Raw genomic sequence first — 72,089 nt, 5'->3', positions numbered from 1 at the left:
TCTTCATCAGCAATCCTTGACAGATCCATCTCATATTCTCTTAGCTTTCCAAATAACTCAGCACTTGTCATCTGAGCTAAGTTCTTTGACTCTGTAATTGCTGTGACAGTTGGTTGCCATCTTCTGTTTAGTGACTTCAGGATTTTGACATTTACTTCTTCTTCCACGAAGTCTTTCCCTAATCCTTTTAGGTGATTTATTATGTGAATGAACCTCTTTTGCATATCCATGACAGTTTCACCTTGATTCATTCTGAAGGTTTCATATTCCTGAATGAGTGTGTTCTTTCTAGCTCTTCTCACTTCTGGAGTTCCTTCATGTGTTACTTGGATTAAATCCCAAGCTTCCTTTGCTGTAGAACAAGCTGAAATTCTAAAAAATTCATCAGAATTTAGTGCAGAATGTATGATATTTAAAGCTTTTGCATCATTCTCTGCTCTTCTAATTTCACTTTGATCCCAGCTATCATATGGTTTCTCAATTTCTTTTCCTCCCTCTATCTTAGTGGGTATTTTGTAATCTGTGATTACAGCCTGCCAAATATTTCTATGAACAGATTCCATGAAAATTTTCATTCTAACTTTCCAAAAGGGATAGTTATCTCCACAAAACAATGGGGGTCTGTTTATAGAAGCACCTTCAGCAAACGGTAATTGATTACCAGCCATCTAACCTTTCTAAAGATCTAGTCTTGAATGTTTTACAAGATACAGCTCTGGTACCAATTGTTGGTCCCTACGGTTAGAATCTAGAAGGGGGGGTTGAATAGATTCTATGTTAGTTTTCCTTTTCTTGTTTGCTTTCTAAATCTTTACCAAACAAATCTTGATTTAAAACAAACCTTTAAACATAAAAAGTAATTCAGAGTTATATATGCACAGCTTATCCAACAAGATTTGAATAACACAATTAATACAAGATATGTAAAGATTGAATTTATCAATTACCAAGAATCTTTAAAGTTCAGTTTCTGCAGATAATGTTTTTCTTCATACAACATTAATCAAGAAACTTATACAGAATGTAAAGAGTGTAAGAGTTAAGAAAATCATGCACCAAGATATATACTGGTTCAGCCATCCAAAGGCCTACATCCAGTTTCAGATTTAGATACACCTCTAAATCCAGTCAAATCCACTATTGATATTCTTTACATGCACCCTGCACAAGCAATATCCAATCAATGAATTTAACAAGCAAATCTTGACACCCACAAGATTAACAAACCATTTCTTGACTCCACAAGAAACATATAACCCAAGAATATTGATCCCACAATATCCTACTTGAGAAAAACCTATCTCAAGATTTCTCTTTACACAACTCTTCCAGAGATTCTCTAATCTCAAGAGTTAAAACCATTCAAACAATAACAAAAGATCAGAAACGAGTACACCTGTTCGTGTAGATATGATCTTCAACAACGTAAACCAGTTTAGAATGAATTTTCTATATGAACTTCATCTTCTTGAATTGATCTTGCACACTTCTTTTTCCAAAAGTTGATTTTCAGCAGATATGTTCTTTCTTTCTTTTTCAGAAAATCTTTTTCTCTTTTGCAGTAATGTGTATTCAAAAAAAAAGTCTCTCTTGTTCGTGTAAGTATTTCTCTTCTTTCCGTGTGTGAAAATTCTCTTTTAAAAGCTTCAGTTTTAATCTTATTTAAAGACAATTTTCATGTGCAAGGAAACAGTTATTTCAGTTATATTCATAACGGAGATAATCTATTACCTGTGATGGTAATCTATTACCACGAGTTAGAATAACTGAACTAATTATTTCAGCTCCTGTTTTAATCTATTACCTAACATGGTAACCGATTAACACGATGCCAAAATAACACAAAACTCACATTTGGAACAGAGGTAATCGATTACTTTAAAGAGATAATCGATTAACACGATCCTTTTTCCTCTTGAAATCATCAGAATCAGTTTGGTAATCTATTACCACACATGGTAATCGATTATTCCAGTATCAATCAGTTTTTCAACATGAGTCAGGTAATCTATTCCTTAACTCAGAAAATTTCTGATGTTTTCAAGTTTTCATTTAAAGTCTCAAACACTCAGTAAATTAATACTTCATGTTCTCAACAATGAATGAAATAAGAAAAATGAGTATTATGATATTTTCACCTTCATGTTAATTACTAATTTTTAACACATAACAAACAAACACATACAAGCCTAATCTTTTAAACAATCAATACATTATCCTTTTGACATAGGCTTAAAATAAAAAGCAACATGAGCAAAACATCAAAACTAAAACTTCTAGGGAACATCTTCCAGATGTAGATTCTTCAATCTTCAACAATCTCCCCCTTTTTGGTTTTGATGAGCCAAACTCTTCATGTTGACTTTCACAATCATCATGTTGTTTTGTTTCACTTGTTTGTTTGAAATTTGAACTTCAATTTGAACCTGCATATGTCTAGAACAAAAACTTCCATACAAAGCATTATGCAGTTCTATTTCCATTTTGTTTCTTATACAATACATAAACAACCATATAAACATTTAATCAGTTTCTCATGAATTTCTCCCCCTGTTTGGCTTAACCAAACCAAAAAAAAAACAGAGTAAACAGAGAAATAACATGATACTTATGCAACAAAAACAACAAGCACTTAATAAGACTTTCATCATATAAGCATTAAAAATGTTCAGAAGCATACAAATACTACAACTATTACAAACTTTAAGTCTGAAATATAAATCAAAGTATTTATGCAGAACAAATTAAAATGCAGTGCCTAAAATGTAATGCATAACTAAATTTCTTCAGGGTAGGGTATGTTCATCGCATCCAGTCGTTCAGATATAGATTCAAGATAAGCCTTCAGCTCTTGATAATCTCTTCTCTGAGTTTCTCTGATGTCATCTAGCTTTGCCAGAACAGATAGCTCAAAAGTAGAAAGAGGCTTGGGCTCTTCAGCTCCTTCCTCTTCTTCAGTTTGAACTTCAGATTGAGATGGCTCTGTAGTCTCAGCAGTAGGAACATCTTCCTTTGCTATCCAACCAGCATCTGTTTTCACTAGCTTCATCATTTTCAGAGCTCTATCCTTGATATCATGAACATCTCTGGTGACCTCTCTTGCTTCACCAGTTAAGGGAACTTTATAGAACACCAATACCTTGCTTATGAACACAGCATATGGACACTTGCAGTCCATTAACCTCCTTGTCTTTAGCATTATGTCTTCTACCACATATACCCAATCAACTTGAATGTTGTTCTTAAAAGCTGCGAGCAGTGCCATATCTTCTTCACTGATTTGTGCGTGATTGCTCCCCCTTGCTGCCAGAATCCAAACAATTACATAATGTAGGAGTCTATCTTCCACTCGTAGACCTCCAGCATTATATGTAATTTTCCTCTTTTCTTTTCTTTTGTATTCTTTATTAGCCTCCCAGGCTGAAACATCCCTCAGCATACTCATAAAAAACGTATCTTTACCTATTGAGAAATTTTTCATCTTTAATTCATTGAAGGTAGGTTTAATACCATTTCTGGTTAATCCACCAATCTTCAAAAATACATCAGCAGATAGAGTAACTTTTATTCCTTTAACTTCTGAAACCAAAGCACCATTTTCATCTCTTCCCAAATTTGAGTAAAAGACCCTAACAAGATCAGGGTAGTACAGTCCACTTAACCCAACAAATTTGCTAACTCCTTGACAAGATAACAGAGTAGGAAATGTAAAACCTTGCTCTATAAGCCAAGACGAGTAGAGTACCTTTGGAGCCACAATGTCTTTGCAAGCAAAAGACTCATTGAAAGTTTCCTCTTGAGACTTCCTTGATAACCACGAATGAGAATATTCTTCTTCAGGTTCTGGACGAGAGGACTCTTGTTTCTTCTTTTTAGATGTACCTTGACCTTGAGTAGTAGGACGAGGGTAATCTCTGTTGGCTTTGTGCTTTACACGCTTTCCTTTGCCAAGACTTTCCATGAATGGGGCTTAGGGTTAGGTTTTGAAAGAGATTTTGAGATAGAAAAGGGAACCAGGGGTTTCGTTCGTTTTAGTTTGAAGCAAAAATGGAGAGAGTTTTGAATTAATTTGAATTCGAAACAGATTTAAAGAGGGTTTTTGAGTACTTAAAAAAAAAAACAGGGGTTCGCGTCAGGTAATCGATTAACCCAGTTGGTAATCGATTATCTCGCAACTGAAACAGGGTAATTATGCAAGTGAGTGAGTGGTAATCGATTAACCCGCATGGTAATCGATTATCACAGTGGGTATGCATCAGAAATTGCATCAAAATAGCAGAGGTAGTCGATTACTGAAAATTGATAATCGATTACTGCTGTTGATTTTTCAGCAATTTCTTCATTTCTTCCAATGGTAATCGATTAACCCGATAGGTAATCGATTTATCACAGAGAAATGTGTGCAGATACAGGGCATACTGTGTTTTGTGTGATTTCCTATTATGAGTGCACATACATCAAGTTTAAACCTATAAGTGCTTAGCAATTTCATGCATATTCACACAATCATACTTTAATTATGAGATTTAGGATAGATTGGACTCACTAATGATACCAAGATTGGTTCTTAGCTTGAAAAATCTTTCCTTTGGTAGAGGCTTTGTAAAGATGTCAGCAAGTTGATCTTCTGACATTATGAATTTGATGTCACAGTCTCCTTTCTCTACATGATCTCTGATAAAGTGATGTCTAACTTCAATGTGCTTAGTTCTTGAGTGTAGAATAGGATTCCTTGAAATGTTAATTGCACTTGTGTTGTCACACTTCAGTGGTATGTGATCAATCTTCAATCCAAAGTCTTGAAGTTGATGTTTAAACCAAATTGACTGAGCACAGCAGCTTCCAGCAGCTATATACTCAGCTTCAGCAGTTGAGAGTGCTACACAAGCTTGTTTCTTGCTCTGCCACGATATGAGACATTCTCCAAACGTGTGGCACGTTCCACTTGTACTTTTCCTATCCAATTTACAACCAGCAAAATCGGAGTCAGAGTAACCAGTTAAAGATGGAGAAGTACCTTTAGGATACCACAATCCAACATTGATTGTGCCTTTCAAATACTTCAGTATTTTCTTTACAGCCTTCAGATGTGATTCCTTTGGTTTTGATTGGAATCTAGCACATACACATACACTGTACATGATGTCAGGTCTGCTAGCTGTTAGATACAGAAGAGATCCAATGATCCCTCTATACATTGATTCTTCAACATCTTTTCCTGCAATATCACTATCTAGATAACAATTAGTAGACATAGGAGTATTTGATATCTTACAATTCTCCATATCAAATTTCTTTAACAGTTCTTTGCTATATTTAGTAGAAAAATTCCATTTTCCATTTGTTTGACTTGTAGTCCTAGGAAGAAGCTTAATTCTCCCATCATAGACATATCAAACTCCTTCTGCATATTGGAAACAAATTCTCCACAAAGAGATTGGTTAGTTGATCCAAATATTATATCATCAACATAAATCTGAATCAGCAGAATATCTTTTGATTTTCTCTTTATGAAAAGAGTTTTATCAACATTACCTCTTTGAAAGTCATGAGTTAGTAGAAACTTACTCAGCCTTTCATACCATTTCCTTGGAGCTTGTTTCAGTCCATACAAAGCTTTCTTGAGCTTGTAAACATGCTTAGGTAATTTGCAGTCAACAAAACCAGGTGGTTGAGCTACATAAACTTCTTCATCAAGTAAACCATTTAAAAATGCACTTTTCACATCCATTTGATATAGTTTGAAATCAAACACACAAGCAAATGCAAGTAAAAGCCTAACAGCTTCTAATCTAGCAACTGGAGCATATGTTTCACCAAAGTCTATACCTTCCTGTTGATTGTATCCTTTGGCTACTAATCTAGCTTTATTTTTAACTATAACACCTTCTTCATTTAGTTTGTTTCTGAAAACCCATTTTGTACCAATGATATTCATATTCTTATTGAAAGGAACTAAAATCCAAACATCATTTCTTTTGAATTGATTCAGTTCATCATGCATGGCCATTATCCAGAATTCATCTTTTAATGCATGTTCCACACATAATGGTTCAATTTGAGAAACAAATGCCATATCATCACTTAGAAGATTAAAAGAGTGTCTAGTAGAAACTCCCTTATTTATATCTCCAAGAATGTTATCCAGAGATAGATCTTTGGGTTTCCTCCATTCTTTGGGTAGTGATGTGTCTTCAGATGGTGTTTTCTGCTGTAGTTCCAGTTTTTCTTCTTCTTGTGTAATACTGTCACCTATCTCATCTTCATCATTAAGAGATTTTCCTTTTTCAAGGATGTTAGTTTCATCAAAAGTAACATGTATAGATTCTTCAACAGATAAGGTACTTTTGTTAAAGACTCTATATGCTTTGCTAATTGCAGAATATCCAATAAAAACTCCTTCATCAGCCTTAGCATCAAATTTTCCAAGAGTGTCTTTTCCATTATTCAGAACAAAACACTTACAGCCAAACACTTTAAAATGTGAAATGTCAGGCTTTCTTCCTTTGTAAAGCTCATATGGTGTTTTCTTTAACATAGGTCTAATCAAGATTCTATTTAGAACATAGCATGCAGTGCTTACTGCATCAGCCCAAAAGTATTTTGGTAAACCATTTTCATTTAACATGGCTCTTGCTAGCTCTATTAGAGATCTATTTTTCCTCTCTACAACTCCATTTTGTTGAGGAGTTCTAGGGACAGAAAAATTGTGATTAATACCATTTTCTTCACAAAAAGTTTGAAAAGATTCATTTTGAAATTCACCACCATGATCACTTCGCAAAGATTTAATTTTCAAGTCCTTTTCATTCTGAATTCTTTTTGAAATGATTCTAAAGGCTTTAAAAGCATTGTCTTTATGGGATATAAATGCAACCCATGTGAATCTGGAGTAGTCATCAATGAGAACTAAAGCATAAGTGTTTCCACCTAGACTTTTGGTTCTTGATGGTCCAAAGAGATCCATGTGCAAAAGTTCCAGCGGTCTAGAGGTTGACATAACTTTCTTTGATTTAAAAGAAGCTCTAGTCTGCTTTCCCTTTTGACATGCATCACAAAGTCCTTGTTTAGAGAACTTGATCTTTGGAAGACCACTAACAAGATCTTTAGATGCAAGTCTATTTAACTGATCTGCATTTATATGTGCAATGCGTCTATGCCATAACCATGTTATATTATCATGTGATGTGAGACAAGAATTGGATGATGAATGCTCTAAGTCTAAGATGTATATGTTATTGACTCTTTTTCCTATAAGCAGGACTTCATTTGATTCCTTATCACAAACCATACAGCATTGATTATTAAAAGAGATATTGTAATTTTTGTCACAAAGCTGGCTAATACTAAGCAGGTTATATTTGAGACCTTCTACATACAGGACATTTTCAATGAGAGTATTGGAATTGTTACCAACACTGCCTGAGCCTAGTATTCTGCCTTTGTTGTTATCTCCATATGTTACAGATCCTCCTTCTTTTTCCTGTAATGAGATAAATTTGCTTTTATCTCCTGTCATGTGTCTTGAGCAGCCGCTGTCTAAGTACCACATTGATTGCTTTGCTCTCAAGCACACCTGCAACACAAGTTATTCAATTTGATTTTGGTACCCAATGGATCTTGGGTCCTGGAGAATCAGTGAGTACATAATCTAATTTCTTAATCCATTTATATTTTCCACTAGGAATGCCAAATTTCCTTATCATGCATCTGTAGTAGTTATGACCAGATTTCATACAATAGTTACATGAGTGGGAATTAATGGATTTCATAACATTAACATTCTGTTTTTCTTTATCCTTTGCTTTTAATGCAGCATACAATGTTTCACAGTTCTCACATGGTGACTTTAGTTTAGAGATATCTGAAAGTAGTTTCCTGTTATCATTCTCTAAATCAGAAATTTTATCTCTCATGTGTGTCATTTTCTTTTTGTAAACATTATTTGATTTTTCTAATTTCTTTGCTTCAGCATACAGTTCAGCAAATGCATTTTGCAATTCATCATACGAGTCAATAGATGAGTCAGAATCATATACCTCATAATCTGAATTATGTTTGGTCATGAGACAGAGATTTGCTTCCTGATCCTCATCACTATCACTTGAAGTTGTTGAGGCATTCTCTTCCCATGCTATGTATGCTTTCTTTTTCTTTGATCTGAACTTTTGTTTCGTCTCCTCATTCTTTTTCAGGCTTGGACAGTCAGCTCTCATGTGTCCAGCTTTTCCACATTCAAAACATTTGAACTTTGGAGATGAGTTTTCATTCTTCTTGAAGGATTTCTTCTGACTGGAGAATCTCTTATTGTTGTTCTTCCTTCTCATGAATTTTCTGAAATTCTTCACCATTAGATTTAATTCTTCTTGTTCAGAACTTTCATTGCTGCTATCCTCTTCATCACTTGAGGATTCTTTTACCTTTAAGGCCAGACCTTTTGCCTTTTTATCTTTTTGTTCTTCATCAGCAATCCTTGACAGATCCATCTCATATTCTCTTAGCTTTCCAAATAACTCAGCACTTGTCATCTGAGCTAAGTTCTTTGACTCTGTAATTGCTGTGACAGTTGGTTGCCATCTTCTGTTTAGTGACTTCAGGATTTTGACATTTACTTCTTCTTCCACGAAGTCTTTCCCTAATCCTTTTAGGTGATTTATTATGTGAATGAACCTCTTTTGCATATCCATGACAGTTTCACCTTGATTCATTCTGAAGGTTTCATATTCCTGAATGAGTGTGTTCTTTCTAGCTCTTCTCACTTCTGGAGTTCCTTCATGTGTTACTTGGATTAAATCCCAAGCTTCCTTTGCTGTAGAACAAGCTGAAATTCTAAAAAATTCATCAGAATTTAGTGCAGAATGTATGATATTTAAAGCTTTTGCATCATTCTCTGCTCTTCTAATTTCACTTTGATCCCAGCTATCATATGGTTTCTCAATTTCTTTTCCTCCCTCTATCTTAGTGGGTATTTTGTAATCTGTGATTACAGCCTGCCAAATATTTCTATGAACAGATTCCATGAAAATTTTCATTCTAACTTTCCAAAAGGGATAGTTATCTCCACAAAACAATGGGGGTCTGTTTATAGAAGCACCTTCAGCAAACGGTAATTGATTACCAGCCATCTAACCTTTCTAAAGATCTAGTCTTGAATGTTTTACAAGATACAGCTCTGGTACCAATTGTTGGTCCCTACGGTTAGAATCTAGAAGGGGGGGTTGAATAGATTCTATGTTAGTTTTCCTTTTCTTGTTTGCTTTCTAAATCTTTACCAAACAAATCTTGATTTAAAACAAACCTTTAAACATAAAAAGTAATTCAGAGTTATATATGCACAGCTTATCCAACAAGATTTGAATAACACAATTAATACAAGATATGTAAAGATTGAATTTATCAATTACCAAGAATCTTTAAAGTTCAGTTTCTGCAGATAATGTTTTTCTTCATACAACATTAATCAAGAAACTTATACAGAATGTAAAGAGTGTAAGAGTTAAGAAAATCATGCACCAAGATATATACTGGTTCAGCCATCCAAAGGCCTACATCCAGTTTCAGATTTAGATACACCTCTAAATCCAGTCAAATCCACTATTGATATTCTTTACATGCACCCTGCACAAGCAATATCCAATCAATGAATTTAACAAGCAAATCTTGACACCCACAAGATTAACAAACCATTTCTTGACTCCACAAGAAACATATAACCCAAGAATATTGATCCCACAATATCCTACTTGAGAAAAACCTATCTCAAGATTTCTCTTTACACAACTCTTCCAGAGATTCTCTAATCTCAAGAGTTAAAACCATTCAAACAATAACAAAAGATCAGAAACGAGTACACCTGTTCGTGTAGATATGATCTTCAACAACGTAAACCAGTTTAGAATGAATTTTCTATATGAACTTCATCTTCTTGAATTGATCTTGCACACTTCTTTTTCCAAAAGTTGATTTTCAGCAGATATGTTCTTTCTTTCTTTTTCAGAAAATCTTTTTCTCTTTTGCAGTAATGTGTATTCAAAAAAAAAGTCTCTCTTGTTCGTGTAAGTATTTCTCTTCTTTCCGTGTGTGAAAATTCTCTTTTAAAAGCTTCAGTTTTAATCTTATTTAAAGACAATTTTCATGTGCAAGGAAACAGTTATTTCAGTTATATTCATAACGGAGATAATCTATTACCTGTGATGGTAATCTATTACCACGAGTTAGAATAACTGAACTAATTATTTCAGCTCCTGTTTTAATCTATTACCTAACATGGTAACCGATTAACACGATGCCAAAATAACACAAAACTCACATTTGGAACAGAGGTAATCGATTACTTTAAAGAGATAATCGATTAACACGATCCTTTTTCCTCTTGAAATCATCAGAATCAGTTTGGTAATCTATTACCACACATGGTAATCGATTATTCCAGTATCAATCAGTTTTTCAACATGAGTCAGGTAATCTATTCCTTAACTCAGAAAATTTCTGATGTTTTCAAGTTTTCATTTAAAGTCTCAAACACTCAGTAAATTAATACTTCATGTTCTCAACAATGAATGAAATAAGAAAAATGAGTATTATGATATTTTCACCTTCATGTTAATTACTAATTTTTAACACATAACAAACAAACACATACAAGCCTAATCTTTTAAACAATCAATACATTATCCTTTTGACATAGGCTTAAAATAAAAAGCAACATGAGCAAAACATCAAAACTAAAACTTCTAGGGAACATCTTCCAGATGTAGATTCTTCAATCTTCAACAAACTTAACAAAAACAATTTTCAATTTCGGTAAAAGGGTTCACATGAGAATCTTCAAAATTATTCTTCAATAACCACAACGATAAAAATGAAACATGAGAGTTTACAAATGATTTTCAAAAATAATATTTACAATTCTAATTCCATATAACAATCTATGTCCTAAAGAAAATCCTCTGCCCCGATGTCACAATATCAGAGCATAACCACAACTCAACCGTTAGCATTCTAGATGTCACTCGTAGCCGGATCTTCCTCACCTAAAATATCCACAAATCGCACGGTGAGAAAAGAAAATATCTATATATATAGCACATAAGAAAACACAACATATTATCTCATTATAACTTAATATTCATAAATATTTCAACATATCGTATTTCAATGAATCATACATCATCATCACGTCATAATTCTCAATCACACCAATCATCACAAATCTTGCACTTCACACTATGCCAAGGTCATGCTACCCATTTAACAATCTCAGGCCGTGCTCACCCCTGATATAACATTGTGCCAAGGTCACGTTATCCCTATTCCAGGGCCGTGCTCACCCTTGACATGTTAACCAAGGTCACGATACCCACGTAACAATCCAGAGCCGAGCTCACCCCTGATATAACACTGTGCCAAGGTCACGTTACCCCTAATCTAGGGCCGTGCTCACCCCTGACATGTTAACCAAGGTCACGATACTCATGTAACAATCCAGAGCCGTGCTCACCCCTGATATAACACTGTGCCAAGGTCACGTTACCCCTAACCTAGGGCCGTGCTCACCCCTGACATGTTAACCAAGGTCACGATACTCATGTAACAATCCAGAGCCGTGCTCACCCCTGATATAACACTGTGCCAAGGTCACGTTACCCCTAACCTAGGGCCGTGCTCACCCCTGACATGTTAACCAAGGTCACGATACTCATGTAACAATCTCGGGCCGTGCTCACCCCTGGTCATAGGTGTGAAGAACCACAATCACATCTCATTCACATCCATATCCACATCCAGATCTTAATTCCACAATATATACACAATCCACACAAAATGGTGATTCACATACTCCTCAAGTAATTCATCATCTAGATCATCAAATAATATAACAATAACATTCATAAACAAATATAACAAACAACAGGATTATCAATTTAATATAATTTTAACGTAAACAGTAAAATCCCCAATTGTTCCAAAATCTAACTCACAGGAACTTTTCTACAATTTCGTTCTCCCTCTCAGATCATCATTCTTACAAATTATTAGCATATCTATAATCCTCAACACATACAGAATCTAATGAGATCCTCAATTTCTCAAACAGAAATCATCCAATTTTTCACAACCTAACTTACAGGCACTTTTCTATAATTTTGTTCTCTCTCCCAGAGCATCATTTTTACAAGTTAAACATATATTCGTAATTCTAAATATATATAGAATCACATAAGATAATTAATTCTCCAAACAGAAATAATTATAAAATAGGGCTCTTCCTCTACCCAATTTCCCTCATGTAACTCTACATATAAATAATCTCCTTTTCCCCCGTACCTGGATAAATAGGAACTCGGGCAGAACCTCCTCCTCTTTTTCCTTAAATAAGGATCGGAACTAAAACTGGAGCAGAACCTCATCCTTTGAGTTCCCCTTGGTCTTCAGAGAGAAGAAGAGGAACGAAAGAGAGAACAGAAGAGAAGAGAGAGTGAGAATGAGAGGTGTGTAGAAATGAGAGGATTTGAGGCCTATTTATAGGATTTTTCGCCAACCTACCACTACGGCCCGTTCCAAAATCAGAACGGCCCGTTCTGGGCCCTTCAAACCTACACAAATTTTTCAGCTGGAACGGCCCGTTCCCAAACCAGAACGGCCCGTTCTCAAACCTAGCAGAACGGCCCGTTCTGCTTCCAGAATGGCCCGTTCTGCTTCTAGAATGGCCCGTTCTGCTTCCAGAACGGCCCGTTCTCCCATCAGAACGGCCCATTCTACTTCTACAATTTTGGCCATACTCACTATTCCAGAACGGCCCGTTTCAAAATTGAAACGACCCGTTCTGGGCAACGAATTGGGCCTTTGGCCCACGAAAAATGGGCTGTTACATTAAGGAGACTTGGTCAATACGGATATGCACACGTTAGAGAATAAAATTGATTGATAAAAACTAAACAGTTATATATATATATATATATATATATATAATTAAATTAAAATATTAATTTCCAATACACTACAAGAAAAATCAAGATTATCTACGGAAAAATCCGTAGATAAACATTAAAATCCATAGATAAGTGTCAATTATCTACGGATTATCTACGAAAAAAATCCGTAGATAATAAGGTTGTAGATAAATTTTCCATAGATAACGTTATCTACGAAATTTTCCGTAGATAACGTTATCTATGGAACATTATCTACGGAATTTTCTGTAGGTAACGTTATCTACGGAATTTTCCGTAGATAATGTTATCTATAGAATTTTCCGTAGATAACTCACGAAAGTTGTTATCTACGGATTTTATCCGTAGATAACTTTTAGGAAATTTTTATTTAATTTTAATATTATTAATGTAATAACCCTCATATTTGGCCTCTCAAGGATGCTATTTCATTACACTTCATTTCTCAACATGTTTTGTCCTTATTGCACATTTTTTGGGAAACTTCCTAGAAGGTCACCCATCCCTATACTACTCCAGGTCAAGCACGCTTAATTGTGAAGTTCTGATGAGATAGGCTACAAAAAAGCTAATGCATGTTATTAGTATAAGTAGTACAAATTAATTCATTTAAGTACAATCTCATACTTATACTATTTTTGGATCCCTCTCATTTTGGTATATCCAGACCGCTATAAAAATATAAAAATATATTTAATAATTATATTACCAATAATTATAATTATTATATTATATTTAATTAATATATATATATATATATATACTTACTTGTATAATTAACAATCTACTTATTTCTATTTAAAATTAATATTATGATACAATTTAAATTAATTATTATAAATTTAAAAGTTTAAATAATAATTTATATATTTCAAAATGATAAGGGCTGGAATAACACTAGTGTAACTTTTACTAAGTATTACACCGCTCAATAATGTTATATTAAATGTGAATTTTGTAAATTCAACCGTTAGATTGAAAGTTCATATCACTTTATATGTTTATATCAAATTTTGTTAAAATTGAACAATAACTTTAAGGTAATCAAAGTGTTCATATTTTAGTATATTTTGAAATGTATATATTACGTCAATTTTATTTTACAAGAATAAAGTATCAAATCATCTTGAATTAATATAAAATTTTGTATATATGAGCTAAAAGTAGAAAACTTTTAATCTAACAGTTGAATTTATAAAGTTCACATTTAATAAAAGTTACATTGGTGTTATTATAACCCTTCTCTTTTAAAATATTATTTTTATAAATTAAATTTTAACATTTTAAATAAATTATTAACTAAATTAATATATTTATTCATCTTAATTCTAAGATATAAAATTCAAAAAAAAATTTTATTCTTGTTTTATTTTCTAATTATCAATCATTAATAAAATACTAATTTAAAATCTTATCCAATTATATCATAATATTTTCATATCAAATTTAAAACCATATATTAGTATGTTATTTTTTTTTATCATCAATTAATTTTTAAAAATAAAAAATTTAAGATGAAAATTTTTAATAACATTTACTTTAAATATTATAATGAATTAAATAAAATTTTAAAATATATTTTTTTTTGTTAGAAATTTTAAAATATATTTTAATCATAAATAATTTTAAAATATATTTTAATCAAAAATATATTTTTTGGTCAATACGGTGACTAAAAGTATTATGATAAATAATTTAATTAAAAAAATTAAATCTTATAATAATTATTTTTTTAATGATGCTAAATTAAATATTCTAATTATTTTACAATAAATTAAAATGAAAAGTTACTAAAATATGTTAATTGATGTTTCAAATAAAATGTAACCTAAGAAATTTATTTACGAGTGAAGTTATCTACGGAAATTTCCGTAGATAGATAAGTTACCTACGAATATTTTCGTAGATAAGTTATCTACGAATTTTTTCGTAGATAAGTTATCTACAGAAAAATCCATAGATAAGTTATCTATGAAAATTTCCATAGATAACTTATCTACAAAAATTTCCGTAGATAACTTATCTAATGACAATTTTTAATAATATTTATTTTAAAATATTATAATGAATTAACTAAAATTTTAAAATATATTTTTTGATCAATACAGTGACTAAAAGTATTATAATAAATAATTAAATTAAAAAAATTATATATTATAATGATTATTTTTTTAAAGATGCTAAATTAAATATTCTAATTATTTTACAATAAATTAAAATGAAAAGATAATAAAATATGTTAATTGATGTTTCAAATAAAATGTATTACCTACGAAATTTATCTACGGGTAAAGTTATCTACGAAAATTTCCGTAGATAACTTATCTACAGAAAAATCCGTAGATAAGTTACCTACGGATTTTTCCGTAGATAAGTTATCTACGGAAATTTTCGTAGGTAACTTATCTACGAAAATTTTCGTAGATAACTTATCTAATGACAATTGTTAAAAATATTTATTTTAAAATATTATAATGAATTAACTAAAATTTTAAAATATATTTTAATCAAAATATATTTTTTGGTCAATACGGTAACTAAAAGTATTATAATAAATAATTATATTAAAAAAATTAAATCTTATAATGATTATTTTTTAATGATGCTAAATTAAATATTTTAATTATTTTACAATAAATTAAAATGAAAAGATAATAAAATATGTTAACTGATGTTTCAAATAAAATGTTTTACCTACGAAATTTATCTATGGGTGAAGTTATCTACGGAAAAATCTGTAGATAAGTTATCTACGGAAAAATCCGTAGATATATCTACAGAAATTTTCGAAGATAAGTAAATGATATCTTCGGAAATAATTCCGTAAGTAACATTTCGTAGATAACTAAAAATTATCTACGGAAAAAATTTCGTAGATAATATTCCGTAGATAACTAAACATTATGTACGGAAAAAATTTCGTAAATAATATTTCGTAGATAATAATTTTTCTTGTAGTGATATTCCCCACTAATTTAAAATTTAAATATGGAAAATGATGAAATATATGTATAAAAAACTTAAACATTTTTAATAGAGCATGATATATTATATTTTCAGTACAAGGAATCTTTCGGGTTTGAGTCTTATACCTAGTACATATGAATTTTCAAGTTCTATCTAAGAGAATATGGAGGCATAATTGTCTTGAGCCATATCCTTTTTGACTAAATTTTAGAACATAACACGTATAATATAGGTGTTCATTTAAGTTCTAATCAACGGAATGCATTACGGTTTTACGCATATATCTTGTTTCGTGAGCGTCACTTAGAGATTGTCCATATCTCATAGTAGCGGCCCCACCACCACACTCACCAGGTGAACCCTTCCAAGGGTGGTCTGTGACACCCACCCTTACAACAATTATCATTGGGTCCATTAAGATGTATTTTTAATTTTTAACACAATAAACATAAATATTAACCTTATTACTGTCACAATTTAATTTAGAGTACATCTTGCCATAGAAATGAAACATGCAATAATTTTGTAGTTTACAATGGTGTACTTCAGGTAACAAACAATTTCGTTATTACCCATTAAACTCCATTCATGGGATTGCAATTTATGTGGAGAAGGGTATCCATTGTTGCAACTAGTTGATGGACTTTAGTCCCATTCCCCTTGATGATTCAAGTACTTATTGATGCATCAACCCTTTTGTGAGTGGATTTGCAAGATTATTTTCAGACATGATAAAATCAACAAAAATAACACCATGAGTTATCAAATTTCTGATAGACTTGTGTCTTATTCTTAAGTGCCTTCTTTTTTCATTTAAGTTTTTGCTAGTAACTTTAACAATAGCAACTTGACTATCACAATGCATTGAGATTGGAGGTATAGGTTTATTTAATAAAGGTAAATCATATAATAAATTTTAAAGAAATTTGGCCTCACTACTAGTAGTATCTAAGGCAATTATTTCAGTTTTCATAGTAAAATGAGAAATAATAGTTTGTTTTGCAATTTTTCAAGCTATTGCACCTCCAGTTAAAGTAAAGATATAACTACTAGTAGATTTAGTTTCATCGGAGTCAGAAATTGAATTTTCATCACTAAAACCTTCAATTATAGTAGGATAACATGCATAGTGAATGCCATAATTAATAGTTCCTTTAAGATATTTAAATAACTTTTCTAGAGCAAGCCAATGTGAATGATCAGGATTATGAGTATATCTTTCTAACCTACTAATAACATATGCAATGTTATTAGTGTAGAGTAATTAGAAAAATGCAACAAGGAACCAACAATTTGAGAGTATTTAAGAGGAGAGATACTTTCACCAATATTTTTCTTCAATTTTATATTAGAATCAATTGGGATAAAAAAAAATTTCACGTCAAAATAATTAAAATTTTTTTAACAATTTTTAAATATAATGTGATTGTGTCAAAACAATACCATCATGATTCTTAATTAACTTAATGCCTAAAATAACATCAACAAGGCCAAGATCCTAAATTTCAAAATTACTAGACAAGAAAGACTTCACATCATTTATAACATGTAGATTACTACCAAAGATTAAAATATTATCTACATAAAGACATAAAATAATACATGAATTATCATGAAATTGTTTCACATGAACACATTTATCGCTATTATTGAACCAAAATAACTTGTATGATGAAACAACTTGATCAAATTTATCATGTCATTGTTTAGCATTACTAGAAAAACATTATTCCACGTCAACAATTTTACATCGGTTTTGTCAAAAACGATGTAAAATTAAAATACAGTGGCAATTTTGTAATTAAATATGAAATTTTAACATATTTACATTGGTTTTGAGTGGAACGATGTAAATGAGTACTATTTTACATCAGTCTTTGAAGTAACCAATGTAATATTATCTTCATCAAGGCAAAAAAAATTGCGCTTTTCTCCTCTCACACAAAGTCACGCGGATTCTCCTGTCTTCATCGCCTCTTGTAAACGCAGACACCGAAACTGAAACCCTATTCTTCATGTTTGAATCATTCTTCTCACGCTCAAGATCCATTCTCCTCACATCTAAACCCTATTCGAAGCCCCATTACTTGTCTGTGGTAAAGTCGATCGAAATAGTGAAGCAACCGCATGGAAGACGAAGCCCCTTCCTCCCAAGTCGCATCGCCGCTACACTATCACTCTCCTCCCTGGCGACGACATCGGCCCCAAAGTCATCTCTATCGCCAAAGACATTCTTCTCCTTGTTGGTTCCCTAGAAGGTAACCCTCTAATCGCAACATTTTTATTTTCTATTAGTGCTTGTTGAACCAGGGATAAAAATGAGAAATAGCTCAAGCCAAAGATTGGTTTGCTTCAGATTCGGGAAGGGCTTTGAGTATTTGCAAATCTAAGATCGGCTACTATATTTCCTCAGGTAACAATTTATTTGTGTTGCATTTTCTCATTCGTGATGGTGAAACTGAAATACAATTGAGGGCAAACGTAATTTCTGTCTATCTGTTGTGTGATTTTAGTTGTGTTATTTCTTCTATAGTTAGTGGATGCTTCAACTCTGAAGAGAGAGATTGCTGAAAGGGTTGATCTCATGGTTGTGAGGGAACTCACTAGAGGTCTATTGTGTTATGGTTTCCTAATGTCCCTAGGATAGTTAAATTTTGAAATGTTAATTCTCCATCCATTTTCTTTAACTGTGGCCATGTGTAGCTAATTCACTAGACTAAGTCTTGTTGTTGTTTAGGTATATATTTTGGAAAACCCAAGGGCTTTGGCACCAATGAAAATGGTGGATTGATTGGCTACAATATTGAGATTTATGCCGCACATGAGGTATCTTACTATTATATAAGGGTTTTATAGATAAATAATGCATGCCCAACTGGTGAGCAATAAAAGTATATGAATTACAATAAATTTATGAAGGTTGATGAACTTGGTTGAATATTTCTGGGAAAGAGAATTTGTGTGGAGTTTCTTGTACAATCATTCTGAATGATTTGATCGACTAATGCCTAGTTATGAAAATTAAAAAATATCTCTAATTTGACTAAAAATTGTAGTTGCATCAGTTGGGATTTTCTTAAGATCTTTAGTTGAAACAGTGAATGTTTTGTTAGGAGGAGTTAAGAGAGATGGAAGGGGAAGTTAGTTGAGATAGTTAGGATATCAATTAGTTGGTTAACACATTAGGCAAGTAAATAAAGGAATGTAAGGGAAGGGGATTCATTCAGTCTTGTATCATTTCATAATTGAGCTGTTATATGTGGAAGGAGACATCTTTTGCAAAGAGGAAATCACTGGAGGAGAGATATCCCTCATTTGTTGTGTCAATTCATTCAACTCAATAAAATATTTTTCTTTTAACAATTTCTAGTCTAGTTTCATAACACATTGTCTAGGAGGAAGGATAAGGAAGTGTACTTTATGTAGATGTGAAATTCACTTTTTCTTTCCCTCTGAAGAGACTTTTTGTTTTATTATGGAGTTGTATCTTTTATCTAATTTTTGTATTAACTCTAGATGTATGATTCTCTGATTAATAATAATTTGTATATCAAATTGATTGCATAGCTCGTTTTGCATTTAAGATTGCTCAAAAGCATAGTGGGAAACTTTGCTCTGTTGACAAAGCCATTGTACTAGAGGTATGTATTGTTTGATTAATCCACAAAACTCATTCAGGTATAGGAAGAAAAAAAAAAGTTCATTGCAGATGCCTTCCAACTGAATATGATATTTGTAGACACCCAATTTCGTCCGGGGGACTTACAAACAAGGGAATGGACCTCTTTTTTTGAAGGGAAGGAGCTCTCGAAGCATGCAAGCTAAAGGATAGGACATCAGAGGGCCCAAAATCCCAAATCAACTTTTTAGTGGCCCGGAACGGGCCGTTCCAGAATTAGAACGGGCCGTTTCCAAGTCCAGAACGGGCCGTTTTAGATTTGGAACGGGTTGTTCCAAGTTTTTAAAAAAGGGCAAAAAACCTAAATTGGAACGGGTCGTTCCAAAATCGGAACAGACCGTTCCAAACCTAAAAAAGGTGTTAAAATCCTTAAACCGGAACGGGTCGTTCCTAAATTGGAATGGGCCGTTCTGGTATATTAAAAGGGGCCCAAAATTTGTACCCAGAACGAGCCGTTCTCATTTCAGAACGGGCCGTTCTCATTTCAGAACGGGCCGTTCTGGTTCCCCGGATCGGGCCGTTCCGATTTCAGAACGGGCCGTTCTGGACCCTTTCTGAAGTCTATAAATAGACTGCTTGGGCTCATTTCTGAGGGATTCCAAAATTTCGTCTAGACTCCTTAGAGCACTAAATTTCTCTATTTTTTTCTCTCTCTCCCTCTCTTTTGTATTTCTTGAGATTTTTGTGAGGCATTGTAGTGTGAAGGGTTGCTACAAAGCACCTAAAATCTTCCTGTTTTGAAGATTCAATTCAATAGAGCTCATTCAAGAGGTATTTCAGTTAATCTTTTTCTCCTTTTTTATTTATTTCTTCTCTATAATAAATAGTTATAATAAAAATAATCATGTAGACATTTTAGGATTAATTGTAGAATTTAAATTTCAAGCATGTAAATAATTACTAATAAAAGGGGATTTAATATTTATATTATTATCATTTATAATGTTAACTTCATCATAGAGTACTGTGACACCCTCTACCCCAACATACATATACAGTAATTATAAAAAAATAGAATTTTTCATCAATAAAAATCAAATTTCCAACCACGTAAGGGTAAAGAGTTCACATTCATAAACTTAATCCAAATAACATGCCAGTAAAATTACAAAGAAATAAAACTGAATTTTCCAAAATAATTTAATAAGAACATTTTAAACTAATCCTATCTATGTCCCGATGTCACATGTCCTATCAGAACAAAACCCAACATAGAAGCCTAAGCTTCATCACCAACATCCTCAGCCTCACGCTGATGATCACCTGTATATCAAACAAGAGAAACAACACAAAAGAAGGGAGTGAGAAACATCTCACTCTGGCTCACGGTGTAGGAACGCACACCGGATAGCCAAACACAAACAATACAGTTTCCTCATAGATCAATCAACAACAATAGTTTATTCAATCATCCAAGTCATACAAATAGTAATTTATCATCATTTAATAATAAGGATGCACATGCATGGACACGGACTTCACATTATCATGCATGTGGCGCCAGTTGTAACATCCTAAATTTTTCATTAATTAAATTTTAATTAATTACTATTTTTATGAAAATAATTTATATCATTTTATTTAGTAATTTTATAAAATTGCAGTAGATTCTAAATAATAATAATTATATTTACGAGAGAAACTTGAGTCTAGTAGTTATTTATATTTATATTCTAGAGAGCAGAAAATAAATTAGTATTTTAAATAATTAGAGAAGTTGAAACTGTTTTATTTTTTTTAATTATTTATTTACCATTTTAATTAAATAGAGGGGGATGGGCGGGTGAGTATGGGCCTGGCCCAGTCGGAATTATTAGAGGGGTTTTGGGGGTAGTCAGTTACCTAATATTCATTTTAACGTCAGACGCTTGAAGGAAGAGGGGAGAGGAGAAAATTCTTGAAGGAAGGCGTAAAGTGTTCAGATTGCTCCGTCGTTCTTCTGTTGGCCTTCGTTCATCATCCTTAAGGTACGGGGGGGATGGGTTTCTTCATATGTGAATATAGGGGTGTTCGGGTAGTGAGGGCAATCCCTAAGTCCCTCTAGGAACTCCATTTAAAATTCTGAACGATTATCTGTGCAATCGATGTTCTAAATTCTTAATTCATTTGGAAGGACTTATTTCTTGAATTGTCTTTGAATTCCATTGGGGCTTTCTTGTTAATTCTTTATCCTTAAATTTGATGACTTGAATTTTATGTGTTAAGAAGAGTTTAGATTTTTTTTTGTAAGACCAATGGAAACCAATTTTTGAGGCTTGAGATGTGTATGGATTGATTTGGAACGTATGAAGAATATAAATGGAGTTAAAATGAACCAACGGGGTGTAGAAGTAGTGAAAATTGGTAAAAACCTTGTTGGAGATATTGCATGGATTGTTATTGACATGTGATGATGTTATATAATGGAGATGCATTAATTATGAGTTACGTGGGATGCATGAGTTGCATGAGACTTATGAGTTGCATGTGGTGCTTGAGAAGCCAGACGTGGCTATATTGCATTGGACCCTGGGCCCAGAGAGGGGTTGAGACAGGGGGGACCATGACGGGAGGCATTTCATGCGTGGGCCGTTGGGTGTTTAACTGCGCAGCTCACTGGCCACATAGGGTTTAACGGTGGGTGGATTGCCTTTGCACGGGCCGCTGGGTGTTTAACCGTGCAACATACCGGCCCTGGGAGGGTGTGAGAACGGTATGCTCGCATTGGCAACAACTTAGGGAATTGACGAGGTACGCCCATTGTGCGGAGTGCCAAGTTGAGACTCTTAGGAGAGGAGATTTGTATGAGCATATAGTGAGCATGTGTATGAAAGCTTGTATGATTGAAAAAAAAATGATGTTTGGTAATTATATGAGATGTATTTGTTGTTTATATTTAATGATGATATTTTGGTGCACGGTGTGGGGTGGGAATTGGGTAGCTCTATGTTCATATATGATGTTATCTATCTCTGACCGTCCTGTTTTTATGTGGTTTTCTTTTAGGTGAAGATGAAGGCACTCATAGTGTTGAGTTCTAAAGGGAAAGGGTTCTGCTCTGATAGGATGTGACATTGGGGCATGAATTTAGGATGCTTTAGTTATGAATTGTTATTTGTCGTTTGAGGAGACTTATTTTTAGGAGTTTTATATTCACCTTATATTTGTAAATTCTGGATTCCTTTCATTTTCTTTAGAGACCTTGATAATTTTCTTTTAAGAGTAAAACTTTATTATTATTATTATTATTATTATTTCTATTTATTTCAAGACTTGTGAACCTATGAGTTTTTATTAAAATATGTGGACCCTTCTTGATGTTATATTTATTGAATTATTCTTATTGTTGTTACTTATTTATTATGGGGTAGAAGGGTGTCACATTTAGTGGTATCAGAGCAGGTCGATTCGTTCGGCCTTGAGTTATGAGCTTGCTATGTTTCTGTGGGTTGTGCTGTGATGTTGTTTAACTGAGATGATTGTTTTAATTGGTTTGTTTTGTTTTGACTCTCTACTTTTCTGTGAATCAGAAAAGTGATGTCTGGGGGAGGTAGGAATGATCGTGCTATCGCTGAGGCCTTGATGGCTATGGCTCAGGCTGTAGGCAACCTGAACCAACATCAAGAAGTGGACTGGCTTGCTCGGTTCCAGAGGAACCATCCACCTACCTTCCGTGGTGGCTATGACCCGGATGGTGCTGCTGACTGGATGTTTGAGGTGGAGAAGATATTCCAAGCTATTGAATGTCCACAGGTACAGAGGGTATCTTTGGCTGCCTTCATGTTGTCTGGAGATGCTGGAATCTGGTGGCAGAGTACCTACCAGAGGATGATTGCTGAGGGTACTCCGATGACGTGGGATAATTTTAAGAGGTTGTTTTTGGAGAAGTATTTCCCACAAGATATTCGCAACAAAAAGTAGGTGGAGTTCCTTGAGCTGAAGCAAGGGGATGATACTGTGACAGATTATGTGGCCAAGTTTGAGGCACTGGTACGATTTTGTCCCGCTTATGAGGGTGTTGCAAATGAGGAAGCGAAATGTGTGAAATTTATTAGTGGTCTTCGACCGGAAATCAAGCAAGCTTTCAACTACCATGGCATTGCTAGATTCCACGAGCTGGTGAACAAGTGCAGAGTTTATGATGAAGATAATCGGGCTAGAGTTGCTCACTACAAAAGTGGAGGGCCTGTAAGGAATCAGAGCAGGCATGGGTCTTCTAGCAGGAGTAAGCCTTACTCTCGTCCTGCTGGAAATTCAAACAGTAACGGGGGTAGTGAGGGTTCAGTGCATAGGAGGAGTCAAGCTCCATCCACGAGCCAGACATCTAGAGCTGGGAGTACTGGTTCTACTCCTTCCTTCACTTGCTTCAAGTGTGGGAGGCCAGGGCACCGAGCTAATCAATGTGGGGATAGGGAGGTCACCTGTTTCAGATGTAATGAGCGGGGGCACATTTCTCGAGATTGTCCTCGTGCACAGCAAGGACCAGTGACGGCTAGTGGAGAGGCTGGGGGGAGTGCTAGTGCTAGTCGGGGTACCGGTATCAGCAGGAGTGCTAGTGCTAGCGGCAGTGCCAGTAAGCCGAAAGCTACAGGGAGAGTATTTGCCTTGAGTGGTACTGAAGCCGCTCAATCCGACGACTTGATCCAAGGTATGGGTTTCATTGCTGGAATTCCTTTAGTTGTATTGTTTGATTCGGGTGCGACTCATTCGTTCATATCACATGCTTGTGTTTCCAAATTGAGATTGCCTGTTTCTTCCTTACCTTTTGTATTGAGTGTGGAGACGCCAACTAGTGGGTCATTTTCTACGTCCGGCGTATGCTTGAATTGTTTTGTTCATATTAATGGTAGAGACTTCTTAGTTGACTTAATTTGTTTGCCTCTGAGTCAGCTAGACATCATTCTTGGTATGAACTGGTTATCTTCCAACCATGTTCTTTTGAAATGTGCTGATAAAACTATTGTTTTTGGTCAACCCCTTGAGAGAAAGAGCAAAGACTTTTTGACTGCCAACCAGGTTGAGGTGTCTCTGAGAGAAGATGCCCAGGTATACATGTTACTAGCTTCTTTGAGTTCTGAGAGTAGCGCTGTCTTGGATAGATTACCTATAGTATGCGATTACCCTGATGTGTTCTCTGAGGATATGTCTAATCTACCACCCGAGAGGGAGACAGAGTTTTCCATAGACTTAATACCGGGGACGGGACCCATTTCAGCTGCACCTTATAGGATGTCGCCCTTGGAGTTAGCCGAGCTTAAGAAACAACTAGAGGAGCTGTTAGAGAAGAAGTTTGTGAGACCTAGTGTATCACCTTGGGGAGCACCTGTCCTATTAGTGAAGAAGAAGGATGGTAGCATGAGGTTGTGTATAGATTACCGCCAACTCAATAAGGTAACGATTAAAAATAAATATCCATTGCCTAGGATTGATGACCTTATGGACCAACTGGTGGGGGCATGTGTGTTTAGTAAGATTGATCTTAGGTCAGGTTACCATCAGATTAGAGTGAAAGAGGAGGACATACCCAAAACTGCATTTAGGACTAGATATGGACATTATGAATACCTTGTAATGCCTTTTGGTGTGACTAATGCTCCTGCAATTTTTATGGATTATATGAACAGAATTTTTCATCCGTACTTGGGTAAATTTGTAGTTGTCTTTATAGATGACATACTCATTTATTCCAAAACTAAAGAGGAGCATGAAGAGCACTTAAAGGTAGTACTTGAGATTTTAAGAGAGAAACAGTTGTATGCTAAATTGTCTAAGTGTGATTTCTGGTTAGAAAAGGTGAGTTTCTTAGGTCATGTGATTTCAAAGGGGGGGTCGGTGTAGATCCTTCTAAGGTAGAAGCTGTGCTTAAGTGGGAATCCCCTAAATCTGTGAGCGAGATTAGAAGTTTCCTTGGACTAGCTGGGTATTATAGGAGGTTTATAGAGGGGTTTTCTAAGATAGCATTGCCTTTGACTGAATTGACTAGAAAGGGAGTTCCCTTTGCATGGAATAGTAGGTGTGAGACTAGTTTCCAAGCCCTTAAGGAAAAATTGACTAGTGCACCAGTTCTAGTTTTGCCTGACCTTAATAAACCTTTTGTGGTATATTGTGATGCTTCTAAGATGGGGCTAGGTGGAGTGTTGATGCAAGAGGGAAAGGTAGTAGCTTATGCTTCTAGGCAGTTGAAAATCCATGAGAGAAATTACCCTACCCATGATCTTGAATTGGCAGCTGTAGTATTTGTTTTAAAGATTTGGAGACACTATTTGTATGGTTCTAAATTCGAGGTTTTTTGCGACCATAAGAGCCTTAAGTATCTGTTCGATCAGAAAGAGTTAAATATGAGACAAAGGAGATGGCTTGAGTTCTTGAAGGACTATGATTTTGAGTTGAGTTATCACCCAGGTAAGGCAAATGTCGTAGCGGACGCTTTAAGCAGAAAATCACTTCACATATCTTCCTTGATGATTAGAGAGATGGACCTTCTAGCTCAGTTTAGGGATCTAAGTTTAGCTTGTGAGACTACCTCTAGTAGCATAAGATTAGGCATGATTCGTGTAAGTAATGACATGTTGAAGGAGATTAGAGATGCTCAGTTAGAGGATTCATTCTTAGTGGCTAGGCGAGAGGCGATAGAAGGAGGTAATGGTGGAGAGTTTGTATTGGGTAGCGATGGAGTAGTAAGATTTGGTGACCGTGTGTGTGTACCTAGTGAGGCTACCCTTAGGCGTTTGATACTTGAAGAGGGGCATAAAAGCAAACTTAGTTTCCATCCAGGTTCAACCAAAATGTATCAAGACTTGAAGAAGATGTTTTGGTGGCCTAGAATGAAGAGAGACATAGAGGAGTTTGCGAGTGCTTGCCTAGTATGCCAGAAGGCTAAGGTAGAACACCAAAAACCTTCAGGATGACTTCAACCCTTGAGTATACCAGAGTGGAAGTGGGATAGCATTTCCATGGACTTTGTAGTTGCTTTGCCTAGGACTGTTGGAGGGCACGATTCTATTTGGGTGATTGTAGATAGATTGACCAAGTGTGCACATTTCTTACCTATTAATATTAAGTATTCCCTAGAGAAACTTGCTAAGCTTTACATTAGTGAAATTGTGAGATTGCATGGTGTACCATCTAGCATAGTTTCAGATAGAGACCCTAGGTTTACTTCTAGATTTTGGGAGAGTTTGCAACAAGCATTGGGGACTCAGCTTAGACTTAGTTCAGCTTATCACCCTCAAACCGACGGTTAGACTGAGAGAACTATACAGTCATTAGAGGATTTACTTAGAGCCTGCGTGTTAGATCAAGGGGGTAGTTGGGATAGCTTCTTTCCTTTGATAGAGTTTACATATAATAATAGTTTTCATTCTAGCATAGGCACGGCACCTTATGAAGCACTATATGGTAGGAGGTGTAGAACACCTTTGTGTTGGTGTGAGCCGGGAGATAATCTTGTTTTAGGACCGGAGGTAGTACAACAAACCACAGAGAAGGTTAAGTTAATTCAAGATAGAATGAGAACAGCCCAGGGTAGACAAAAGAGTTATGCTGATAAGAGGAGGAAGGACTTAGAATTCAAAGAAGGAGATCATGTATTCCTGAAAGTCACTCCGTGGACTGGGGTTGGTAGAGCATTGAAGTCTAAAAAGCTTACACCTCGTTTCATCGGTCCGTATCAAATTCTTAAGAGAGTCGGTACAGTGGCTTATCAAATCGCTTTACCTCCACATTTGTCAAATCTTCATAATGTATTCCATGTTTCTCAACTTCGAAAATACATCCATGATCCTTCGCATGTGATTGAGTCGGATCATCTTGAAGTTAAGGAAAACTTGACAGTAGAAACCATACCGGTGAGAGTTGAGGATCGAATGGTGAAACAACTTCGAGGTAAGGAAATTCCTTTGGTTAAGGTGATCTGGGGTGGAGCAACGCCGGAAAATGCTACTTGGGAACTTGAGGAGAAGATGAAGGATTCTTACCCGGAATTGTTTGCTTCAGGTAAATTCGAGGACGAATTTTCTTTTAGGAGGGGAGAGTTGTAACATCCTAAATTTTTAATTAATTAAATTTTAATTAATTACTATTTTTATGAAAATAATTTATATCATTTTATTTAGTAATTTTATAAAATTACAGTAGATTCTAAATAATAATAATTATATTTACGAGAGAAACTTGAGTCTAGTAGTTATTTATATTTATATTCTAGAGAGCAGAAAATAAATTAGTATTTTAAATAATTAGAGAAGTTGAAACTGTTTTATTTTTTTTAATTATTTATTTACCATTTTAATTAAATAGAGGGGGATGGGCGGGTGAGTATGGGCCTGACCCAGTCGGAATTATTAGAGGGGTTTTGGGGGTAGTCAGTTACCTAATATTCATTTTAACGTCAGACGCTTGAAGGAAGAGGGGAGAGGAGAAAATTCTTGAAGGAAGGCGTAAAGTGTTCAGATTGCTCCGTCGTTCTTCTGTTGGCCTTCGTTCATCATCCTTAAGGTACGGGGGGATGAGTTTCTTCATATGTGAATATAGGGGTGTTCGGGTAGTGAGGGCAATCCCTAAGTCCCTCTAGGAACTCTATTTAAAATTCTGAACGATTATCTGTGCAATCGATGTTCTAAATTCTTAATTCATTTGGAAGGACTTATTTCTTGAATTGTCTTTGAATTCCATTGGGGCTTTCTTGTTAATTCTTTATCCTTAAATTTGATGACTTGAATTTTATGTGTTAAGAAGAGTTTAGATTTTTTTTTGTAAAACCAATGGAAACCAATTTTTGAGGCTTGAGATGTGTATGGATTGATTTGGAACGTATGAAGAATATAAATGGAGTTAAACTGAACCAACGGGGTGTAGAAGTAGTGAAAATTGGTAAAAACCTTGTTGGAACTCGTAAAACGCAGGTTTAATTGCACAGAGGGGAGTCTGGGCAGAGATTTGGGCGCTCAGCGCCAGTTTTGGGCGTCGGGCGTCGGGACCCCGACATACGTTTGTAATTTTGCGATATCTTTCTGTGTAGTTATCCAAATCGAGTGCCGTTTGTTTTTTAGAAACTAGACATCTGGGGCTACCATTTAGACACAAGAATCGTGTAAAAATATTAATATTTGATCAAGTTATGTGAGTTGCAATTTGAGCCTTCCAATCTGTGTGCGAACCACAACATCAATTTTTGTGAGCCCTGAATGGTAACCTAAACGACTTTATTAGGATTTGTGTTCTTCATGAAAGTTGTAGATATTGATGTTAGGATTCTAATGGAGTTGGGATCACTTAGAAAGGATATGTATATCTCGAGTTCTGGTTAAATTATTAACTGAATGTCATAGATATTGTGATGTGTGTGAAGAATTATGTGAAATTTGTGATCTATGATGTTGATAACTTAATGATAGGTACCTAGCATGTGAGGATGATATTGCATGGATTGTTATTGACATGTGATGATGTTATATAATGGAGATGCATTAATTATGAGTTACGTGGGATGCATGAGTTGCATGAGACTTATGAGTTGCATGTGGTGCTTGAGAAGCCAGACGTGGCTATATTGCATTGGACCCTGGGCCCAGAGAGGGGTTGAGACAGGGGGGACCATGACGGGAGGCATTCCATGCGTGGGCTGTTGGGTGTTTAACTGCGCAGCTCACTGGCCACAGAGGGTTTAACGGTGGGTGGATTGCCTTTGCACGGGCCGCTGGGTGTTTAACCGTGCAACATACCGGCCCTGGGAGGGTGTGAGAACGGTATGCCCGCATTGACAACAACTAAGGGAATTGACGAGGTACGCCCATTGTGCGGAGTGCCAAGTTGAGACTCTTAGGAGAGGAGATGTGTATGAGCATATAGTGAGCATGTGTATGAAAGCTTGTATGATTGAAAAAAAAAATGATGTTTGGTAATTATATGAGATGTATTTGTTGTTTATATTTAATGATGATATTTTGGTGCACGGTGTGGGGTGGGAATTGGGTAGCTCTATGTTCATATATGATGTTATCTATCTCTGACCGTCCTGTTTTTATGTGGTTTTCTTTTAGGTGAAGATGAAGGCACTCATAGTGTTGAGTTCTAAAGGGAAAGGGTTCTGCTCTGATAGGATGTGACATTGGGGCATGAATTTAGGATGCTTTAGTTATGAATTGTTATTTGTCGTTTAAGGAGACTTATTTTTAAGAGTTTTATATTCACCTTATATTTGTAAATTCTGGATTCCTTTCATTTTCTTTAGAGACCTTGATAATTTTCTTTTAAGAGTAAAACTTTATTATTATTATTATTATTATTATTTCTATTTATTTCAAGACTTGTGAACCTATGAGTTTTTATTAAAATATGTGGACCCTTCTTGATGTTATATTTATTGAATTATTCTTATTGTTGTTACTTATTTATTATGGGGTAGAAGGGTGTCACACCAGTAAAACATCACATGGCATATTGCCGCTAGCAATACACGAAGAGTAGTCCAGGAGTACATGCCGGGTCACACCCTCTGCGCACTCTCACTAGAAGGATATACTACCAGAGTCTCGTCGGGATAGCTAAGCCGCGCAAGATACATCCCATGCACACAATGGGCGAGACTGAGACTTCCAAACCGAGCTATCCCCAAGGGCTAATCCCCAAAGCTTTTACACTAGGGGGCCTTCTCTGGCGGTGTATTCCATATCGTACCCTTAAAACATTTATGCAAATGATGCATGTCAAACAAGACTCTATGCATTAACACATATCACATTTTCATGTCTCATTCCCATATCAGATTATCATGTCTCAACATATCTCATCATCACATCTCCTCATTATATTTCATCATCACATCTCATCATTACATTTCATCATCACATTCGCATTATCATATCATATTCACAATTTTCACAGAGCACTTTTATTCATATCAGAACTCATCTATTTGCAAAAGTAAACATATATTCATACATCTCATACAACAATGAATACAACAGAATAACCAGAAGCTAAAACAGAAACTATTAGAAATATGTCTGTTTCTCATAGGGTTCCCACAGGAACCCACAGAGCACTCTAATTCATATCAAAACTTGTTTATTTAATAAGTTAGACACATATTTACGCTCAGCAAATATCAAGAAACACAACAGAAAACTCAGAAGGTAAAATAGAAAACATTTATATTTTGCCTGCTGCTCATAGGGTTCTCTCAAGAACCCACAGAGCGTTCCAATTTATGCAATAAACATTTAAAATAAGACAGTTCACGTATATAATTATTATCACAATTAATTTACTCATACAAGCGTCAATGCACTCCCTTAGGGTTTCCCGTAGGAACCCATAGAAATACCAAATTCCACAATCAGTCTAAAAAAGTTTTTATTCATACACGCATAATAATTAAGTAATTGGAACATACAAGACAAATATGACATACAACAAACACAGGATTGGGGGCCAATCCCACTACCCAGCATACAATCCCACACCCAGAGCGAGGTTTCTCACTCCCCCCCTTACCTCGATAAGCAGAGCCGAATCTTGTTGGTCACCCCCTCTAGGTTCCCCTTCGTCTTCAGAGAGAAAGGAGGAAAAAGATAAGAAAATGAAAAAATGAGTTTTAGAGAGTGCAAAACGCTTTATTTATAGGCATCAGGCCGCGGCCAGAACGACCCGTTCCGAATCCGAAACGGCCCGTTCTGGGCACATAGAATATGTACAAAAGCCTATCCCAGAACGGCCCGTTCCAAAACTAGAACAGCCCGTTCTGGGGTTTTCAGAATGGTCCGTTCTGAGTTAATAACATGTTCTTAAAAACGACATCCGGAACGGCTCGTTCCCAAAGTAGAACGGCCCGTTCTGGGTTAAAATTTTACCCACACATGCTAGGTTGGGAACGGCCCGTTCCCAAAGTGGAACGACCCGTTCCAGAACTATGAAAATCCAAGTTTGCTAATTAATAAATAAATAAATAACATATATATATATATATATATATATATATATATATCAAAATAAAACATCAATACAATTTAAAACATGATTTTCTTTAAATAATAATTATAACAAAATATCATAATTAATAATATTATACAAAATAATTTTCATAAATAATTATTATTAAAAACCTTTAAAAATTGAATCAAACACATTTAATTAATCAAAATAATTATAAGGAAATAATTTTTATAAATACAAAAATAAATAATAATTATTCGTAGTATTAGTAAAAAAAATTGGGGTGTTACAGGTACCAATTAAGGGCGTTGTAGGGGTGCTTAATACCTTCCCTGCACGTAATCGACCCTCGAACCCAATTCTGGTTATCAAAGCCATTATTGGACTTTTAAAAAACCTTTTCTTTTTCCAATGTTTTGAGTAAAACATTGGTGGCGACTCCATGAACTCATTTTTCAAAACCATTAATTAAGGATTAGTCTGGTGTCCGGGCATTCCTTAATTGATGAGACTTTTAAAAGGATGTCTAAACCATAGGTCGCGAGATCAGAAATTTTCGGGTTGCGACAGATGGCGACTCCACTAGGGACATTTAAAGAGGGTCAGGCCCATTTAATTGATGAAGTTAATAAAATAAAAATAATAATTTAAATATTTTTCCCCTTTACTTTGTTTGCTTTATTTGTTTCGCTTTAATATTTGTTTGCCTGTTTAAATTCAGCATTTGTTTGAAATAAAAATTGTACACAATCCTTTGCACACAACAGTTTCCCCTACACCCGGGGGCATGAGGGTAATAAATATAGGGAGTGGTTGACGTACGACCGGCCCAAGTTTGGCCTTGGAGCCTGCGAGCCTTGTCGGAAATCACACTCAAGGTGATAACCGGTTACTCTAGCCTGAAATACTGCGACAGACCTTAGAGTTTGCCAGGTGACGGCGACAGTGATACTGGGTCCCTATAATGGGGGAACCTTGGGGGCCTTAAGACCAGTGAGATTAGAACTATCCTATACAATGCACTGTACTTGCAGGGACCACAGACCAAGAATTTAAACGTGATTGTTCGCGGGTGTACATTTGTTTGAGCATATGTGTGTTGCATTTGTTTATGTTTATTTATTTCAAATGGATAAGAATTACAAACAAATAAATATTAATAAAAAAATATGATAAAATTTTAACTCCCTTCTATTTACCCAAACTTCAAAGCATCATATAGGATAGTTTATTTCAAAAAAAAAGAAGATAAATATATAGCAAAAATCATGCATCATTTCCCTTTAGTAAAAAAAATAAAATTTAGGCAGAAAACAAATATCATGCATCTTTTAGTTTAGCATATACATTCATTAGAACATGGAAGACACATAGTATGTAAAGATTTTTTAGAAAGGAGAACATTCTAAAGTACAAGAATCGTGTGCACATACTAAGGAGGCCTACTAGACTTTGGACTCTCGTCATCCTTTCAACAGAAGGCAAAGTCTACATCTTCTCAGACTTCTTCCGATTTAGAAAGATGTCATTCCTCAACTCAAATAGGAGATTATTTGAAATTTCGAAAAGGAGGCACGCAAAAAAGGAAATTGAAGCAAATAAAAAAAAGAGAACAAGAATTTGCTTCAAAAGAACATAGTTTGGAAAGCTAAAGAAAACTCCGCTGATGAACGAGAAATCATGAGCCTAGGGAGTTAAAAAAAATTAATGATAAGCTCCCTTACACTTCCAATTCGTTATCAAGTCACTCCAAATTGCATTTTTCTTCTCTCATCAACCTCGTCAATAAAGATGAAAATTTTGGCAATCACCAAAATAGTGGTGAACCCGAAGATCCTATTGACAGTTACTTCTGATGGGAATAGCAAGAAGAGAATTTGAGAAGAAACGAAGACTAATTACAAATCAACGCACGAGCAAGCATGTCTATAGGGACATCATTTAAGCATTAGCTTCTGTAGCCTGTTACAACATCGTCAAAGTGCACTAAAAGATTTGTACAAAGAATGTTCTCTAAACAAACAAATCAATGAGAATGATATTTGTTGAATTTCTCAATCACCTTTGCATTCTATTTTGCACTTCATATAGATAATATGTCTTCCTTGTAAATAATAAATAAGAATAAAAAGGGAAACCTAACCTGTGCGTGTTAATCAAATAACGAGATCACTGGTAATCAAGTGCAAACTCAATACATCAAATTGAAAGCACTTAAAAAACCAGTGATTGTGCAAGAAGACTGGGGCATAACACGCCCAAATTGACGATTCAAACACCAAGAGTTCCTCATGCGAAAATGAAAACTGTTGGGATAGGAGGAATGATCAAGAATGAATGAATCCTTGCTTCTAGGGAATTACAACAAAACTCAATTAAGAATAAAGGCATTGTATAAAAAAAAACCCGCTAGGATGAAAACCCGTAAAGGGCGTCCTAGGCAAAAATTAGGGTAAAGAAAAAAGAATCAAAATCCTGATAGGATACGTCCTATGCAAAAGTTAGGGATACATAAAAAAAGAAAAACAATGCCTGCTTGAGTTGAAAACCAAAAGGCGGTTTTTGAGTATTCCTTTTAGAAAGCAAGAATTCATAAAGGTTTCACTCCGAAGTCGAAACACTCACATTCAAGCAAGTGGGAATGTGTTCCTAACATAGTTCAACCAATCGTCAACCATGCCTCTCTAGGGGGCAACCTCAGTTAATCTCTCTGTGTACGAATCACGAACTCGGGGCATGCCCGGGCCTCCGAGCTTTGCTAAAAGGGCACGTGTAAATTGGAAATACTATTTTAAATGTCATAACATTCTTTCATTTCTCTTCTCCCTCTAAATATTTACTCTAGGCCTCATCCATTAACCCTTAATAAACAAGATGTATTTGCGACAAATATGTTACTCAATAATAGCATGGAAAGGATAACAAAGGAACAATCAGGAGTTCAAACATGACTAGGGTTTAATAAATATAAAGACATCCCATACCTCACGAACGTTGCAAAAATAAAGGCCCGGCAGGGAACCCACTAAGGGGGCTGCGCAAAAGTTGGGGCAAGATCCGCTAGGGGCTCACATTCGAAAAGGGCAACCTAGGCAAAAGTAAGGATCAAAAGAAAAATGTCTTCTAGGAAACACATCCAAAGTGACCTAGGCAAAAGTTAAGACATTAAAGCAACGACCTGAGTTGAAAATCGAAAGGCGGCTCAGGAGGGATCATTTAATCAGAGCACGACCCCAAGTCATCACTCCCCTTTCCAAAAAGGCTAAAACACAATGATAGTTTCTTTGTAGCAAATATGCTTTGTTTAATAACCCTAAACACCAAAGCCCACCTTGGCAAGCCATTCTTCTAAAAACCCCTTTTGGAAAAAGCATCCACTCTAACAACCCTTCTAAAAAATACAAACATCCATTCTTCTAAAAAATCCTTTTGGGAAAAAATATCCATTCTAACAACCCTTCTGAAAAAATACAAACATCCCTTCTGTCTTTTCTCTTGACCCTTATGGCATTAAAATGGTACCAAAAATATACACGGAGAATGCACAGTGAATACTCACAGAGGAAAGATCGAGATGTCCCCGAATAGAGTTGGGAGATGCTTGACTACGTATCTACTAGATAATCAAGGAGCCACTGAAGCTTGGGCTCAAAAGAACATATCCCGACAGTAATCAAGATTGGCAGGGATAGAAAGAAATCGTCAACATTAACCTTAACACGTACAGGTTAATTTCCCGACATAAAAAAAAAGAATTGCATTTTTTAGGAACAAACACATGAGCATAAATTGCATGGCATGCATATGAGGTAGGGGCATATGGAAGGGCGTTACACAAAAAAAATAATAAATAATAAAATAATTCTTGCCTTGCATTTGCATTGCATCCGTGCATCCATGCATTCTACTTGCTATGGGTCAGAAGGAGTCATCAGGACAAAGCACTTGTAAAAGCTCAAAGGCCAAGCATGAGTAAAAGCGGTGACAAACAACAACCCCAAGTGATTCTATGTGTCCACTAAGCAAAGACATATCAACAGTGGAATTGAATGGAATCGACCAAGCAAGCAAGTCTATAAGCATGAAGAGGCCATCACGCCTTACTCCTCAACCAAATGAAGGATGATCTAAGAGAATGCCAAGACCAGGAATGACTTCCTAACCAGAGCCAGGAGTGGCTTCCAAAGTAATACTCATCAATAAAGATTCAACAAATAACATCATGGGATTAGATCCCTCCACCAATGATGACAATAAAAAAAAGTAAAAACAACATGAGAAAAAGGCAAGCTTCACAAATGTTGAAAAAGCCGAAGCATTTAAGAAAAAATACCAGAAAAAGGTAAGCTTCAAATATGAAAAAGCCGAAGCTAAACAAAAAAAATCAAATTAAAAAAAAAAAAAAAACCTACCACAAGCAAACGCCTGGAGAGGCATCACAATACTCACATGGCAGGGGAAACACCAGAATCCCTATCACCCATCTATCGCCCATCAACACAGGCGCACATCAAGTACATCTTGCCCATCCTCCTTGGGGCGTTTTCCATCACAAGTCAACAACAAGAGTATCGTCGAGTACCTCAAATTGAAAAGGAATCATCATCAAGTATCCACCCAAGATTTCAAAGGTCCTCCTTCAAAGGATATCAACAACCATCCAAGTTGTGAACCGCCATCGAGCCGCTCAAATCAATGAATGACAATGAGGGTACCGCCGAGTTCCTCGAAATCAAAATCGGGATTGCCGCCGAGCTCCCATCGTAGGTCGGTTGAAGCCTTAAAATCAGCCAAGCTTGATCAAGAGCCGCCATCGAGCCGCTCAAATCAATGAATGACAACAAAGGTACCGCCGAGTTCCTTGAAGTCGAAATTGGGATGCCGCCGAGCTCCCACCATAGGTCGGTTGAAGCCTTAAAATCAACCAAGCTTGATTAACAACCGCCATCGAGCCGCTCAAATCAATGAATGACAACGAGGGTACCGCCGAGTTCCTCGAAGTCGAAACCGGGATGCCGCCGAGCTCCCACCGTAGGTCGGTTGAAGCCTTAAAATCAGCCCAACTTGGTTGAGAGCCGCCGTCGATCCTCTCAAATCATTGAACGACAACGAGGGTACCGCCGAGTTCCTTTAAGTCGAGACCGGGATGCCGCCGAGCTCCCACCATAGGTCGGTTGAAGCCTTAAAATCAGCCAAGCTTGATCGAGAGCCGCCGTCGAGCCTCTCAAATTAGTGAACGACAACGAGGGTACCACCAAGTTCCTTGAAGTCAAAATCGGGACCGACGTCGAGCTCCCACCATAGGTCCGCTGAAGCCTTAAAAATCAGCACAACTTGATCGAGAGCCGCTGTCGAGCCTCTCAAATCAGTGAATGACAATGAAGGTACCGCCAAGTTCTTCAAAGTCAAAATTGGGATTGCCGTCGAGCTCCCACCTGCGGGCCGGCTGAAGCCCTAAATATCAGTCCAGCTTGGAGAGGCTGAGCTCAGAATATACTCCCTCTTTAACAAGCTACAAATAAAGAAACACACTACCATGAGACAAGAAGAAGCAGTAGGAAGCATATACATCAAGACCAGAAGCCTAGATATTTCGATTTACCATTCTTATCACCCAACAGAGCATATAAACCAACACTCAATTGCTCTTAGTGACAAGGATACAGGTAAACACCATCTACCCGAAGGAAATGATGTAGGGGGCATCTACACTATTGAAGTAAAGGACAAGATTCGGACACAGAAAGCGACATGGGGCATTCACATGGATCTTGAAGCCTAGATGTTTTAGTTTACCATCCTTGACACCCAACAGAGCATACAATCCAACACTTAGTTGCTCCAAGGGGCAAGGATATAGGGAACACCGTCTACCCGAAGGAAACAACGTGAAAGTATCTATTGTCAAAACAAGAGTGAAGATCCGAATTTTTACCTCACTATCACAAGAGAAATAATGGAGCTTCTACTCGAAAACTGAAGATCAGGTGTACAACTTGTCAACCTTGTTACCCAATAGAGTACGCAATCAATGCTCAACTGCTCTAAAGGGTGAAGATACGAGTAAATACACCTGTCCAAGGGAAGCAACGTAGAAGCATCAACACAGAGACGAGAAGAAGACCCGAACGAAATGTCTACGTCTTTACTTGCCTTTGGAAAAGCAACACAACTATTCCAAAGGACAAGTAAAGAGGGGCAGCTGTAGACACCCAATTTCGTCCGGGGGGCTTACAAACAAGGAAATGGACCTCTGTTTTTGAAGGGAAGGAGCTCCCGAAGCATGCAAGCTAAAGGATAGGACATCAGAGGGCCCAAAAGCCCAAATCAACTTTTTAGTGGCCCGGAACGGGCCGTTCCAGAATTAGAACGGGCCGTTTCCAAGTCCGGAATGGGTCGTTCTAGATTTGGAACGGGTCGTTCCAAGTTTTTAAAAAAGGGCAAAAAACCTAAATTGGAACGGGCCATTCCAAAATTGGAACGGACTGTTCCAAACCTAAAAAAGGTGTTAAAATCCTTAAATCGGAACGGGTCATTCCTAAATTGGAACGGGCCGTTCTGGTATATTAAAAGGGGCCCAAAATTTGTACCCAGAACGGGCCGTTCTCATTTCAGAACTGGCCTTTCTGGTTCCCCGGAACGGGCCGTTCCGATTTCAGAACGGGTCGTTCTGGGGTACAAAAATAAGGCTCAACGGCCAGATCCAGAACGGGCCGTTCTGATTTTGGAATGGCCCGTTTTGGACCCTTTATGAAGTCTATAAATAGACTGCTTGGGCTCATTTCTCAAGGATTCCAAAATTTCGTCCAGACTCCTTAGAGCACTAAATTTCTCTCTTTTTCTCTCTCTCCCTCCCTTTTGTATTTCTTGAGATTTTTGTGAGGCATTGTAGTGTGAAGGGTTGCTACAAAGCACCTAAAATCTTCCTGTTTTGAAGATTCAATTCAATAGAGCTCATTCAAGAGGTATTTCAGTTAATCTTTTTCTCCTTTTTTATTTATTTCTTCTCTATAATAAATATTGTTATAATAAAAATAATCATGTAGACATTTTAGGATTAATTGCAGAATTTAAATTTCAAGCATGTAAATAATTACTAATAAAAGGGGATTTAATATTTATATTATTATCATTTATAATGTTAACTTCATCATAGGGTATCAATTAAGGGCGTTGTAGGGGTGCTTAATACCTTCCCTGCACGTAATCGACCCCCGAACCCAATTCTGGTTATCAAGGCCATTATTGGACTTTTAAAAAACCTTTTCTTTTTCCAATGTTTTGAGTAAAACATTGGTGGCGACTCCATGAACTCATTTTTCAAGACCATTAATTAAGGATTAGTTTGGTGTCCAGACATTCCTTAATTGATGAGACTTTTAAAAGGATGTCTAAACCATAGGTCGCGAGATCGGAAATTTTCGGGTTGTGACAATATTGTTATAGTTGTTTGATATGTTAAGAATATTAGTGCTGATCTACACTTAAATTTTCTAATTTTAGAATTGAGTTGCATGCCTCAAATTTTGTAAACTTGAAATTGGAAGATTCAATCATGCTGTAAGGAAATGCCTCACTTGTTTTGTGTTGTTTAAGATTATGTTTAGATTAGGCGTTTCAAATATCTTCTGAGACAACTTTAGTATAAGATGTGGTTATTCTTTTTGTTAACATTTTTATATTTCACCAAAATTCACATTTCTGTTGACCTACATTTGTAAACAATTTATAAGCTTGGAAACATAATAGTTATTAACTCAAATTTTGTATGTATTTTTTGTAACTTGATAGTCACTCTGTCCAAGATTTGATGACTTCTTTTCTAAAGCATAATGTAATAAATTTAAAATTATATGATTTATCTTTCTTTGCTTGTCTAAAATCATATATGAGGATTCCATTCATAACTAACCTATGCTGGGAATATATCTTGGATTCATTTTTCTACTGTTAATTCAAAGAAAACTTATCAATGCTGGATGAAAAACATCGTGATGTCATGCTTATACCATTTTAAAATTATTAAGAGTGAACAATGATAATAATACAAATATGCAATAATTGGAAGTCAAAACTCTAAAGGAATATGAGAGAACCAATAGCTTAATAGGAAATTGATTTCAACAAAATTACCACACAAACCTGTGAATCAAGTAAGTAAACAACGCAAACATTTTTCTATTTCAAATGTTCCACAAAATTCTTAAATTTGATTGATCACAATTGGTCAAGTTAGTGCAACCACCAAATTTTATAAACAATTTTGAGAAACTCTTCAACATTATAGAAACTGGTCATATTTACTTGATATTTTGAAATTCTTTTAATAAATGTGATTCCTTGGACCTTATTCTCTCTAGATTGAAAAGTTTCATTTTATGTAAAAATTACCATTGTTCTTATAATGATTCATTGGACACAGGTTCATTGAAGGTAAAACTTGGTTGAAAGACACACCTAAAAATTACTCATGGAGCAGCTAAAGGGCTTGCTTATCTCCATCATGACTGCAACCCACACTACAAGAATGCACGAAAATAGCGTTGGCCACACAGCGTCGGATGTGGAGCAGCCGCATATAGCGTCAGCTAAGCCAACGGTAGACAGACAATAAAAAAAAATAATGTAATTTTTTTTTATTATTTTATAATAATTTGATTTGCGTCGGTTAAAGCAGACGCTAAATAATAAATTTTATTTTAATATATATTATAATAGATGTTAGTGTCGGTTTAGCCAACTCTATATATTTTTAAAAATTTATAATTATGTATTTTTTTTATTATTTCGTAATTATTTTGTTTGCGTCGGCCAAAATAGACGCTAAATAATAATTTTATTTTAATATATTTTATATTTATGGACGAAACCCATTTGTCACTTAGTTTATTTTATAAAAAAAATATATTAAATATTAGTGTCCGCTTAGCTGACACAAAGAGTTGAAAATTATTAAATATTAAATAGTAGTGTCTGCTTAGCTGACACAAAGAATTAAAAATTATTAAACAAATTAATTATAATAATAAAACCTGAAAAGGGTCGAAATAAACTCGTAAAACCTTTTGCACATTAAACAGAACCCGCGCCTGAGTGTCTAACGCCCCCTTCTTCATCTACCCTAACTCATCAATTTTTCCTTTCCCGGAAGAAAAGCATGAACCGTGAGCCCTAGTATGGCTCATACCTCTTCTGTATTCACTCTTAATGAGTCGTAGGTTGTAAAATTTTCCCTTCCCAAAAGCAGAATATGAACCCTAAGTCTTAATGTGGCTGACGCCCCCTTCCTAGCAACACTCACGACCTTCGCCACTCTTCCCAGCAACACTCACCTCTTGGCTTGGTCTTGATTGAGGCTTGGGCTCTTCTCCTCGGACAAAATCGTACTACTTTCCAAAACCTTAAGTTCAATAACAAAGGTATTTTTCACTTTTCTCTCTAACCTTACCTTAGAAAAAATGTTCTTTTTGTTGAGTTAATGTTTTGTATTTTTGTTTTAATATGTGTTGGATTTTAAATTTTGTACGTTTGGCAGACTAGGGGTTGAGATTAAGGGATAATATTGTATACGGGATCAACATTGTATATTGAGGAAGTGGCCATGTGTTAAGTGTAAAGTATGAACTAGGAATTCTTACTGAATTCGAAGAACAGAGAAAGTGAACTTTGAATTTTGTTCGCTATTCTACTCTCTTGTCTTTACATAATAGGGATGCAAATGCTAGATTAATTGACACACAGAAATTTCACGTATTAATTTCCATCATATTTGATAGTTATATAATGTTTTCTTTATCTGATTTTAGACCTAGAGCTGCCCTGGAGTTGTTATTTGTATTTTGGTCACTTGGTTCAAGACTGGTGCCTACTGTTTTTAGTTTGTTAAATCTGAAGTTCTCTGGTTTTTTCCTATGTATGCATCTCTTGTCTTGATGTTTGCTAGCTTAATAAGGATACTGACTTTTAATTAAATGTATAAAGTAGAGTACATTGTTTTTTTTTCTTTTTGTCCGTTTAAAGAGTACATATGATGGAAACAAAATGTATAATTTTGAATTCTTTCATTTCATATTCACTCAATTTTCTTTATTTAGTGTGCTTATTTTTTATTCCTTTAACTTAATTTCACCCAATTGTGGTCAAATGTCTATAATGACTAGGTCATTAAGTCAAATGAAAATAAATTAAAGTCTTACTTAGACTTGGAAGTGAGCCCGAAGATATCAATGTTTTATATCGAAAAGTTAGCAAGGTTAGCACCAAAAAGAAAGTTGAGCCAAAATAATAAGAGAAAAAGGTGTCAACTTTCAAATGAGCTTCTTGATAAAATATGGTTCGTTTAAATTTTTCTCTGAAACTTTCATGAAATTGGTAGAGTAATAATGATTCTGCTCTATCCAAAAAAAAAAATCAATAATATATTGTATGTAGTGATCTAAGAAAATTGATCAGTTTATTTCATGATTTGTCAGCTTCTCTCGATCTAAAAATGACATGGAACAGGAAACACCTTAAAACTCTTCTTCTCATTTAGAGTCATCTTTCGTCTCAGACTTTTGAGGTGTACCTTTTTCCATATATTCTTGTTCAATAATATCTTTGAGGATAAACAGCCTCTGAATTACCACAGGGTCAGTCATCTGCTTGGCTTCTCTCAAATCTGTTTCTTTCTTGTTCAGATGATATGCATCGAGCATGATCTTAATCCACTTGTGCAACTCCTTTGGGGTGCTGCTTAATCACATAAAATTTAAACAAGTATATCAGACCAATCACTAAAGAAAAGATATTTTTTTAATGAACAATAGGAAATTCTCTCACGTGTACAGAGCATTAGGGTCCTTGGCTTCGAGTTCATCACCAGGAGAGAAAGTTGTTGCCAATGTAGAGAAACGTTCCTCGGGATCTATGATGTTTAACAAATGCTTGAGTAGCTTTATTTCTTTTGGCCTAACACTCCTTAGGCTGCTCTTCGTGGCCTTGTATAATTGGTACATTATATCTTTCATCTGCACAATATAAACAAGGTTGTTGAGAACACATAATGCAGTCTAATCATCTCTTCTAAGCTTGAGCAGTCAAAATTTAGGTTCTATGTGATTACAAATCGATTTTAAATTAATACTTTAGCTGTCTGTTCTGGTATCAACATTACATCATGAAAACCTTTCAATTTCCATCAATGCAACAACACTCATAGTCATGGACAATGTATGAATAGAATTATAATTATAATTGAGAGATAATGCAGAACCAAAAGCTAGCATTTGATCCTTGTCTTTTTTGGTTTAGGACTACAATTATCTTTTATGAGAGTAAGTGATTTGAATCTCTATCTGACTCTTCAATATAACATCAGCCAACATTCTACTTGGTTTTAAGTTTTATAAATCCTTATTAGAATTAGTTGAAAACAATTAGAAGCATTGTTGGTCTATTTTCAAAGAGGGTTTAATAACAGTAACAAAACCGCATCGTATTTCAAATTCATACATTAGATTAGAAACATGAAGTTAGATTGGTTATCATCCTATATCTTATACCTATTATTTTTTTCAATGTACCATGATTTAGATCCATATGGTTTTAATAGATATAAAGGGATTAAGTAAATTTTGAAGCTTTTGGAGAGACTTTATAATTATAAACACAATAATGATTAGAAAGCCACGTACACATACGGACAATTTTTGCCCAAAAACTGCTAAGTGTTAAAAATGAATGGTCATAATTATAAACGGAACATGTTAGATTTAAAATTCATCTCTCAATCATTAAGATCTCATGTTTGAATTTCATTACTTGCACAGAAAATAACATGATAGTATGCATGTAGCCTAAGGTTTATGTTAGCTGTCAAATTTTTTAATCAATCATACTATAAACCTGAAAAAATGTTAAGTGTTTTAACATCCATTGGAAACACTAACAAGAATTGTGCATGTGCTTATGCAGAGGGAAAGGTTCAAGGGCACTCTTGAAAAAGCTCAAACAACATGTGCTCATGCATAAGGAAGTTCAAGAGCACTCTTGAAAAGGCTCAAACAAGAGGTGCTTATACATGATGCAAGCTATTATTTTTATCCAATTGGAGTGTATAGGTGATTTTAATTTTAGTTTTGATTAGCTTTTTTGTTGTTATACATGTGAGTCTAAAAGACTCACTAAAGTGTTGTGATTGAACTCTATATATTTTGAGTTGTACAAATTATGAACAATATGTGTTTTGTGTAAACTCTACCTATATGTAAATGTTTGGCTACATGGCTTTGTTAGATATCTAGCATGTAAAAATCTTTATAATTTGAGAAGACTTAACAATTTTAAAATACTAACTCTATTAGATATCTATTCATTTTGATTGAGAAGGTTGTTTGGTGCATGAATTACTTCTTTTGTGCCTATGTTAGAGATATTTTTGAGAAGGCTGAGCATTTTTGGTTGCACTACTAGAAAAATTAATATTTGTGACGAATTTTGTGACGGAAAAAATAGCGTCGCTAATAGTGACGCATTTTGTGAGGGAATTTTAAGTTTTGTGACGGATTAGCATTTATTGAATTTTGTGACGGATTTTGTGACGGAATATATTTCGTCTCTAAAAATCCGTCACAAATTTCGTCACTAAATAAAAAATAAAAATTTTGTGACAGATTTTGTGACGGAAAAATTTTCGTCTCTAAAAATCCGTCACAAATTTCATCACTAAACAAAAAAAAAATGTTTGTGACGGATTTTGTGACGGAATAAACTTCGTCTCTAAAAAATCCGTCACAAATTTCGTCACTAAATAAAAAAATTTTAGTGACAGATTTTTCCCTCTCAAAATTCCGTCACAAATAGGTTAAAATATTTTGTGAAAAAATTTGTGACGAATTATTCCCTCTCAAAATATTAAATTTTATTTATGAAACTTTTATATTTAAGAATTATGCATAATTAAAGAAAATATGTTAAATATTTTTAAAAAATAATAATAAAAATAAAAATATTTTATTTCATTAAAAGACTGAAAAAATTATGAAATTTATTTAATTAAATAAAAAATTGTCAATTTTGAGCATAAGAAATTAAGACATTCATTAAAAATATTTTAAAAAAAAACTTGTGAAATTAAAAAAAAAAAAAAGAGTATTAATTTAATTTTGGCTTAATTACATTTTTTTTCCCTCAAGTATTGTAATTGTGCAATTTTGATCCCTAAGGTTTTAATTGGATAATTTTAGTCCCTAAATAATTGTAATTGTGCAATTTTAGTTCTTTAATTTTTAATTGAACAATTTTAGTCCCTCAAATATCATAATTGTACAATTTGAATGTCTCCCATTAAAAATTTAATAATTTTAAAATTTTAATATATATATATATATATAATAATTTAAAATTATATAATTATTTGCTTATTTAAGTTAGCATATACTATAATTTTTTATTAATGTAACAAATGATATATATTTAATATTACTAAATAAATAAAATGTATATATTATTAATAATTTAATATTGCTAATAAATTAATATCAATAATATTTTTAGTATATTTATAGATAAACTCATAATTTGATAAATATAACTTAGTATATGTTAATATAATTTTACAAAAATATAAATATACTAGATAAGATATGTATATTTATAATTAATATACTTATAATTTAGTAAAAGTATATTAATATATAATAAGTTATATTTATCAAATTATGAGTTTATCTATAAATACACTAATAATATTATTGATATTAATTCATCAATAATATTATAAAAATAATAATATATAAATTTTATTTATTTAGTAATAATAAACAATTATACTAATAAAAAATTCGGGATGTTACAATTTGATATATTAATGAAAATTATAATACACGTTGATTTGAATAGACAAATAATATAATTTTAAAATATTGTATATATATATATATATATGTATGTATGTATATATAGTAAAATTATGAAATTTTTAATGAGAGTATAATATAGTATTAATGAAAATTATAATACATATGTATGTATGTATATATATATATATGTATGTATGAATAGACAAATAATATAGTATTAATGAAAATTATAATACACGTTGTTTTTTAGTTTAGTTGTTTATTGAAAAATGTCTTTCTAATGTCATAATTTTATAATTTTAAAGTGTAAATTTTTAGTTAAAAAATTAAAAGTTTCTTATTTTATGTTAATAAAATAATATCTTTTAATTTCTTTATTTTTATGTTTAAAAACAAACTATAAATTAATGTAATTTAGATTTAAAAGTGACAAGGATAATTTACAAGTTTTTAATTATTTTTTTTAACTTTAATTGCTTCTAAATGAAGGAAAAAAGTAAGAAAACAAGATATCTTGAAACCCTTCATTGAGTCATATCTAACAAATTATGAGAAACAATCCCACACTCTAGTGAATAAATTTTTATCAATACCATAGTACTTGACTCAACCATGGGTTTGACAGTAACACATGGTCGTTATGAATTCGATTAACAAGAACATGGAGAGGTTGGGAACCTTATATCGAAGATTTAATTCGAATGAAAATAGAAAGTACTACTACTGTGATGAATTGGAATGCATATTCGATAAACCCTAAACACTTTGATTTTGAAATGCAAGAATTGCTTTGCTCCATCCTCTTTCAACCGTCAATAATTTATCTGTTTTAAATTATGTCTTATTTTTATTATAAAAACCAACAAAACTGTAAAATTGGATAACCAACAAAACTACTACATGGAGGTTATTTTTTAATAAAGTGGAGACCAAAACCTTTGTATTTCTTTTATCTTTAGTTAAGTTATAAATAAGTTTAAATTGATTTTTTTTAAAAATGAGTAAACATGATTTAGATTATAAAAAATGACTAAACGTAATAATTTATTGTAGATTTTATTTATAATTTTTTTTTGGAAAAAACTCAAATGAAATCAAATTTCTAAATAAAATATTCAAAATAACATAAATTTAGTTATTTGAATTTTTTAATTAAAAAACCATAAGAATTATATAAATTTCAAAATTCAAAATTAGGCTAATTTTAAAATTGAATTTATAATAAAATATGATTATATATTTAAATTTTTAAAAATGAATTTAGAAATTATTGAAACGATAATTTATATTTATGTTATTTTATATAAAAAAAATGAATTTGATAAATAGAAATATCTTAAATTTAGATTTTTAATAAGTTGAATATGTAATAACTCAAAATTGCTGGTGGCCGGAACGGGCCGTTTCAAAAGTGAAACGGGCCGTTCCGGAATAAGAAAAATGCCCAAAATTGGAGAAATAGAACGGCCCGTTCTCACAACCAGCAGAACGGGCCGTTCTGCTTCTCCAATATAGGGCATTTTTGTTATTCCGGAACGGCCCGTTTCACTTTTAAAACGGCCCGTTCCGTCTACTGTTACGAAATAAATTTAAATTCAGTATAAAAATAATAAAAAAATGATTATAAAAACTAAAATTAAATAACTTAGTTAAAAAATGACTATAATTAATAATTTAATGTAAAATTTGGTTAAATTTTTTTGAAAATAAATAATAAAATAAATCCTCCCTTTCGTCTTCTTCACTTTTTAGAAATGTGTTGACAAGATAATGGATAATATATTTATTTTTAGATAAAACTTAAATGCAATATTAAATGCTAGAGGGAACCGGCCAAGTTAACTATATATAGAGTATCATACAAAGAAGGAGAGTGACACTTAAGTATTCTTAATTAAGATTTATATTAAAGTTTATATTAATATTTTATTGTTGAATTTATTGTATTACCCTTTATCAAATTTTTCTGGTATTAAGTGCATTTATATATTTAGAGTTTTATAAATGTTACACTCAAAATGTGAGGAAATGTATTAAAAATTTTATATTGAATAATGATATAACTAAAATAAAGTATATATAAATAATAAAAATTCGTACATTACAAATCACTTATATATATATATATATATATATATATATATATATATGATTAAGAAATAACTTATTTAAGATATATTATATAATAAGTTTTTATATAATAAGATCTTAATTATAATTAACATTAAACATTCAATGAATTCGAATAATGATATGTTTTAAGAAATAACTTCTTTAAGATCTTATATAATAATTTTTAGAGATTTAATGAATTGAGTAAAATTTATATTAAAGATAATATATAATTAAGATTTGTAAGTTATTGATTATAATACTTTTTAGTTACCGTATTTACCAAAAAATTATTTTTAATTAAAATATATTTTAGAATTTTAGTTAATTCATTATCATTCACTCACTTGATTAAAAAGTGATAAAATATAATTAATTTTTAATTAATTTAATAAAATATATATCTAAAATCTGTAACAATTTCTTAAATACAAATATTTAATTAATTAATTTTAATATATACTAAATTTAATATTAAAAAATTTATAAATATTTTATTTATAATTTTTATTATCTTTTGATTTAATATTGGATTTCTTTTGATTATGAAAGATATTTACCTGGATTTGAGTTATGATTGTTATAATCTTTTGATTTAATATTGGATTTTATTTATTATAAAACATAATAAATAAAATCTAAAATCTAGAGCAATTTCTTTGATACAAATATGTAATTAATTTTAATATATAATAAATTTAATATCAGAATATTTATTATAATTTTAGTTATGATTTATATAATATTTTGATTTAATATTAAATTTCTTTTGATTATAATATTTTAATATATTTTATTTAAAATATCAGTTAACATATTTTATTATATTTTCATTTTTATTTATTATAAAATAATTAGAATATTTAATTTAGAATTATGAAAAAAATAACTATTATAAGATTTAATTTATTTAATTTCATTATTTATTATAATACTTTTTGGATAATATTTTGTAGATATGTGGTTGATTTTGAGAATGATCATGTTTTGATATGTATTAAAGTGCTCTATAGGTTCCTACGGGAAACCTATTTATGAGAAAGAGACAAAATAAGAGTGTTTTGATCATGTTTACGGAAACCTGTTTAATGATAACGAGAAAAAAACATATTTTTATCATGTAAATTAAAAAATACTCGTAGTAATATATTTGAAAATAAATTTGTTAATTTTTTTAAAAAGTTAAATTTATTAATATCATTAATATATAATAGACTTTTATTAGGGTTCAGGCTTCTTGCTTCATTCGTTCCTACTGGTCTTCTTCGTTCCTTCATTCGTGCTTGGGGTTTCTACTGGTCTTCTTAGTTCAGGTTAGCAAAGAGACAGCTCTCCGTTCGGGTATGCAGAGAGGTTCGCGAATATTGAAGAATCTCCATCACTGCAATAGCACATAGACCCATATGCTTACCCGCGTTGCAGCCCCTTCTCCTTCTCCGTGAACAACATTAGGTGCGGGAACCAGATCGGCGCCAAGTTCTGGGAGATGATATGCAACGAGCACAGCATCGACCACACCGGCAGGTACAGCGACGACTCCGACCTCTAACTCGACTAGCGGCGGAAGGTACGTCCCACGCGCCGTCCTCATGGATCTGGAGCCTGGCACCATGGACTCCGTCAGATCCGGCCCCTGCGGCCAGATCTTCCGCCCCGACAACTTCGTCTTCGGCCAGTCCGGCGCCGGCAAAAACTAGGCCAAGGGCCACTACACCGAAGGCGCTGAACTCATCGACTCCGTCCTCGATGTCGTCCGCAAAGAAGCCGAGAATTGCGATTGCTTGCAAGGTACTGATTCATGATCCATTCATTCGCTCCTTCTTCATTCAGTTGTTAATCGGTGATTGTTATTGTTGTTGTTGATGTAGGGTTTCAGGTGTGTCATTCGCTTGGGGGAGGGACTGGCTCCAGCATGGGGACGCTGCTGATCTCCAAGATTCGACTAAAATTTTACATAATCATAGGTAAAATATACAAGAAATGTACAAGAAATGGCGAGGATCTGAATTCGAGAAAGCTCCTGTTCATTGCCCGTGCTTTGTTTTCTTGTTAGCATGGATAGCTAGCTCTTTGTTCCCTGCAGTCGTGTTGCTTTGTTTAACACTTGGCTCAAGTTATTTTCCCTTTTGTTCTTACAGGGGTATTCTGATCATCATTCACGGGCTTAATGAACACAGGTAATCTTGCTTGGTCTACTTTTTTTGTGAAACTGCATTCTTTCTGGGCTTAATAGTTGTTTTTCATTGTGGGACTAGTGTAGTCTGCTTTTTGTTTTCCAAGTTTGATTTTTCAGGTCATTGTCAAAACATTAAAATCTTTTTCCTTTTGTTATTTCTAATGTAAGATAATAGGATTTATCCCACAACTTCTGACTTGGTACTCATTTTTCAGTGGCAGATATGCGGAATTTGCAAGACAATTAACCTCATGCAACTTTGGTGTCTATGCGATGGACTGGATTGGTAATTTGAGATTTCTTTTTCCATTTACTCCCACTGTGATCCTCATTGGTACACAATACTTTTTAATCTAATGCATTCCTACCCTTATCATTTTGTGATGAATTTGGGGTGATTTGTCTGTTTGTTACAGGTCATGGTGGTAGTGATGGATTACATGGTTATGTTCCTTCTCTTGATCATGTGGTTGCAGACACAGTAAGTAATATATATACTTTCTTCAATTTGTATGAATATAGACTCGTTCGTGGCATATGTTTTTGTTGGTGATGGTAGTTCTTAGAATGGAAAAATGTTTTAGGCGTCGATAGTTTTCCTACCATTTCAAACATTGAGACGTAAGAAGTGAAATAAGCTATTGCGTAAAGTTCAAATGCATGTTAATCTTTAATTCTTAAGAGTATAAGGTAGTGAAGGTGTCTTAGTTAACTTGCTATTTTTTTTTCTTGCTAGTTATATTTATTTTGACGTTGTCTCAATAGTATAGTAAGTATGTATCCATCGTTCAAATATTTTGTGCTATTCTTTGCTTGTTTTCCTTGGGAGATATATTATATTATTGTATTTCAAATGTCAGTCAGTGATTTTTGCTGTGTAATTTACATACTGATTGTAATGCCATGGATAGGGTGCTTTCCTGGAAAAGATTAGATCAGATAATCCTGGGATTCCATGCTTTCTCTTTGGTCACTCCACTGGTGGGGCTGTGGTCTTGAAAGTAAGGGCTTAAATCTTATGTATTATACCTTTTGTGATTAAATTTGTCTTTGATGAATTTTGAAGTTTAATTTCTACAAATTCTGTGTAGGCGGCTTCTCATCCTCATATTGAAGTAATGGTGGAAGGAATTATACTAACCTCGCCAGCTTTACGTGTGAAGCCAACTCATCCAATTGTTGGTGTAAGTTTTGCAATTGTAGGTTGTGCATGATGTTTGAAATTAACGTGTTTCTGATTTGTTACTATAGTGCTAGCTATGATCACTTGGACTTATGTCAGAATATGAATATCTAATTTTATTTTATAAAAGATGTTCTGTCTTTACAACTCTTTTATATTCTTCATCGGATCTTCAATTGTGGAAAAATTTATGATCTTAAGGAAAAATGATTATTTTTGTTTTTATTTTATTCAGTTCCTATGCATATTCAGTTCCTATTTTATTCAGTTAATTATTTTAAATTTTAATGTATATTTGAAATGTGCTTTTATATTCTTCATTGGATCTTTTAAATTTGATTCAGTTCCTATGCATACTAGAATAAATTTGCATTCATATTTCAAATTTGAGAGTTAATACATGGTTATTTTAATATCATTTATGCTATTTATTCTCTTTTGAGAAATAGATGAATTATCTGATTTTGTTTGTTCATGCCAAATATATAGAGGGGAGAGAACTGGTGAAGATATTGCTTGCAGCTGGAGCTGATCCATCTGCTCAAGATTCACAGAATGGCAGAGACTGGCAGTGAGGATGACGGTCTTTTGGATCTGAGTGATGATGATTTTTTCCTTGCTGGGAGTTCTAGTGATGAAGCAGATGCAGATGATGAATGGACAGACAAAAGCACAAGGTCAGTGGGGATGTTTTAATCCTTTAGCAATTCTAACAATGAGAATTTCATATATACCCTGCGTGCATTAAGGTAAAGGAGAATTAGAATGTTAAAAGAAGAGTAGCGGAATCAACCCTCACTTGTGATGTTGGTATTAATGAAGTCGAAGCCACATTTATTTATGAAACTTCTGGCGTTTGTCCAGCATTATGCTAGGAAAATATTCCAAATGCATTTGTTTTTGGAAATTTGCATTAATGATTAAGATGCAGCAAACATATTTTATTTTGACGGAATTTGCTATATAAAATTTTCTATTGGTTGCAGGGAGCAGGCTTCCAGTGCTTCTGGTAAAGGCGTGTCTGGCATGTCCAGTGATGAAAAAAATCAGGTCTGACAGTAAGAGTAGCAACTGTGTTTTAATTCCCATTATTCTATGCTATGAAATATATAGTCACAAACTATTTTGCAAATTTTGAATATCTTCAACCTTTTTATAGAGGCTGATTTCTGCTAGAGCTTTGATGCCTCCACCTCGTCCTTCAAACATGAAGTTGTCAAGGTTTGGGTCATCTTCTGGTCAAAATTCATCTATGCAGAGATCTGAGGTTTCTACATCGAACAACACATCAAATAGCAAAAGCAGCTCAGACTTCAAAGTAAGGGGATCCTTAAGATCAGGGACAAGTCATGGTAGTAGTCTAAGTTCCAACTCTGATGCTCACAAACCTCGGAGGAAGAGAAGACCCAAGAAGAAAAAGAAGCAGGTTTATTACCTATGCTCTGTCTTGGATTTTATTAATTTTAAGAATTTTCCCCCTGTATTTGAATTTTTGTTAGGCTGGGAAAAAAGGTAATCAATTTTAAGAATTTTTTCCCCTGTATTTGAATTTTTGTATGATTTGATTTGGAATTTTCAACATGTTGCCTCTATTAATTGTATGTTTGGTAGATAGGTATAAGGTCATCAAGCAATCCAGCTTAGTAAAATTAGGTTGCTTCATGTGTATTGTTTGAAGGGTTTAGGGTTTAGGGTCTACGGATTTTCATCATTATCTACGGATTTTTTCCGTAGATAATGCTGATTTTTCTTGTAGTGTTTAGCCTAGAATAATAGGCTCTGGTAATCGATTACAAGACTTAGTAATCGATTACAACGGTTTATTTTCAAGTTGTAAAGTTTAAATTCAAATTTGGAATTTTCATCTTCTGGTAATCGATTACAAAGAAATGGGTAATCGATTACCAGAGAACCTTTTAATAAGTAAATTTCGAACATATGATTTTCATTGTCTAGTAATCGATTACATGTGTAGGTAATCGATTACCAGACTCTTAAAAACAATGGTTTTCTCAAATTTAGTCATCAACAGTTAGTGAGGGATTCATCCCAGTTAGTGACGGATAAAATCCGTCGCAAATTGTGACGGCATTCTGGCGTCGCAAATTGTGACGGATTCTACTTAATTAAAGTCATCACAGTTTGTGACGGATTTAATCCCTCACAAATTGCGAAGGATTAAATCCCTCGCAAATTGTGACTGATTCTACTTAATTAAAGTCATCACAGTTTGTGACGGATTTAATCCCTCACAAATTGCGAGGGATTTAATCCCTCACAAATTGCGACGAATTTTTATTAATTTCTAAACATTTATTATTAGAAATTAGTGACGGAAATTATACTGTTTGTGATGCCTTATTTCCGTCACTAATTGTGACGGAGAAAATAATCCGTCACTAAATATTTTGTGACGCCAAATTTTGTGACGGAATCATTTCCGTCACAAATTCCGTCACTAATTGATTTGTGACGGATTTTATCAAAATTAGTGACGGATTTGTTCCCTCTCTAATTTTAATTTTTCTAGTAGTGTTGATAGATATAAATTGGTTAAAGTCTTATAATATGGTGCAATTTGTAGTGTAATTATTCAATGTTATAACTTATGAGTTCTTATTTTTGAATATGTGTATAAATTGATAAAGTCTGATTTTAGGAGTTACACAAATTCTCCTATTTTTCATTCCTAATTCACCAAGTATGTGATGAACTAGAGTAATATCATTATATAGATTTAGGGCTTTCTTTAATTTCTTATTGGCCATGTTGCAGGTTGACACCAATTTTATTAAAGCCATATCATTCAGGTAATGGCGTACATAATTTGTAGTCATATTTATGTGATGCGAAAGTATAAATAAGTTTTTAATGGGATTATTTTGTTTTAATTTAATGTAATGTGCATTTTATTCTTTTACAGGTCATTGATATTTCATACAAGTTGCAAGGGAAAAACTGCTAGTGGTACTCCTTCTCCTTAGCTTTCTCATTTGTTGTAGATTTAATGGATACATTAAAAATTGATCTTACTTCTAGCATATGTGTTGTGTAACTAGCAAAATTTTCCTAGTGCACTATTTCTTAAATGAATTTAAATTTGTCTTCTATATATTGTACATAGAACATTTTTATTGATGGTTAAGGTTTGGTATAACTAGTTTAGAACATTTTTATATTGGTGACTTGGTTGCTTGCTTTATAATCAATTTTAAATTAAGCGGTTTTAATGTATAAACCGGTTTAAAATTTGTTGAGCAATTTTTTTAACCTATTATTAGTTTTAAACTATACTTGCTTTAGACATATTTCACTTAAACAATCCCTTCTTAAAATGTGGATTAACTAGACCAAAAAAAGATAGCATAACAAAGCTATTGTTTATTAATGACATACAAAAGCTAGCATAATAGAGCTATTATGCACAATTAAAGGTTGTAAGCCATTAAATAACTAATGGAGAAAATTTAAATTTAGAGATCAATGAAAAATGTGTAGTTCTACCATTATTTGTTGGTAGAACTTGTAAAATTTCCTGATTATTCTTGTAAAAGGATAACAGTAACAATCCAACATAGTCAAATTGGATTTGAATATTAATGAACTTAATGCTTAACATTAGATTTGAATATTTTACAGATGGATCCCTAATACTCACCCTATTGCGGCAATTGGTCATGCAATTAAGTCACAATTTAGGGGTCCTTATCATTGTTATGATGTTGTTCAAGAGGATGTGCAAGTCAAATGGTGGACAGAATTCACGGTGACTATATGTTAATTTTTTATGTATTTAAATATTTATTAATATATTTTGATGAAATTGATACTTATTTTCTTTATTTGTTTTAGGCAAGAATTACTTGGGCACCACATCACGAATGGGAGATTAGAAAGGTGTATGCAAAGAAAGTCAAAAAACGCCTTCGTGATATGCTTACCAAAGCAAGGTGTAAAGGGGTTAGGCCACATTGGATAGGAGAACAAGCTTGGGATGATCTTCTTAAGTATTGGGACAGCAACAAATTCAAAGAAAAATCTACCCGAAATAAAAATAATCGGGCTTCTACTAGAGGTGGAGCATTGCACACAACGGGACGTAAGTCTCATCTTGAGGTTGCGTTAGGCCTAGTAAGTATTGTTCATGACTTGTGTAAATTCCCATATATAATGAAATTATATAAAATATTGCTTATATTTATTTACATTTCTTAAAGGAGCGTAAATATGGTCGACCTCTAGATCCGGACGAGCTATTTGTGGCCACTCACACAAAGAAAACTGGTAGCTGGGTTGATGACCGTGCTCGTGATACATATGTACCTTATACAAAAATAATTTCATTACAATTTCAATTTTTAAACTTACATATTTCTAATTTCTGACATGCATTATAATTGACTAGGAAAAATATCACGAGCGGTTGAGAGTGATTCAATTGGAGGGTGTTGAGGGGTCCAACAGTCAGTTACCTGTAAATGGGGTGAAAAAGATTCAGTGTTGGAAGGAAGTAGCAGGAGGCAAGAGTAGGGGTCGATGTTATGGCACGGGAGATCTAGCTTCTAACATACGTCAGGGTGTGTCCTCTCTTACACAGGTCTCTTTATTTGTTCAGGCTACCAGTCATACACATCACCATTCTGCTGAGACAGAGGCATTACGCCAAGAGGTTCAACATGCAACTGAGCGAGCTGATGCAACAACTGCACGAGCTGATGCAGCGACTGCACGAGCTGATGCTGTAAATGAGAAGTATGCAAAGTTAGAAGAGCAAATGAAATTGATGCAGCAACAGTTACAGTTGGTGCTGGACCGTCAATCTGGAGCCAGTTCAACTGGTACTAGTCGGTTACATCCTCATTATGATGAGGAATTTGATCAGCAGCCACTGGATGAGGAGGGTCCCCTATGTCGACGCCGTCGCCATTCTTAAATACTAGCATTTTAGGAACTTAAGTACTTGGTGCTTTTTTTTTGTCATGTGCACTTTATGGACTTGGTAGTTTTTTTGGTTCAGTAGTGATGTTGATTTTTGTACACATATCTACCTATTTTTTGCTATATTGATATGTATGTTTAAACATAATGATGATCACTATATATGTTTGGTTGAATGGTTTTCTTATTGTATTCTTATTTTGACTATTTAATTTATGAAATTATTAGGTTTTAACATATTGTTGTGAACTAATTGGCATCAAACAGGTTTGGATCATCCTTGTCCTGAGATATTTATGTAATGATAATGGTAGTAAAAATTGCAAACTCATATTTTTCATTTATGCTTGTAGGTATTGGGACTACTGTTAATGCTGTCAAACCAAAACTTGGTTCTTCTGCTGCCATCTTTGGACTTGGAGCTGTTGGCCTTCTTGTATGTGATCCTTATGCCTTTGTTTGTTTGTGTGTGAGAGTGACCATTGTAATTTTTATACAACTGATAAATGGCCAATGTTAACTCTTGCTCGTATCATGATGTTTGATCTAAATTGTAGGCTGTTGAAGAGGCAATGATTTATACTGCATGAATAATTATTGGGTTTGATTTAGTTTCCATTGGAAAATCTTGGACTCAGTTGTTGAAGGTGAGTTATGAGCATCTTTTAATTCATCACTTTCCACCTCATACAATAGTGATGCCTTTGCTTGTTTGCATGTCTAAAAATGATGAAGTCGTGTTCCTAGTAAACTACTGGAGTTCCAAAGTTGTTCTCTATAATAGGAGATATAATAGAATAGACCATACTGAACATTTCAGGGGTTGGCAATTCTCTTGTTATTATTTTGAAAGTTTAGTTTTGCTAAATTAAGTTATCCTTTTCTTATATGAATTTATCTTAAATAATTAGCTTAGAGGTTTTAGAGGCGCCTTTGCCATTTTATATATTCATATATGGAAAGGTTAGATAGCATGAATAATTTTGGTATTGCTTTGTTAGATGACTCTATTGGCTATTGCTCCTAATTTTATTATTTGATCTTGTCATCCCTGTCCTGAAATATTTATGTAATGATAATGGTAGTAAAAACTGCAAACTCATATTTTTCATTTATAATTGTAGGTCTTGGGACTACTATTAATGCTGCCAAACCAAAACTTGGTTCTTCTGCTGCAAGGAAAAACAGCTGAAGATAATATCCTGGAAGAGAAATCAGAAGTTGATTAGTTTTGGTACTTTAATTTCATGTAGCTAATAGTAATGTTTAGAATGTTATGCGCTCAAACTACATGTGTAACCTTTAGCTTAAGGGTGGCTATTAGAATATATGGAAATGTTCAATATATGTTCATATTTGAGTAATGTAAATATTCTATCTTCCTCTATATCTAAAACAATTTCAACATGAGGTGATATACATGTTTTACACCTGATTTGGTTGTTTCCTTTGGTGTTGGTTGAAGATAAAACTGTGTAATATGTTATTTATATTTTATTTCAGCCAAAGCAAATGGTTAGCTTTCTTTTGTTACTAAATCAACTTATCTGCAAGTTCAATACTTCTGCGCGACATTTTGGAGGAAATATTTCTAGCTGTTGCTGAGCGGATATTCAGTGTTATTCCTAAAAATGGATTACCTTTTGGTCCTGATGCAATCACTGAGGTACCAAAATATTATTGTAGTTTCCTAATGAATAGCTGTGATATATTTTTCCTTTTCTTTTAATTTACTCGCTTTAAGTTACTTTTGTTATATGGTTATTTTTTATGATTTGATTATTGTCCATCCAATTTTAATAAGTTGGTGAGACAGTTTGTGCTTGTGCAATGTTCTGTGATAATAATTGTTTCTTGTTAGTTTTATTGTCAAATGTCCATTTTTCAATTTTTTTTCATTTTTTATTTTGTACGGGTTATGGGGCCATAAAATAACAAATCTGATGGATCTTAGATTTAGAGAACAATGATCGTTTGCTTATAACACTGCTTATTTATTCAGGTACTTAGTAGTTGTATTGTGGCATATAAACTGAATGTTTTTCTTAGTTCATAGTTATATGTCGTTTCAAACATGAGAATAATTCTTCAAAATTTGCATTCATATACTATAACGATCTTAAAAATAATGTTATAAGATGGAAAAGAATTAGCTTACATACAGATCAATAGATGTGATAAGTTTGAATGTGTAATTCCTTATTTTGTATATTGTACCTCACTGTATTCCAACACAGAAATGCTCACTGGTTGTTGATGTGCATTGCCTGATACTAAAGAATGATGAGCCAAACACAACAAAGGTTAACACATTAAATTAAAAAAAAAAAAAAACTGGTATAGCGTCGGCCAAGCCCTTATTAAGCTGACTCTAAAATTAAAAAATACACTACTCATAGCGTCAGCCAAGCCCTTATTAGGCTGACTCTAAAACAAAAACAAAAAAAATTTAGTGTCGGCTTAGCCCACAAAAATCTTATTTTATGAATTTAACCAACTAATATAACTAACTTTAAGCGTCAACTAAGCGGACAAAATAATAATAATAATAAATAAATGATTATGTTAGAGTCGGCTTTTTTAACACTAAAAATATACATTTAAAAAAAAATATTATTTACTGTCAACAATGCCGACACTAACTAATTTTAATTTTAAAAATATTGTAATTTATTGTCTCAATGGCTGACGCTAAATAAAATTGATTTAATGTTTAAAAGCAACGCGACATATTTTAACGATAACTAAGAGTCAGTTTGGCCGTCTCTATGAGGTGTCCATTTGTCAGGCCGACACAATATATTTAGTGTCAAAAAATTTAGTGAAGGCCATTATGTTGACGCAGAGCCAACGCTAATTGTATGATAGAGTTAGCTTTTTTAAGTTAGAGTCGGTTAAAAGCCGACACTAATAACCCACATTCTTGTAGTGCCATAAATTGTTCACAGGGACATAAAGTCTTTGAATATTGTACTAGATTAAAACTTTGAAGCTCATCTATTTGATTTTGACACTACTAAATGTATCTCATCTATTTTGATTTTAACTTATGGTTCATGTTTATATAAGCTTTAATTAAAAGGTTTATTTAACCTTTTGGTCAATGTAATTTAAACTTTAATTTTTAGTTCATTTTTTAGTTTATGTAGTTGAAATCATTTTAATTTAGTTCTAAATAAATATTATTATTTTCAATTTAATTTAACAAGCATCAATTTTATTTTTTTTGGAGGCAAATGACTTTTGTGATTAATATTTAATAGTGTGATGCTAAAAGAAATTTTGGAGTAATTAATGTAAATGAATTTTACCTACTAATGTGGAATTGTCAATTAAGCTTTCTACATTGATTATTATTAGAACTAATGTAGAATATTGCATAACAATATTCTATGCATTATTCTACATCTGTTCTATCAAGAACCGATGTAGAATATGATAGAACAAATGTAGAATAAGGCATATTCTACATCGGTTCTTGATAGAATAGATGTAGAATATGCCATGTTTTACATCAGTTCTTGATAAAATAGATGTAAAACCTGTCATATTCTACATCGGTTCTATCAATAACCGATGTAGAAATGAGATTTTCTACATCGGTTTTGAAACTGATGTAAAATGTCTTATACTTTCTACGTTGCCTTAATCTACATAGGTTTTAAAATTGATGTAAAATGTCTAAAAAAACTGATGTAAAATGTGTCTCTTGTAGTAGTGTAGGTACCTGTTTTAAACCATACAAAGATTTAACAAGCTTGCAAACTTTATTTTTCATTCCAGGTTCTATAAAACCTTCAGCTTGATTCATGTAAATTTCTTCTTCCAAGTTACCATTTAAGAAGACAATTTTTACATCTATTTGATGAATTTCCAAATTAAAAACACATGCAAGAACAATTAAAACTCTAATAGTAGTAACTTTAGAAACAAGAGAATATATGTATCAAAGAAATCTACACTTGCTACTTGTTTATAACCAATAACAACAACTCTTGCCTAAAACTTATCAATAGAATCATTCGTTCTTATTTTTAAAAAAAACTCATTTACAACCTATACTTTTGCAACCAGAAAGAAGGTCAGTCAAAAACCAAGTTTTATTGACTTAGAGAATCTATTTCATCATTAATGACTTCTTTCCAAAAAAAAGTGCATCAACAAATCTCATGACTTCACTATAAGTTTTAGGATCATTTTAAAGTAAGAAAGAATAAAATTTAGGATCAAAATCTTTAGCTTTTCTAATTCTTTTACTTATTCTAGGTTCAACATCCTTGTTAACTTTACTATTAAAAGGTAAAATAGATATAGAAGTATCAAAAGCAAGTTTATATAACTTATTCTTCAAATTCAGGAAAAATATTTTCAAAGAAAACAATATCTCTAGATTATATAATTATATTATTAGAAATTTTAGCCACTTTAGAATTAATAACTAAAAATCTATAAGTAGTATTATGTAAATGATATTCCAAAAAAACATAATCAACAGTCTTGGGATCAATTTTTCTTTTCTTATTAATAGGAATATTCACCTTTGCAATATACCCTGCACTTCAAGATATTTCAAATTTGATTTTCTGTTTTTCCAAAGTTCATAAGGGGTTATATCTAAATTTTTATAAGGAATTCTATTTAAAATGTGACATCCAATAAACAAAGCTTTCCCCCAAAATTTATTAGACAAACCAAAATATACAACCATAACATTTATCATGTCTAAAAGGGTACAATCTTTTCTTTTAGTAATTCCATTATATTGAGGAGTGTATGGCGGAGTTACTTCATGAATAATTCCATGAGATTCAAAAAATTCACTCATTTCATTAAAATAATATTCTCCTCCTTTCTCAGAACGAAGAATTTTAATTTTCCTTTCTAATTGATTTTCAACTTTTACTCTATATATAAACTTTGAATTTATCAAATAACTCACTTTTATGAATTATCAAGTATACATAGCAATATTTTGAGAAGTCTTCAATGAAGGTAATAAAGTGTTTCTTTCCACCACGAGTAATAAGACCATTGTTATCACATATATCACTATGATGAGTTCAAGCAAACAATAAAATTTTGAAAATATTTTCTAGGTTGTTTAGCTTGAACAAAAACTTCTTATTTTTGTTTCAATTTATTAAAATATTTAGGAATAAGATAAAGAGTTATCATTCTTTTAATAGAATTCAAGTTAACATGTCCAAGTCTACCATGCCAAGTGTCACAACATTCAACATTTGAAATAGATGATGAAGAAATGCTAGAATATTTATTAATAAATGATGACATGATATTAAGTTGAAAAAACCATGACAAATATATGCTTTCCCAACAAAGAACCATGTTGAGAAATTACAACTCTATTGGATTCAAAACCAACTTTAAAACCTTGTTGAACTAACAAAGTAGCACTAATCAATTTTTTTCTAATTTGGGAAACATGAAAGATAATTTCCTGAAGATAATTCTAATTCTAGTCGACCTAGACCACTTACGCGTGTTAGGCTCCCATTCCCCATGCTCATAATACGTATGCCACATTTCTAATATGAAGAAAATAATTTTTTTATCAGCACACACATGAACATTAGTTCCAGAGTCACTCCACTAATCTAGGGATGGCAACAGGGCGAGTTGGATACGGGTTTCATAATACTCATCCCCGTCCCCGTCCTCGTGACTCAAACCCATACCCGTACTCGTACCCGTACCCGTCAAGTATATAATTTTTGTCTTCATCCTCGTTCTCGTCAGGTATCGAGTATACCCTTACCCGTCAAAAATTATTTTATTTTATTTTTTGTAAAAAAATGTAATATTTTTAAATTAATTTTCCATTATATTAAAATTATAATTAGGTTGTTTCTCTATCTCATATTTTAATCAAGAGATTTTTTAATAATTAAACAACTGTAAATGTTTCACATTATAATAAATAATTACACATAATAAAATATTAAAATTCTTTAACACAATTAAATCGGAGGTGGGTATTAAACCATGGATGGGGACGAGGACAGATACGAGGTGGGTAAGTATATACATACATGTACCCATACCCAATTTAATATATCAGGTTTTATCCATACCTGTACCCGGTCAAACTGGGTATTTCCCGTCAAAGTCGGGACGGGTTAAAATTAAACTCTAGGCTAGTGACATGATACTTGTAAGATGGAGAATTTGAGCTAGCATTAGCGGTAATAACATTAGTCTAAGGCTAAGAAGATGATTTGGGATAGGATGTAGTGTCTTTTGGTTGATGACGACGATGAAAATAATCTGTATAGCAAAATGATTGTTTCTCCCATAGACAAAGCAAAAAGACTCATTTCATTGAATTTTACTCTTTGGTTTGTAGATGTTATTAAAAACCGTATTTTTATTTTTGAAAAAATGGGAGCTTTGACCAAACTTAGTATTAGAAAATTAGATTTTTTGAAAAAATTTTGTATAGGCTTATTAGAATTTTTCACTAAATGAACCTTAGCATAAAAATAAGGTTTATGAGAATCCTTTTGTGAAATACGATGCTTATCTTCAATTCGTAAGGAAACTAATATATAAGTAATATAAAGTGAAATTAACAGGTTTATGTTTAAGGCTTCTTGCAAATTCAGACCAAGAAGGAGACAATTTAGAAATTAAAAAGCTAATAAGCATCATGTCAGGCAAGGTAATTTCTTTCATCGTCATATCATGAATTATATTTTCAAATTCATTAACTTGAACAGAAAAAGGTTTTCCATCTTCCATTTGAAAATAAATCATTCTTTCACAAGAGTATCTTCTTAAACCCTTTTCAGTAGAACCATATTTTAGTTCAAGAGCATCCCATAACTCCAAAGTAGTTTTTGTATGACAAAATATTTTATAAATATTTTCAGATAGAGCACTCAAAATAGGACCATGACACAAAATATTTTTATCACTAGAAATATCATCAAAAGAGCTTACTTTAACCAAAGCACCATCTAAGTTTTTTTTCTTCAAATTTTCCATTTAAAATGATAGAAAACAAACCCACCTTTGTAAGCAAAAATTTCATCTATTGTTGCCAACATAAAAAGTTTTCACCATTAAATTTTTCTAGCTTATTATTCAAACTTTAAAATATCCATTAATTGCAAACATGTTGATATTGAACAAGAAAAGAATTTTTCTCTATAGAATTGTTGAAAATAAAATTTTATAGAGCACATAAAAATAAATATTTAAATTTATAAAGAAAGTTAATATCAACAACACAATGAATACTTCAAAATTAAAAATAGAACAATCGGTAACAACCAATTAAGCACAAAAATTAAATTAAAATAATAAGTAGAAAGATTAGAGTAGTTTGGGCTGAAACACACAGAACATTATCCTTAAAGAGAAAATGTCCCTATCGTAGTGGTAATTTTAAGTCTTATACCACACTTCCCTCCAAAAATACGTTAATCATTTAGATTGTTTGAGTGTAGCTAAAGATCCTCAAACCAAAAAACATTATTCCAAAAAATATATTTTAGTAGTAAAAATAATTTTTAGGGAAAAAATATAAGTGAACTGTTGTGTATTTTTTCTTTTACTTACGGACCTATATATATAGATCCAACAACATGTGCTTAGTTTAGAAAAATTTTAAAAATTTGACACCAAATATTATTCCTAAAAGTAAACAATGTGCAAACCAACAATATGCAACAAGTTTTATGGAAAAAAAAAATTTGTACCATGCCTTTCGTCAAAATAACATTCAAGATGTTATTGTTAAGCCGTTAGAAGGGATTAACAAAAATTAAGGAGACTTGGTCAATACGGATGTGCAGACGTGAAAGAGAATAAAATTGATTGATAAAAACTAAAGAATTATATATATATATATATATATATATATATATATATATATATATATATATTGTTGGGGTCACTCGATCAAATTTCACAGAATCCACTCGAAAAGGGAATCAAAGGAATACCTACCTTATACACAAGCTCCAGGATGAACTATAGGAACGTATGTATTTGAGTATAGCTCGAAACCTATGAAATGTAAAGAGGTTATTAAAAGTTACCTGAGCAGTTTGAGTGGTTACGTCAAAGTGGGTACCACGTGGCATGTCAAAGAAATAAAAACACGTGGGGTGAATGGTTACAAGAAGTTACACTTAAGCCACGTAGTTTGCGTAGTGGACAATGGTTATGTGCCCACGATGAGCCTGCACAAAATTAACCGTTCTTGATTAGCTCTATAAATATGAGAAGCAAACTACTTCACAAAGGTCGGAAATTCATACTTAAGAATTGTCACAAGCATTTACTACCTACGCATATGGCTGCAGTGCGCGAGATTATTGCTAGGTATGACTTCTTGGCCACGTTTTCTGTCTTTCCCTAGGATTAGTTTAGTTTGGTTTTCTGTTCGTAGTTTATTATTTTCTTAAGATTGTTGTTTAGAATTGTACGTCTTGATCCTGTAACTATGCGAATTGAATGATGTTTTGTATTGTTAATATATATATTGTTCACTCAGTTTATTTGAAAGTTTATATAAATGAGAATTTTTGCGTATTAATTACTGATGAATATCTAGAAATAGGCAATTGTTAAAGGTTTTTGTATCTTTCTCATCTCTATTTTCATTCTCGTTCTCAAAATATGTAAATTCACATACCTAAATTCAAACAACTCTATGCTAGTTCGAATAAAAATAACTCATAAACGTAATTCCCCGCAAACAAATTGGCACGCCTGGTGGGACGCATTGAATTAATTGAACTAGTTTTAGGTATGTTTCATGAGACTTAGGAGTGCAAGAACCATGTCTACATCTAAGAGGTGAACAATGATTATCAAGTAGACACAGAAAACAGAAATCCAAATCCTAATATAGAGAATGTGATCCTTGTGACAAGGGGGGCAACATCACCTCCTGTAGTACCTGAAAAAGGGGCTAGGCAAGTAAACGTATCTCAAGAGTTTACGAATGCCACTCGGGAATATCCATGGGGTATGCCTCCAAATTGGCGAACTACTCAGCCTATACATATTGAGATGCCCATCCCGTATTTGGGGACAAATCTGCACATGCACGTTCCCCTACAAGGGTATAATGCTGACCCTGATGGAATGGGTTTTGTTATGCAAGATCATTACCAACATGTGCGCACTAGCCAAGAAGGGTCTTTGTTTCGTCAAAGTAACTATGTCCCCACAGGTATAAGTAATCAGGCTATGATAGCCCTTCGACAGCAGATGTACCATAGTAATCACGACACACTAGTATAAAAATCACTTTTAAAATCGGGGTTTTAAAATCGGCTCTTAAGTAGCCGATGTTAAAAGTGACGTAGTGACAATTTTGTAAATAATGACATTACTTTTTAAATCGGTTACCTTTTAACCGATTTTAAAAAGTCTCTAATGCAACTTTTAAAATCGGTTCTTAAGGAGCCGATGTTAAAAGTAGCTTTTAAAATCAGTTCTTAAATAGCCGATTTTAAAAGTAACACTTTTAAAATCGGCTACTTAAAAGCCGATTTTAAAAATGCTACTTTTAAAATCGGCTACATAAGAACCGATTTTAAAAGTGTTGCTTTTAAAATTGGCTACTTAAGAACCGATTTTAAAAGCTACTTTTAAAATCGGCTCATTAAGAACCGATTTTATATACTAGATATATAAAATCGGTTCTTAAATAACCGATTTTAAAAATGTATACGCTTGTATTTATTCTCTTTCCCTCCATTCTCTTTGATCATTCCCTCCATTCTCTTTAATCTTTCCTCCATTCCTTTCTTTACTCTCTCTCACACTCACATCTAAAGTCCCTAGCTTCTCATTTTCTTTGCAAGACTATTATATCAAGGTAATATTCTAATTTTTTTCTCATGTACTGCATTTTGGTAAATTTTGAATCTGGAACGGCCCGTTTTACTAGGAGAACGGTCCGTTTTGGATGTAGTACGGGCCATTCTGCAACCAGAACAGGCCGTTCTAATTGTAGTACAGGCCGTTCTAGACTAAAGTTTTAGGCCTTTTGAGGAAACTAGAACAACCTGTGCCAATTTAGAAGTCTAACTTTTAAAATTGGTTTATGCATGACCGATGTTAAAAGTCTTACTTTTAAAATCGGTTGATGCATGACCGATGTTAAAAGTGTAACTTTTTAAAATCGGATCTTTTAAAATCGGCCAGAGGACCAATTTTAAAAGTAAAAAAATGACCTATTTTAAAAGTATTTTTTCCACTAGTGACATGGTTAATTTATTATCAACCCAAATGCATAATATACTCACCCCTTTATATGAGTTAATAAATAAATTAGGAGATAAAGGGGGAGATAATCAGCCTTCGAGAGCCATGAGTGCAAACTTGAACGAAATAGAAAATCATGTTGGAAATGGAGGCATTCCCTAGAATCTAGGAAGGCCCCGTAGGAACCTCGAAGAAAACTTGGATCATGTCATAGAGAAGATATTAAATAGGTATGGTTTTGAGGTAGGACGAAATAAACGTCCTTATTTTGTGTCTACCTTCCCAGAATACATAGCTCAGGTAGAATTGCCTAGAGGGGTAAAAATCCCAAAATTCTCGAAATTTACGGGAGAGTTGAATGAGTCCACTGTTGAACATATAGCAAGTTACTTAGTCGAATGTGGGGATTTAGGAAACAATGAATATTTAAAGATGAAGTATTTTCCAAGTTCTCTGACTAAACATGCTTTTACATGGTTTACAACCTTGCCTCCTAATTCGATTAATACTTGGGCTCAGCTAGAAGGAAATTTTCATGAACATTTTTTTTGAGGTGAAACAAAAGTGAGTATAATCGACCTAATGAATATAAAAAGACAAAATCATGAAATATTAGATGATTATTTGAATATATTCAAGCAATTAAAGTCTCGATGTTATACCAACATACCTGAATATGAATTGGTTAAAATTGTTGCTACAGGGTTAGATTTTTCAATTCGTAAAAAATTGGTGAACGAACAATTGAGGGATATGGCCTAGTTAGCAGAAAAAGTGATAAGGATCGAACAGATTAAGATAGAGAAAGAAAAATTAAGAAATTTTGATAAGTTTAAAAGAAAAAATTGCTTATGTAGAGAATGCAGAGATTAGCGAAGATACTAATTATGAGAGTCTTAGTGAAGACTTCAAAGTAAACATAGTTGAATTACGTCCTGGTCCTACATATCAATGTCAATCGTTAAAACCAGGAGACAATGCGAAAGGAAGTACAACTAAACGATATAGTTTCGATGTAACTAAATTCGATAAAATATTTGATATTTTGTTAAAAGATAAACAGATTATACTCCTAGAAAACCATAAAATTCCTCTATTTGAGCAAAGAAAATAGAAGAAATTTTGTAAATATCATAACATGTATGGTCATTGGACTAATAATTGTGTATGTTTCAGGGATATGATCGAGAAGGCGAATACTGAGGGTCGTCTGGCTTTTGAGGAGAAGGATATGAAAGTGGATACTGATCCATTTGCAGGTCACACTAGGTATGTAGAACCAGTCTCGATGGGGATCAACATGGTCGAGGTTAATATTGATGAAGGTGAAAACGGTGAACCCATCTTAGATGAAAAGTTAGAGGAATTGCTTGACGATTTCGCTAAGGAAGAAGAACCAATCTATCCAAAAGAAGAAGATAGTCTGATCGAGTTCCTTTCTAAGAAGAAAGATGCTGACAGAGAAGTCATGTTATGCCCTCGATGCAGCGTAGTGTTCGATAGAGCTGTTGCTAAAGCTCTCGAAGAATCAAAATTACTGAAAAGCTACAAGGGTGAAAAACTTTGAGAGAAGGCAAAGGAAAACACTAGACTAACTATGAGACAGATACACATGCCCTAGTATAATGCTCCTATGGGGAAAATGGAAATGCACAACTCATTGAGATTTGGTAATACCTTTGTGCCTAGTACGAGTGTGCCAGTTGGAAAGTGGAATTCACCACAAAGGCCCATTGTTGGATTGGGTCAAGGAAAGCAAGTCATGAACTATGCAGGGCCTACATTCCACCAAACTCATGGGAAATTTTTGAATGTGCCTGGAAATTATGGGTATGGACTTAGGCAATAGCCTTTCAACAATCTGACTAAGACATAATGGAGAAGATAGTAGAGAATGAGAAAGGCTACATTCGAGGGTTTTAGGGGAAACCATTTCTCGATCCCTGTGCCTCAGCCTTAAAAGGGTGAGTCATCTCGAAAATTCATGGAGGATGACGAAGATATGATAACTGATTGTTTCGAGAGCGGGTTTGAGGACTCTTTAGAGGATATTTGTGGCATAGTGTCCATTCAACCTTCTGAGTATGTTGGGTCATGGAATTTGTAATTGAGCAAGAAGACATTCATAGGGAGGATTTCTTCGATGATCTAAATTATGAATCAAAAATTGTATGGGTGAATCAAATCTCTCGAGTTATCCCCAAGTTCAACTCAGCCGTGTTTGATTCACCAACTGAAGAAATGAAGGCTCATCTAAAGACCTTATTGTTGACCCTAATGATTGAAGGGCATGAGGTGAATAAAGTGTTGGTAGATGGGGTGCGACTGTAAACATATTACCAAGAACTATGCTGAAAAGGTTTGGGAAGACATTGGTTGATCTGAAACCTCATAATATTCTTATATCAGACTATGCAGGAAAGTCGTTGCAACCTGAAGGGATGATTTTGCTCGACGTACAGATAGGGAGTGTGAAAAGGAAAACTATGTTTATAGTGACTCCATCAAAGGCAAATTTTAATGTGTTGCTCAGACGAGAATGGAGACATGGAGTAGAAGCTGTTCCTTTGACTGTTCATCAGAAAATCTTTTTCTGGAATGATAATGAAGGCCTGGAAGTACTTGATACTGACCAAAAGGAATACGAGGTGGGCATGTACTTTGCAGGTCAATAGTTGACGGCGTTTGCCAAAACCAAACCTTTCGATACTCATAATGCCAATGTGTTAGATGAAGAAGAGGGCATCAAGAAAATCTTCTCCTGGGATGTGAAGAGAGGATTTATTATTGAGATTAGTGTAAATACACAAAGAAGGGGGGTTGAATGTATGTGTTCGGATTCAAAGGAAAACTTTAAAGTTATTTTCGACCAAGTACTTTTGGTTGACAAGTTTAATCAGAATTTTCGGTCAAGAGCTTTTTGTTGATCAAAGGTAATTTTCAACATAGGAAACTAAGTAGATTAGGTTTCCGTCTGAAAAATGTTATAGTCTAGTAAAAATAATTTTCACAAGGTCAAGAAGATTTTCGTCCAAAGCTTTGTCGAGAAACGAAATAGATCGTGTAAAATATGTAATACTGAAATGTAAAGAGAATTCATAGACAGTTATACTGGTTTACTCAATCTGAGCTACGTCCAGTTTCCTTCCGCAGAAGGGTTCCACTAATCACAAAGGATTACAAGTATTCTTAGCCACTTCTAGCTCGTCAACTAGACGCTAGTATTCTTAACCACTTCTGGTTCACCAAGTACTTTTGACCACTCCTGGCCTGTCAGCTTCACTCACCAACACTAGTATTCTCAACCACTTCTGGTTCACAAGTATTCTTTCTATCAACCTCTTCAGGCTTTATAGTAGTTGTAGGTTTTGAGTGTGTGTATAACTCTCACAGAGAGGGTATGGTAATTTCTACACTCACTAAGGTGTGTAACCTTAGTCTTACAGAGAAAAGTGTCTAATTGTTTGGTTATTCTCGTAGAGAGGATGAACTATTGGCAATGATAGAAAAGAATGGCACAATCCAAGACGGGGGGGGTGAATTGGATTTAATGACCCTTTAAAAATTTATCAGAGTTTTTGGATCTTAATTTCAATCAAAACTTTTCTATGACATAATTTTCAAATAAAGCCCTCCTAAAGACTTGTTATGATGATATGAATGCAATGTGCTCACTTGATTCAACACAGTAAGGTTCAGCAATAATATTCAATTACAGATTCAAACCATCAAGATTCACATGCACTTATTAATCAAGTTTTATCTTCTTTAAAGTTCCACCAATGAATTACACAATATAAGAGATAGGGTAGAAGAAGATTGCACAAGTCTTTTATACTGGTTCAGCCACTCCACATGTGACCTACATCCAGTCCATAATCACCACCTGATTAAGATTTTTCCATTATCTTTAAGCAAGAAGGTTTACAAGCAAACACACATGCATATACTTCACTACTAAAAGATAACCACTTTCTTGACCCCAAGAAAGCAACCCTTGTAGATCCCACTACAAGAAACTTCACCACTTGAGAACCCCTTCTCAAGATTTTCCACAAAGATTCACAAAGAATTAAAATGGAACGAATTCACCTGGAATTCTTGAACAAATATTTGTCTTCCTCTTTCAAGAGTATGATGATGATGATGATTTCCTCACAAGCTTTTCACAAACGTTTTTCTCTTGGATTTCACAAAGAAAACTCTCCAAGATGTCACACAGACTCTCTAAAACGTTTTCACAAGTTGATTATCAGTTCTTACTCAAATTGTCTTAAGTTTCAAAAGAGTTCAAGTCTATTTATAAAAGTTCAAACCAAGATAATCGATTATTTTAAAGAATAATCGATTATTTTGTTCTTCGGATTTCTGGAAATCAACCAAGAACAATTTAATCGATTATTTAGCTGGATAATCGATTATTCCAGAGAGTTGTTTCTGAAATAATCGATTATTTTGGCAAATAATCGATTATTAGAGCAAGGCATGCCACTTAGCCCATTTGCTGAAATAATCGATTATATTTAACAATAATCGATTATTTTGAGTTAGTTCTTAAAATTTCATTTTAAGCCTCAAAATAACTCTCCAATGTTTTTAACTCATCATCATCTACTCCTTACTTAATCCTAGACACTATTTGCTCAATGCACAAAGCACACACAATTACAAAAATTCATTTCCTAAGTTCTATTACATAGTTCCAGTTCATAACATTCTCTTTGACTCTTCTTTAACTTTGTTTTTATGCTTTCCAAGTTGTTGCATGTTGTGATCATCAAAACTCTTTAAGCTTCAAGCTCTCCTAAGCTCAACAATCTCCCCCTTTTTGATGATGACAACCCATGAACAATGAATCATCCCGTAATGCACTTTGAGCCTGCTTGTGTCATGAACCAAAACCTGTACAACACACACACACACAAGCACAATACCTGCAAACAAAAACAACTAACACACATACTACCATACAATACCATTTCTCCCCCTTTGGCATTATCAAAAACAAAGTAAGCCAAGGTTAAGAATTATAGGTCACAATTCAGACCAAATTAAACTAGGCAAGAATGTGCATCATTTCAAAAACAGAGTATGCCAATTTGAACCAGAAATAACCGTACAAATCAACATATATGCTCACAAAAACAGAGCATATGATTAAAAACAGAGCATATGATACCCTGCACCAGCATTCCAAATCAATCATTAGAATCAGAATCAAACCAACACATTAACAAACAAACTTCAAATTCATCAAGATGCAATTGTTCAACAACAGAAAATATTAAAAGTGTTCAGAAACTTAAACTATTACAACCATATTGAACTAAATTGTCTCAAAATAGAATTAAAAATCCTAATGAAAACTAGTTAAAAAATCATTCTTCGTCCTCAAGAATGCCAAGTTGAGTCTTGATCAGCCTAACTTCGCGATCCAGATCATCAAACCTGTCCAGCAAACCTGAAAACAAAGACTCATGTCTCCTCGACATGTCCATCACTGCATCAATTTTATTAATCATAATCTGTTCAAAAGGTGAGAACGGCTTCAGCTCCGGCTCAGCTTCCCTAGGCTCAGCTTCCACCTGTGGTGGCTGATCCTCATCATGAGAAGGCACACCGTCCTCATCTGTAACTGGCTCCGGGGTAGGAGGAACATCTCCTTTAAAAACCCACTTGTCTTCTTGCTTTAGCATCCCCATATGATGCAAAGAAGACTTCTCAATCTTGTTCGATGCGTGCAGTACAATCTTTCTTTCTCCTGTTAAATCTACACCAGCATTCTCAAAATTTTTTGACAAAAGCAAGGCATAAGGAATTGGACCGTTTTCCTTTCTCCTTGCCTTCCAAATGCAGTCATTCACAACAGACACCCAATCAATAATGAAGGAAATTAAGCGAGAGTTCTTTTTTATACCTCCCCCCAAAAATTTGTCATAGTTGGTATTCGACGGGTTCCGCTGACAGTCCCGAAAAGTGGTCAGCTCCTCAAAATCTCCAAAGTTGAATGGCTGGGGTTTCTCTGCTCCAGTTCCGCTCAGACCTGCAGCCGCCTTCAGTGTAGGTCCATCCAGCTTGATTA

At 33.6% G+C, this 72,089-nt stretch overlaps 3 protein-coding genes across 3 annotated transcripts; all 3 read left to right on the top strand.

Moving 5' to 3' along the window:
- The first annotated feature begins 27,086 nt into the window (after positions 1-27,086).
- On the top strand, positions 27,087-27,617 carry LOC145950314 (uncharacterized). The gene has a single exon (XM_083061399.1). The coding sequence runs from the start codon at positions 27,087-27,089 to the stop codon at positions 27,615-27,617; it is 531 nt and encodes a 176-aa protein (XP_082917525.1).
- A 15,097-nt stretch (positions 27,618-42,714) lies between these two features.
- Positions 42,715-50,829, top strand: LOC109816667 (tubulin beta chain). The gene is given in 7 exon segments (XM_083061398.1): positions 42,715-42,723; positions 48,856-49,010; positions 49,012-49,253; positions 49,334-49,927; positions 50,058-50,122; positions 50,553-50,642; positions 50,733-50,829. Coding segments are annotated over 4 exon segments (591 nt in total). The 3' UTR covers positions 49,519-49,927; positions 50,058-50,122; positions 50,553-50,642; positions 50,733-50,829.
- A 529-nt stretch (positions 50,830-51,358) lies between these two features.
- LOC145950915 (uncharacterized) lies at positions 51,359-52,355 on the top strand. The gene is made up of 3 exons (XM_083062835.1): positions 51,359-51,501; positions 51,811-51,874; positions 51,984-52,355. The coding sequence occupies exons 1-3, from the start codon at positions 51,380-51,382 to the stop codon at positions 52,338-52,340; spliced, it is 543 nt and encodes a 180-aa protein (XP_082918961.1). The 5' UTR covers positions 51,359-51,379; the 3' UTR covers positions 52,341-52,355.
- Positions 52,356-72,089: the final 19,734 nt, after the last annotated feature.

The sequence above is a fragment of the Cajanus cajan genome, chromosome 8, assembly GCF_000230855.2.
Source record: "Cajanus cajan strain Asha chromosome 8, NIPB_CcT2T_4, whole genome shotgun sequence".
In the NCBI taxonomy this organism is placed as follows: domain Eukaryota; kingdom Viridiplantae; phylum Streptophyta; class Magnoliopsida; order Fabales; family Fabaceae; genus Cajanus; species Cajanus cajan.
This window is presented reverse-complemented; position numbering and strand designations above follow the sequence as displayed.

Coding starts and splice junctions, on each gene's coding strand:
- LOC145950915 (XM_083062835.1), top strand. CDS start 51,380: ATGGCAGAGACTGGCAGTGAGGATGACGGTCTTTTGGATCTGAGTGAT. Junction 51,502..51,810: donor TGGACAGACAAAAGCACAAG/GTCAGTGGGGAT, acceptor TATTGGTTGCAG/GGAGCAGGCTTCCAGTGCTT. Junction 51,875..51,983: donor CCAGTGATGAAAAAAATCAG/GTCTGACAGTAA, acceptor ACCTTTTTATAG/AGGCTGATTTCTGCTAGAGC.
- LOC145950314 (XM_083061399.1), top strand. CDS start 27,087: ATGAGAACAGCCCAGGGTAGACAAAAGAGTTATGCTGATAAGAGGAGG.